The sequence below is a fragment of the Heterocephalus glaber genome, unplaced genomic scaffold (genome assembly GCF_053883595.1).
Source record: "Heterocephalus glaber isolate CG9 unplaced genomic scaffold, H.glaber_assembly_v1.0 deba00001538, whole genome shotgun sequence".
Lineage (NCBI taxonomy): Eukaryota > Metazoa > Chordata > Mammalia > Rodentia > Bathyergidae > Heterocephalus > Heterocephalus glaber.
This window is the reverse complement of record NW_028258333.1, coordinates 32,975,425-33,047,513: the sequence shown is the minus strand read 5'-3', so window position 1 is coordinate 33,047,513 and position 72,089 is coordinate 32,975,425. Positions and strand designations below refer to the sequence as shown.

The following is a 72,089-nucleotide window of genomic DNA, read 5'->3' as shown; positions in this document are numbered from 1 at the left end:
AAGAGCTCATGTTTCTATACTGATGGAGCTATTAAAGAGATTCAAATAATTTCAAGTTCAATAAATCTTTAGAAGACCTAACTAATGACACAATTCAAACATTCACTTCTGAAGTTCTTATACTGAAAATGTTAATAAAAGAATTATTGAGGTTCAAGCCCAGAGTACAGTTAGGCAAGTTAAAAATAGAGCTTAGACAAACATGCCATAAATTTTGAAAAACTGAAAGCTCTGATTCAGTGCTAGCCTGTTTTGGATAAGTCATAATACTAAAGAAGATTGAAACATAATGAGAAAAAGAAAAACTTTTACCTGGCCAGTTTTTACTATTTCACTAACAGCTTCCTTTTTAAAGTCTTCTAACCATTGCTGCTGTTTTCCATTGTGAATGTTCTCTCTTAAAGAGGTGAGCTGTAAAAGTAAATATGAAGTCCCCATCTGAGCTCTACGGTGAGACTATGCCTAACCCATTAAAATAAGCCCTGGGAATGTTCAGAAGGGCTAGAGCTTTAATGTCTTTTACCTGTGCTAAATTTGCTACAAGTTCCCAATGTCAAATTTAGACGTAGGCCCCCAAACCTATGTCAGCAAATGTTTTAAACTTCCTCTCCACACCAAAATGAATTGGCCAACTATCACAATTGATTAATTTGAGGAACAACTAATGGAGCTGTCAGTGAATAATACAGTGATCAGGATGCAAAGATACCAACTAGAGAAAGCAGAAGCAAAGAACTGAAATAACATTCCACTTATGAACAATAGCAATCAATGGTGAAAAATGAATGTAGCCAAGAGAATATTTTTAAAACCAGTAACTCTAAGGCTATAACTTTCTAAAAGGCTGTAAATTGTATCATCTACAGGTAAATCAACTATGTGTCAGAGCCATATTGTGGTTTCCAACATATTTCTCTAATATCTAATATGGTAGTAAACTTTCCAAGTGGTTCTCTGGATTTAGAAGCCCAATTGTTCGAAGCACATGATGGAGATACATATACAAAAGAAAGGGAGAGGGACACAGAGGGCTTTATGTAAATTCATGAGAAATATACATGGTAAAGCAAGTTAGATCCTGACCAATGATACATAGTGCAAAGGTTCTGACTTGTAATTGATTCATGCTCCCCCCTGATGCTTCATCATGAACTCCAAGGGTTTTCTGGGTCTCATGGATTTACCAAGGTGCAAGGGATTAAGGCTCAGTGACAAAAAAACTCACAAGAAAGCAAATAAAATGATACATGTGTGTATATATTTTCAGTTGTTTCCCATTTTGTGCATTGTATGAAAGTTTATAGCTTTTAGTTTATCATTTAAGGAAAAGTGCTAAGCACAAAAGAAAATTATATATATATAATTTTTCTTCAGTAATGTATTCTTAAACCTTAACATACAGTAGGTGGTTAACAAATATTTGTTGAATAAAAATGAATGTTCTTACTGTCCCTGAGATAATCAAGTGACAATAGTGTGAGTCTCCACACCATTTTAAGATTCCATGATTTAGGATTCCAATCCATATTCCTTTAAAAGCTAGGTTTCCTGTTTCAGTTTCTGCTTCTAAAAATGTATGAGTTAAAGGATAATTTAAGGAAATAAAATAGTTACAAAGAATAAGGAAACCACTCACCCTTTGTGACTATAAAGTGTAGCTGAGAAATAACTGAAGTAACTATCTTAAATTATAGTTCATTTGGGATAGTCCATTAGTGCCTAATGATGACTGTTATTTTCTTTCTGCATATCCCAACTTGGTTTTCTCACATCTGCCTCCTTCCCACCAGCTGGCATTCTTTTCTGGCAAGCTAAGGATGGAAAGGAAAAGAGGGTTAAAATTTTAAGAATACTTTTTTCCAAGAACTTCTGCTTAGTAGCACAATAATTTCAGATAGTTACATTCTACTAGGATAACTTCCCCAGTGACTGATTTTCTTCTTTATGGATTATAAACTTGCCCCCAACATAATTTTGGAATTCCTTTGATGATCCTTGTTTAGCTGAACCTGCTACCTAACAGATGCCTAAATATCTAGAATCCCAATGGACTACAATATCCCGTGGTTTCAAATTCCTGAGCATTTGATACAGCAAATCTTATTTTATTCTTCTCTTGCTACCATAGTAGGAGCCTGAAACAGATGTTCATTACAGTGTATTCCTCATTCACTTATGGTTAATCCAAGTGGGACTCAAGATCAGCAGCTTTTCTTTTTTCCTCTTCCTCATCTGATATCCCTTGTATTTTTTTCTACAGTTAAAAATCTTTTCATCAGCCTTTAAATATTACAGTGTTGAAAATAAATATGAAAAAATGACACATTTTCAATATAATTTAAGAGAAAAATAAAATACAAAATGTGAAGTTCTAGTCTCATTACATTTACTTACATATGCGTCTAATAATTTAGTCTGATGTAAATGTAAAAACAAGAGCAGCATTGCATGAAAAACCAAATTCTCAACTGCATGGGATTCATAGAGGTAGAGTATCTAGTGCATATGAGTAAATGCCTAGAAAGAAGTATTGAGCATGAAATGTAAAAAGAAAAATTTGGGTTCTCAATATACCTACATTCAATTTGACAAAGTGGCTTAATGTTTTATTGAAACTAAATTCTAAAATAAAATTTTGCTAATTCTTACTTAAAACTTCTATGCCTTTCAAAATTCATTTTAATAAATTTTGGTACTAAAAGATAAATTCGATGTTTAGGATACAATACACGAATGAAGGTGATTCTGACTCTGTGGGAAAATATTATACAATCAATGGAATCCAACTACACCTTTTATTAAGGTAAACAGAGGAAATGGGAAGAGGTGGCAGGAGAGAGGTATTCATTAAAAACAGACTGGTTTATGCCTGCAGCAGAAAAAAAATTCCATGATATAAGTAATTATATTTCTAATTACTTAAAGAAGCTAGTTAGTTGAATATGTTTCTAATTAGTTTACTTCTTTTAATATGAAGAGGCTGAATTAGCTGATTTCTAAGATTCTTGCATTTCTGTGGCTCTAAGGTTTTGCACATTAATGCTAACTGCAGACATATAAATACCAAGCAATCCTGTAGTGACAAGTCTTTCCCTTTCCTCATGAGGTCACATAGCAACAGTTCTAATCAAGATGTAACATCTTTTGTGAAAATAAAAAGACAAAGGGAGATTATCAATAGACCACTTCCGCATTAGTGTTTGAACTGAAATAGTCATATAATGCCAGCAGCCATTCTGCAGCTCTTAAAAGGTGTCAAATTATTGCTAAACACTGTGCTTACAGTGATAAGTAGGAAAATTAACTGTCAGAAGTTTATATTATAGTGGGAAGAGTCAAGGAAACAACCAATAAATAAAAATATAACTAAATAATTTCAGGGATTGATAAGTTTTCTACACAAATAAAATAGTGTAACATGCTGGAGAGTTTTCATTAGGCTATTTAAAGAAGAGTTCTCTAGGAAGTCAACCTTTGAATTAACACCTGAATGAATGAAGAAAAGGCAGCTATAACAAATCTAGGAAGTATTTTCCAAGCACATGACAAAAGCTAGAAGCAAATAAATGTGGGATGTGTGGGAGAAACAAAGATCAGAGTATATGAAGGAAAGAAAGCAGGGAGAAGAGGCCTGCCACATAGGCAGGGCTACATGATGAGTAGCCTTGAGAAAAGTTGGATATAACCTAATTGCAATAGTCAACCACTCTAGGGCTTTAAGAGGGTATGACATCACAGTTAATGCTGTAAAAAGATTGCTTTACCTATCTGGTAGAAAATGGCCTGCAACTGGACAAGGGTAGAGATAAAGCAACCAATCATCAGAAGACTATTATAGTTGTTCAGAGAAGTATTGAAGGCACCTAGGACAGGGGTTGGTGAGAATAGAAATAGAATTGGTGAGAAATAGTAAGATCAAAGATACACAGGAGGTGGAGCTAATTGAACTTACATATGGTGTGTTATGAAAAGAGAAGGGATTAATATTACTCCTAAATTTTTGACCTGAGCAATTTGATGGCTGGTTTGCTGAGAAGAAAGAGGTTTACCAGGCATTACCAGTAATTCTTTTTCATTCACGTTAAGGCTGCAGTGTCTGCTAAACATCTAAGGGTGAGGTAGAGATGTAGATGCATGATTCTGGAACTTCAGAAAACTGTGCGGGGTGGTGATAGAAATCTGAGTTTTCTCAGCATATGGCCAGCCTCTGACCAGCCTCTAGTTAGTATGTGACTTTCTTATAGGGTTTTCTTAAAGAGTTTTTTGCTTGAAAGTTCATCACTGAATTTAAATGGATGACATTATTACTGATGTAAATATATGATCCCTATTATGTATGTCTGTGTATATGTATGAATTTGGATACTCAGAATTTTCCAGTATATTTTTAATTTATTTTATTACACTACTAAAATAATTTTAAAATAGAATTCACTACTTTATGGAATTTATTAAAGGCTTATCTTATTCAAACCCTTACCCAACTAGATTCAAAATTGAAATATATATTAAATATTATATATATTATTATAATATTATATATCAAATATATATTAAAATTACAAAGTACCTCTTCACTTACTACTTAACCATTCTCAAGAAAGGTTGCTAAGTCCCTCCTATCCTCATTTTCTAGGCTCGGAAATTGGTTTATCTTTTAATAAGAGTTATTCATAGAATTGTGTTGGGTTTAGACAGTAGATAGCTAGAAACAAGGAATGTCCAAACTCTGCCCTTTCCTCTATTCAAAAACTTCCTAAAAATATAGTAAATAGAATACACGGAGTCATTTTATTTCTAATCACAATCATGCCCATTGTGCCTTGTTCAGAGCCCTGGGGTTCTCCTAGGCCTAATTTACACATTTATCAGGACTTCTCTCCTCTTGCTGAACAAAAAACTTCCTTCCTGTCAGGCTGCTGCTCACAGTGGGGAAGCAGAGATGGGCCGGAAGCTGGAGTGGAGAGGGGCTGGTCAGAGAGAAGAACATATAATATGATAGCACTCAGGATAGGCTAACGAGGCTGTGGTAATAAACATCAAAATGTCCGTGACATAACAAAACTTAATTTATTTGAATTCTTACTCACTTCAAAGTGCACTGTGGGTCTGGGGCTTCTCCTCATGGGATTCCATCAGGCAGCTGATGCTGAAGGACTCAGCCCACTTGCATCTTCTTGAAACACGTTGTCAACACTTGGCTTCCAGGAGGTAAGACTGTGAAGACAGTGCCAGGGTTTTCCACAGCCCCGTCATAGTGTGGCGTATGTGCAGACACTGTCAGCCAAAACGAGTCACATGGACCAGCTGTGCAAGTTGCAAGTGGATGCCTTATACATGAGACTCCCACACGTAAGTATGTAGGTTTACTCCTTAATTCCAGTACAATCATTTTCAATGACATCTTATTGTATTCATTCTAAGTGTAACGACCTTCTCCAAAAGATAGGCCAGAAGTTCTGAGATAAGAATAACATGAACACAGCCACTTCTCCTCTCTCTAACTCCAGCCTCTACGCAAACAAAGCAGCTGAGGGGGAAGGCAAGGGAGTGGGAATAGGACCAAAGTGATGCTCCCTACCTCTGGGCCCCTGTCAACTAAGGATCAGCAACGTAAATTTCACTGCAAAGAATTCAAAAGAGTTTTTCAATCTGTTAGATGCAGAGCTATATATCTCATTGCTGTTTAATTTTATTTATCTTAGTGGTCTTAAAAATGTAATATTTTTGAGTAGTTTCCTTTCCCATGTTCATTTCTTGGCTCTTTCACTTTGCTTTGTTTTGTCATATGGCTGAAATAAAAAATGAACAACAGAGCCAGATGTGGTGGTGTAATCCCAGTACTGTGGGAGGTTGAGGCAGGAAAATCACAAATTGGAGCCCATCCTGGCAACATAGAGACTTAGTGAGACTGTCTCAAAATAAAAAATAAGAGTCTGGGAGTGGTGCTCAGTGCAAAGGCACTGAGTTCAATCCCTGGTATGGGGGAGCGGGGAGAACAAAAGAAAAATCGGCAGAAAAGCATATTCTCATACATTTTTGGTGAAATACACATTTTTCCTGCCTTTGTGGAAAATAATCAAAGATTATTAAAATTAAATGCCTTTCTTAATACTCATTTATAAACTTACATGCAAATAAATAGGAACAGAAAGCAAATGAATATTTTATAATCAAATTTATTATAGCCACGTAAATTATAGTATATCAATACATTGTGGAAAATTATGCATGCAGCTTAAAAATAGCAGAGTAGAGCTGCTCTATTTGACATGGGAGGATACAAGATACTGATTAAGAAGAACAATAAGAAAAGTTTGTATTGTATGATCTCATTTTTAAGACGGCATTACCAAAATACTACATACACATACTAGTAGTAAAACCAAAACAATGTGGTTTTTATGTTTAAAATTTACCCCCATCTATTTGGAACTAGTGATACATCCTTCCAGTATTTACATTTTATAGGAAAACCCAGGGCTCAGAAAGGCTAAGTAACTTCCTCCAGCCATGACACAGAACTGAGAATCAAGGGAAACATACATACTCCATGATGTAAAAGTCTCCCCCATAAATTAATATGGACCTGAGTATTAACTGGCCCTAAATTATGCATAGGTAAATGTGTGAAATTACCCAAAAAAGTGGTTTAAATTTTGTCATTTATATCAAATACAAGTCTATTAAAATTCTGACATCATCCCTCAGTAACTGTGTCACTTTGGCAAAGTAATTTAGTGTGTGTAGCTTTTGTTTTTCTCATTTGTAAAATAGTCATATTGGGACTTACTACTCTACTTCTTAAGGTTGTGAAGAGAATTAAGGGAGAATCTGCATTTAGTGCTCAGTATAAGTCTGACAATCTTTATCTTTGATAAATAGTAGGTACTATTATCTTTGCTATTGATTTTTACCAAAATGCAGATGTATTCAAAGTCATGTTTGACTAAAATGATTTTATAATCAATGAAAATAATTTTAGATCGTTAATTTCTAACAAATGTACTTAGGAAATACTTAGATAAATGTAACATTATTCTTAGTTTCTTCCCTATCTTGGTGTTGAAGCACCCTATTCTTTCCTTTTTATCGTCAGATTTTAAGAGACAATTTCTTCCCATCCTTCCATTTTTTAGAACACCTAGAAAATATTTTGAGTGTTTCCTTATGGTGACCTACTCTCAGATTAACAATTTACCTATTCCTCCATAGGTAAGATTTTTTCAATAATTCATCTTTTTTAATGTTTTAGTGAACATTTAGTCCCTCTTTATTATTTACAGTGAGAATATCTCTGAAAATGGAACAGGTCTACAAACTCTTCCAAATCTCTTCACCTGATTTCCAAGATAAGTGACAGTGGCCCTCACACAACAGTGTATATCAGGGCCCGCGTGCTATACCTCCATTAGTGTCACCCTAGAAGTGCAACTGGAGCAGGAAGTGGCATACTGGAACATGCCAGTATTCCCATTGCTCTGGGAAGCTGAGACAGGAGTATTGAAAGTTGGAACCCACCCTGAGCAATTGAGTGATATAACAAGACTCTAGCTCAAAATTAAGACAAAGTAAAGTGAAGGGCAGGGAATCGAGCTGCTGGGAAAGTGGCTCACTGTGAAAACCCCGGGTTTAATTCATATTACTGAAAAAAAGGAGGAGGAGGAAGAAGGGGAAGGAGGAGGAGAAAGAGAAGCACACATTGCTTTAACTAGACAGGTGAAAAAATGGCATCTTAAAAAAATATATTTAAGTCAGTAGGGAATCATGGGTACCTATGCAAATGATAAGATCATTGATGCTATTTCTATATTTGATAATAAATATCAAAATGGATTAAGTGTACTAAAAGATAAATATAAAACCAAAAAAAATAACGCCTGCTTTAAGTTGTATCTTTGAGTATCAATAAAGTTCGGTTTTTTAATTTAAATTTTTGGTCATTTGAATTTCTTTGTGAATTATCTGATCAGATTCTTTTACACTTGAGTGGTTTTATATTAATAATTCTATGAGTACTTTATGTACTGCACATATTTTTCTTTAACACTTTGGTTAATGTTTTGGTTTTGTCTCAAGAATACTGTGAAAGTACTCTACCACTGACTACAGTCTGAGTAGAGAAATATTTTACATGCATCACAGGAGCTGTTCAACAAGCTTGAATGAATTAAAATTAGAAATATCTACACCAAAGTACACACATTCAGCAAACACTTTTTCAATGTTTCCTACAAGAAAGGTGCTATAATATGTCAGATTCAGTATTAAATTCATTTTCTGTTCTTAAACAATTTAAGAGTCAAATAGAATGAAGAGGTATAATATGAAAAACACTAAATGAATGATCACAAAATTCAGGTCTACATTAGGCAAAGAAGTAAACACTGTGAGTTTGTGTAGTCAGTTAAGTCCTGCCACTTAGGTGGGACTTGGGTGGTGTTGGATGGAAGGAAGAACTGAGAGTGAAGCAAATTAGGTATGTAATTTCGAGGAGGTCATAAGAATGAATCAGAGATCAGGATCCATGTTTCTTTCCTCAGAAATCAGCAATAGACCACCTCTGTGGAGAAGACCTTCAATATCTAAGAGTTAGAATTGTAATAAACTGCAAACATAGGGCCTAGTTTAGCACTAACCCAGTACTAACTATCATAAAGTTTCACTTAAAGAATGGAAAAAATTAAAACCCATTTTATTGTTTCATTGCTCTTCAGATCTTATTTTAGAGGATCCCCTATCAATTCAGTGAGCCATTTGAGTCCAAATGTAAAGCTGACTTCTACCATAGTATCCAGCGGTACTTGTATTAGTTGATTTGCAGCTGCAAAGGAAAGAAACCCTGCCCCAGAGTGGCTTCAGTAAGAAGGGTTATCTTTTCCACATAGGACCCAATTCTACAAGTAGGAGGCCATTGGAAATGGTTCAGAGGCTGGGCTATATCCAGGCCAGTAAAGTCAGTAATCCTACAATTCTCAAGTTTGTCACTTCCTTCCCACAAGTTCTCTGGTGCAGCTCCTGGTATTATATGTGCACTCTCAATATGGGAAGAACGCAGATAGGATATTTCCAGTCCTGTCTCTGCTTTGTAAAAGGAAAGCAAAATCTCAGAAAACCCGCAACAGAACTTCACTTATTTCTAATTAGCTGGAATTACCTCATACAAATTTCCCTCAATAGAAGGGGAAGTTAGGAAATCAAGTTTTTTAGTTAAATGTTAAAGAAAAAAAAAAAAAAGTGGTAGGGTTGGAGGTGTGGAATTGAGAATTGATGTTTAAACAGCTAGTTTCAGTGCCTGCCATAATAGCACATGAAGAAAAGCCCAAAAAATTGTTTCAGGTCATAGAAGTTTCAGAACTAGCACTGCAAAATCACAGAAGAGAAAAGCTGGGAAAGAATACTCCTAAAGACGTATTAACAGCTTTCCAAACTGAGTTAAGTAAAAGCCAAATTTGGGATTCAGATCATTCTAGTAATATAGTTAAATACAATGAGAGTTCAAGTACCAAAGCATCAAATATTTACTGTCTAAGGTACCAAAGACCGAAGAGTTTCTTGAAAGGATTTTATTCTTTGAATTTTTTAGTGAGTTCAGGGTTGGCAGAACCCCATCACTGCCTACATTATTGATGGGTATATCTGCAAAGAAGCAGATGTTTTGCCAAGAAAGAGAATATGAATCATTGTGTCTAACAAGATGAGAATCTTAGGAAACAGTCTACACAGCTCATGAGTGAAACTAGCAATTAATCTTGACATGTTTTATAAAAGGTTTGGTTGCTTAACATCTCTCTCAAGTAATTTTTTTTCTAGGTTTGCTGTAGGCAGGAAGGTAAAAAGACTGACAGTGCAGGAAACTAAACTTTTCTTTCCTCCAAAGGCCAACTGTGCCATTTGTATATTGAAATATGAGGTGCATCATGATAGGAGATTAGTCAAGGGCGTTCACCAATGTGCCCTCAGTCCCAACATGCTAAAGGAAGTGATGAAGTGGCGCCATTGGAGACAAGGAGTCATGACCAATTTATTGCTCCATTCTAGATGTTGCATATGTATGTGGAGTTTTATTTATAAAGATAATTTATGTGGCAGTTGGGTTATGTGGTAATCAGCAAGACATAGTGTCTAAAACTACACGGTAGCATGTACAGAGAAATTCTCTTGTATCGATTTACATATGAAAGCTTCACAAGAAATATGCTGCAACCAAATGCATCTGTTGATGCTCTATTTATTTCTTTAAAGAACAGAAAATGAAAACCTGATGTTCCTAAAATTTATTGATTTTTCCTTCCCCATTCCAGTCTACATTTTCCTACAAATGAATTATGAAAATCTTATGCTAATAATTCAGTATGGCTCTCTTGTTTTCCTTTAATTTTAAGCTTAAAATGTATCTTTAAATGTTGATATTGTTTAATGTCTGTTCAGTTTAATGGAAATCCAAGTAGAAAATGTTTTCATGTTTATCAGTTACATGAAGTCAGAACCACACAGTTCATATATGATCTCAGACCCACTATATTTATTACTAACTTTTCTATGACAATTAAATGAAAATTTTACATTTTAAGAGAAGTAGGTAAAAACTGTAGCTCTCTGACACCCAGAAGCCTTCTCTGTCTCTTTCTCTTTCTTTCTCTTTCCCATTCAGTCATATTCTTATAGTGAATAATGTGTACTATTTAATTGATTCCATCATACTGAAATACAAATACACACACATTGCTTTCTTTTATTTATTTTCATTCATTATCAGCAAAGCACAAACCTCTAGAATAATAATTATATTTTCCAAACAAGAGGGAAAAAAGATAACTCCAGGACTAGAATTTTTTTATTTCTTTTTTTCCTATGATTTTTCTCTCTTGCTTTTCTCTGGACTAACCTTCCACTATTCCCATCTGTTGATTTTTTTTTCACAGACACGGAGAGTAAGCATTACATAAAATTCATCTCTTATTAAAAACTTGCAGCAGCACCCAAAGTTGGTGAAGATGCAGAGCATCTTGAACTCTCACTTCTGGTGAATGTAAAATGGGTCGCCCCTTTGAAAAAGAGCTTGGCAGTTTATATTGGGTTGGAAGATACACTTAGAATGGGCCCATGTGTTACTAGGTTAGTTCCTCTACAAGGCAGATGCCATGACTGACATTAGAGATGTAACAGATTTATTTGGGCAAACATATAAAGAATAAAATGGTGAGACAAGGAAGTAAGGATGGCCTTCAAAACAATGTGTATCTGACACTTGAGAAAGAGAGGAAGAAGGAAAGATTGGGAGCAAAAGTCAAGCAAATCCAACAAGCTTTAGCCAAGAGTCCTCAATCCAAATTCATTCACTGGAGGAATTTGACATCTCACAGGTGTGGGCTCTCTCTGATTCCTCTTCTCTGCTGAATAGCAATCTGGGCAGCACTGAGGACCGTGGGTACAGTGGTGTGCAAACTGGGGCAACAGCCTGAGCTGTCGCTGTGCTCCCCAGGGCAGAAGGTGTGAGCAACACATTCCCAAGGCAGCCACAACCTAGTTATTTAAATCACAGATATTTATCCAAAGGAAATAAAAACATATTTCCACATACTTTGTTTGATTTAATAGGTTCCTGTTCTGCTCCTCCACAAAACTTTATTGACATCTGTGTTATAAACTTTACGAGCTTATGTTATAGTTATTATTAATCTAGTTTCATTTCTTATGAAGATCTTATAAACATATATTTTTATCCTTTACTCTCTAAATGCATTTTCCAAAAGTTCTCAATATACGCACATCAAACATATGCACAGTATTCAAAAATCTTTCTTCATGTTAGCTAAAACCTGGAAAAATCTCCACCAATAAGTAAATGATTACATATTGTAATATAGCCTTACAATGCAGTACTACTCCGAAATAAAACAAAATTAACTAGTAATACATATAACATCACAGATGAATCACAGAACATGTTAAAAAATAGAAACCAGACTCAAGAGATTGGATACAATAAGATTTTGTTTATCTTGTATTTTAGAAAAGGAAATCCAACCTGTAGTGATAGAAAGCTAATCAATAGTTGCTTCAAAGGGGCTGGGAGGAACATTTTGTGATGATGATGTCTAATATGTTGATGTAGTAGTGGTTACATGAGTAGGCACGTCTTTTAAAATTCACTGAATTGTGCTTCTTAAATTGACACATTTTATTATGCATAAATTATACCTCAAAATGTTGATACTTTTAACAATAAACTAAAATTTTACAGAATAACATTTTCCCAAAGTTTGTTGTTTTGTAAATGTAGAAAACTCAAAAGATTTGTTGCTCAAAAATATAGAAAACAAAGAAAATACAAATGTATTACTGTGCGTTTGATCAAATATTAAACTGAGCAGTCATGGTCAAGCAACACATTTTTTATCATGTAAGATAAGATTAAGAAATAATTTTATATTTAGAGCAATTATTAAAACCACCAATACTCACCTCTTCAGATTCAGGGAATACAATGGAATGTTACAGAAGTTTCTGATGTGAAACAGTTGAGTAAAATTCAAAATTATACCTTTTTAAAATTCTAGCAAATGAAAGAAACACATAAGTCATTCTGTCTTGTTCATTAACGAAAAATCTCATACTTTTGTTTCAGATGTTTAAAAAGAACAGCAGTAGGGGCCTCCGTACTCAGATAAGACAAAGATGAAGATGGATCTTGTGCAGGTGGGTGCCTGGCATCAAAGAAGTTCATGAGAGCATATTAGCCACAAAGTCAGTACTTTGGTTGAATATATAATCATTTAGACAGAAAATTGCAATAGCGACTGCTTTTGGTAGCAACTAATCCCCAGTCAGCATCTTACAGACACACACCGAGGGAGAAATGAAAGACATGAAAGAACATAATTCATATCCCCTAACTGGGAAAAAAAAAAACAAAAAACTTGATATCCACAGTGCACTGGTTCTTGGGGCACTAGGAAATTTTTAATCAAAATCAAACATGACAATGCCTGAACTGGAGAGTGTTCTAGGTTGATGGAAAATTTTCTTATATTCTGTTTAGCAGAGTGTGAAACCAACAATACAAAAGGGGACACCAAAATCAATAAAGACAATTACCTATAAATGTTATGACGGGAATGTTGCAACAATTGTTCAAATAATTCAGTAAAAATTCTCATATAATTGATTTAGATAATTAAAGACAACTAGACTATGAAATATTTATGATAATTGACTCCAGTTTATATTTTGAATAATTTCAAAGTTATATTTTTATATCTTCAAAATACCTAAAATTACGGTAAATATGTTGCTGTTTGTTGCCTTTGTAGCAAAAGACAGATTGAATTAAAAATGCGAATTTTTTTCTTTACAGCCACAACCCAGTAATATCAATCACAGATATTTACCCAAGGGAAATAAAACCATATATCCACATATTTTGTTTGATTTAACAGTTCCCTCTTTTGCTTTTCTCCAACTGTTTATTCTACTTCTTAACTTACTTAGTTCTATCAGAATCCATCTTTCCATTTCCTTAAAAAAGTTTGACATAATTATACACGGGGGATTTTTTTGTACCTCCAAATAAAAAAATAATAATATATCTCTTCATTCAACATATAAGTAACTAATATGTGCCAGGAATTGTATTACTCTCTGAAGACAAAATGATGTACAATATAGGAATTTTCTGTGTCTTCATGGACATTGCATGTTTAGAGCAAAAACTAAATTTAAAAAATTGTAATTTGCAATGAGTGCTATGAAGGAGAGAGGCAATGGTCTGAGGACAAAAATGATAGAGAGCAATCAAGGAAGTCCTTCCATATTCTCTAGTATGTAAAGTGCATATCTCCAATGATGAATGTCATTATATTGTACACCTAAACTGTACCAATAAAAGGATATACAAAAAAAAAAAAAAAAGAAGTCCTTCCAGAGGTGGCAACATTTAATCTGAGACCCCAAAAAGAGAAAGACCTATTCAGGTGATAAGCTCTGGGATTTCCAGGTAGAAGTAAAAAGATTTGCAAAGGTGCTAGAGATAAAGAACTTAAGTTTTTTGAAACAGTGAAAGAATTAGCAGGGCTGAAGCCCAGCAAATGAGCAAGAAAGTGATGCTAGGCAAAGGTCAGATGCTAGGGGTTTTCAGACTTTGGGAAGAGGTTTCAATTTCATTCTAAGTGCAGTGGGAATCGCTGAAGAGCCTCAACAAAGAAAGTGATGTGGTCCTATTAGCATGTGATAAGGTCACTTTTCCTGCTGAGTGTAAATTGAATTAGAGGAAAACTAAAACTGGTGAGGACACCTAATCTCCGAAAATTTTTGCAGTTATTTAGGAGGGAAAAAATGGTGGCCTGGGTTAAGGCGATAGTGATAGAACTAGAGAAGAGAGAATGGGTCCATATTTAACTATTAGCAGGATTTCTGATAGATGATGAACGTGGTATAGAAGAAGAAAGAATTCAATGTTGGCTTCTAGGATCTGCTTTCAATAACAGAGTAGGTAATGAATGTATTTACTTAGAGAAATAAATGGGCTTGATGGTAATAAAGAACCAAAATTCACACTTTGGACATAGGAAGTTTATGTCTGAAAAGTGGGCTCAGTACGAAGACTGGAAGATTGTTTGTAAGTGTAGTTAAAAAAAAAAATCAGCCAAAGAGACTGATAGAAAAGGGTCAATTATGAGAAAAGAAAACCAGAGGAGAGGCATGACATGTAAGGCAAAAGAAGATTAATATTTCAAAATGCAAGAATATTAAATTGAAGACAAGGACTAGATATGGCATATGCAAGTTATTGGTGGCCTTGAAAAGAACAACTTCAATGAAGTAGTGAAATTAAAACAGTGAGAATTCATTAAGAGAAGATATGAGCAGATCATTTTCTTGAAGTTTACCCAGACTGGAAAATTTTAAATTGTTTAAAATGAGAAGTATTACAATATGTTGGATGCTAGTGTAATAATCAAGAATGAAGTAAGAAAAAATGACCCAAGAAAAATAGTCTCATCAAAGAATATGAACTTGAAAAAGAAGCCAGAGATCGGACTAGGCCTTTGATCAGAAGAGAAAAATTTTCTCTATTGTGATAGAGGCAAAGAACTTGATTTCTGGTATAGACAAGTTGAATGTCTGGAGGAAAAAAGATTAGAAATACGTTTTCAATGATTTTTGCTTATGTTTAGTGCAATTCTTTTTTTTTTTGGTACCGGGGATCAAACTCGGGTCCTTGTGCTTGCGCAGCAGGTGGTGAACCCACTGAGCTAAATTCCCGGCCCTTTAGTGCAATTCTTAATCCACCCTAACATGGAAGTTTGGATAAAGGAAAGATAAAACACATTGTCAATGTGTTTTCATCCTCCAATTCTCTGGGCAACTAAGTACAAAGGAACTATTATTTCATAAATTAGTATATTAATATCGGTCACAATTGAAACACTGAAACACTAGATGTTTTTCTAAAAGAAATACATGGACCCAATAAAGCACAAATACTTCTTCTGTATGGAACCAGACACTCAAAGAATGTAAAGGTATAAATATACGTATTATAATTAACTATCACCTATATAAATTGGAAGAAGTACACATTTTTATTTATGTGTACATTGAATCCACCTGGATGACACAATAGCACAAACATCTATCATGTCAGCACTATGGGTAAGAGGTTATGGCAAGACAAAAGTCACATGTCCATGGGTAGGCATGCTATTGATTTCAAAAAGACTTTCTCTCAATCATACACTGCTGTACAAGTGGGATCACGCCCACCTCAAACCTAAGAACATTAGAAACCAAAGAAGAGGGTCCCAAATACAGGAAAATGATAGGATTCCTATGGGATAAAGCTAAAATGAATTTTATAGATCATCCAATTACATGATTTTCACAATTTTTCCAGGACTTGTTTTCCAGTGAAATCTCATGCCAACTGATAAGAATAGCACACAGACTCTAAAGCTAAGCCATTCTGATATATTTCTTGTAGTGTCAAATGAACTTCCAAAGAATATTAGCATTCCAAGGAATATAGTTTCATAACAATATGCCCATAGCACTATGTTTTCAGAGAACAAATAGGAATATGTTGGAAGAAGGGGCAGAAATTGACATAAGTAGTGACAATAGCATTAAGATTTGCATGAGATTTCAGCTATCCAGAGTTTCAGACTGACAGATCCACAAGAGAACCAACTCAGCCTGAGAGACTCTAAATATTTATATTGGCTCTGGATATTGACAACAAGAATGAAATTATGGTGTCTGGGATAACTCCAGCTCAGATCCTGTCTCCCATTCACCACTTGATGTGATCCTACTGTGATCTCCCATTGAGATAATCCTCCAAATGTGGGAACCTAAACCAGCTCAGATTGAGACTGACCCAACACTCTATGCGACCTCTGTGCTTGGGCACCAGGCAGAGGCACTTTTTTTTCAACTTTCATATATAGTAGAAAGTACAATTAAATGATAAGAAATTTATAGTTTTATTTTATGGAAAATATACATTAAAATACTTGTATATGTAAATATTTAAGTAATATATGGCATTTTGGGAAACAGCCTTTAAATCTAATTTCTCTGGTGTGAGAAACTGAAAGTGTAAATAAGGACTAAAAGTTATAATAGATAATGTGAAATAAGAAAAGGGGCAAAGGGGAAGGGGAAGTGGGAGGGGTAGGGGAAAGGAAAGAAGGGAATGGAATTAATATGAGAAAATTTTAAAATGGAAATAAAGTCTTTGTAAATAGGGAGGGATGGAGGGATTGAAGGGAGGGCAGGAGGAGGGAGAAAAATAAGAACCAAGAGAGACTATGTAAAGGTGCAAATTTCCAATGATGAATGTTATTATATTATACAGCTAAAATGTACCAATAAAAGGATATACAAAAAAAAGAAAAAAATGGAATAGAAAGTTTACTTTATATCTATAGCATTAGACAAAAGTCTTGAATTTAAAAGTTTCACTTCCTGTCAAAGATGAGAATTAAGGGATCTGATCTTATCATTAGAGTCTACCAAAAATAAAGTTGACACAAAGACTATACAGTATTTTTCAAGTTTAATGTATATTTTGCTGTTTTTTTGGATGTAGGTTCTGGAGTCTTTGGTACCAGGGATCAAACTCGGGTCCTTGCGCTTGCACAGCAGGCGGTGAAACCACTGAGCTAAATCCCCGGCTTGAGAATGGGTAATTTATAAAGAATAGTTATTTATTTCTTACATTTATGGACACTGGGAAGCCCAACGTCGAGGGATCCACAGACGATGAGGACCTTCTTGTTGTATCCATGGCAGAAGATAGAAGGGCAAGACAGCACATGAATGAGTATAACGCACATGCATGAAAGACAGACAGAAGGAATGAGTAGGAAAGAACTGAACTCACTTGCCTCACAAACTCACTCTCTTCATAACATTAATCCACTCACAATGACAGAGCCCCCTGCAACCTAATCACCTCTTAATGTCCCGCCTCTGTTGCTCTGGGGATTAAGTTTCCAACACATAAACTTTGGGGACACACTCAAACCATAGCAACCACAATAATAGTAAATAAAGAAGAAAGCAATTTTTAAAACTATATATAAAGAGCCAGGGATCTAGCTCAGTGGTTTCGCTGCCTGCTCCGCAAGCGCAGGGACCAGAGTTTGATCTCCGGTACCAAAAAAAAAAAAAACTACATATAAAACTTTTAATGAAAATGATATAGACATGTGATAATAATTATGTGGAAATATTATATGTGACTGTCAATTTTTAAAATTTATTTAAATTTTCTTCATTCTTTAACTTCACCATGTATCCCTTTCACAATAAAAATAATGGAACAAATATATATTAATTTTATAACCCAAATATAAACAATACCCTTTAGTAGAAAATGTGTAAAATATAACCTCAATAATCTTATCCTGAAGTATAACTTGCAACAGTTTTCTGTGCATTATTACCTGGAGACCCTGTGGTTTATTTATTTTATCTCAATTTTAAGGATGGAAAAACTAAGACTAAAGGACTTGAACAAACTCATCCCAATGATAAGTGAGCCAGTCCTGTCTTAAATGCAATTCTGAGTTTAAGTGCTTGGCACTTTCCACTGCTCTGAGAGCTGCCTTGCACTTAATCCCTATATGCTAGCAAAAGCAGCTAACTAAGCAGTAAAATATAGTATTATTAGAATTCTACTCTAAATGCTTGTAAGAAAAAGCCAGCATATCATTATTTTTCATTTCATTGAGTTTTTTTAATGACAAATTTTGACTGCAAACTCTTTTCAGAGTGGAGAGTTCAAATTAAGATGTCAATTTTGATACAGTGAAGATGCCTTAGTTTCAAAATATTTAAGGGAAATATTTTCATTAAAACCAAGATGATTGGGTGTTAGAGTATGCAAATGTCATGACAAATTCTATCATTCACTAAAAGATTTCAGGCCTTATTACACAAATCTTGAAACTTGATATTTCATAAAAACTTTAGTCTCAAAAATATGAATGTGCATATGCAAACTTATACAAAAATTTAAAACTTATGCAACAAGTTCAAGTTTCTTATACTACAGTTTATCAATGTCTATGATAATATAATCATTTGACAAGCTTTCTCCAAAAATTATTGACAATGGTAACATTAGTTAGACTTTCTTGATATAAAACTGTCTTGTGTTCCTTTTCCTTTGTGGAACATCAAAGTAAGAGACTATCAAGGTTCACTTCGGTCTAGATTGGCAGTCTCCACACCAACAAAACAGACATATGTATGTATGTATCTAACACATTACTCACAAAAATCTTACAATTTATGATATCCCACCACCACCCTGAAATAGCTAATCATTTCACAAATAGCTATTAGATCCAGACCCTGCAGACAATTTTCACTTAGATTTAGTTCACCCCTAAAGTTGTTTTTAAAAGCGAAGGAAAGGGCCGGGGATTTAGCTCAGTGGTTTCGCCGCCTGCTGCGCAACCTCAAGAACCCGAGTTCAATCCCTGGTACCAAAACCCAAAACAAACAAATAAAAGAGTAGGGAAAAAAATTAAATGTCTACTGCATCCTGGTGTGCAGCCTGGCCCAAGAGTCATTTACTTGTTTACTCTCCAGCAACCCTGCTACTCTTCTGATTTCTTCTTCATAATTATGTTTCTCATGGCTTCTATCAGAATCCATTTGGCTCTACATTAAGTAAGCAATTTTCTAGGACACACACCCCTAAGCCTAAATTCGACTCTTGGAAGTTTGGGGGGGCCTGAGAATCGGTAAACTACATGGTTATTCTGCTATAAACTCCAGGAACAGAACAGCCCTCTGTCCTCCATTCTATACACACAGCCCTGGCTCCATTGCTTCCATGTCTTTGTTCATTTTATCCCTTCCTTTCTCCACCTGAAATGTCTCCCCCTTATCTTTACCCAAATGAAACCCACTCTATAACCAAGTTCCAAAACCATCCATCCATGAAACTTAATCCCTTAATTGAAGTGATTCCTCCTTCCTGTACACTCAGTGTTTTCCCCTGGCACAAATTTCTATCTGTTTATATATAATGCCTCAGCTCCTTTACTTGACAATAAGCTGTTTTAGGTCAAAGGGTCTTTTTTTTTACATATCTCTGCAGTTTAGACATTGTTAAGACATGGAACTAAATCAATAAATCAATGAAGATATAACAGCCAATGGTGTCTAGAAGAATGACCCAGTAAGCACTCCTCTCTGAAGGGCTGGTTAACAAAACCACATTCCAACCTCAATATGCAAAAAGGTACCTCTGGAGGAAAGGTGTTTTGGGAGGAAGAAAACTCAAGGTAATAAATGCCTATCAGCATTTCTCAGGAATCAGCTAAATGAGCTATAAAACTTTTAATACTTTCTAAATCTAAATGCCATGCTTACCATTTTTTACAGACCACAGAAATTGGTTTGGAGAAAAATCTTCCAAAGTACTACTTTACATATAATAACTGCATCCAAAAAGTATTGAACATCCTAAGTGGCCATACCTTATAAAATTGTAAATAAATATACCTTTATTTATAAATGTACTTCAATTTTATAAGTTCTGGAGAAAAGTGATATATTTTTATAAGGACCTATACTTCAGAATCTTAAAGGAAAGGAAAAACTTTAAAACTTTGAATGGGAGGTTTATCATTATAAATTCATGGATGGCACTCACAGAGCGCTTACTGTATGCCAGGCCCTGAGCCCGGAAGTTTATATCATCCTCTCACTCATCTCCTCAGCAATACCCTTACGAATTAAAGTTGTCCATGGATTGTGGAGGGGAACAGGGAGACCTGGAGGGGTCCTGCAACTGTTCACGACCACATAGCTTGCAGAAGGGGGATTCAAGCTTCCATTTGCCTGATTCTTTCTTTCTACAGACCCTTGCTTGCTTAGCACTCTGCTGTCCCTGAGGAGTGAAACCAGGAGGCTGGGGAAGGGGTGGGGAAAAGGAGGAGGGAAAGGGGACTAGAGATTGAGAGACAGGATGATCTGAGGGTCTGGCAGACAGAAATCTCAGTTCACCCCTCACTACCTGCCCTATATGAAGATCTCTGATCTATGACAGTATGGGACAGTTGGTGCTGCAGTGAAGAACATGTGAGATGATACAAACAAGGCCCTTGCTTACTAAATGGGAAGCACTGGTAATAATCACCAGCATCATTAACATTCATATTGTCATGAACAGGATGTCCTTGTAGATTCCTCATTGCTGAGTTATCATCTCATTCAGTGAAATACACTGACTATTTTAACCCTGCACAGATTCTGCTGAAATCACTCTAACTTGTTCTTTGGGGAGTTTTCTAAAGCATTGTGCATAAAAGAGTGTAATATTCAAAATTCTAAAGGCTTTCACCCAGGGCCAAAAACATGATCTAAGCTGCTCTGAGCACCCTGTCTTCCCTCACCTGTCTCACAGCTGGAATGCTGCGCTCTGTGCATCCGTCTCGCCCAAAGGAACTCACTGTGCACAAAGGGTCAGTCCAGTACACCTGTCACGATTAGCCTTTCTAGCAGCTTTTCCACAGCCTGCCTGCCTTCACCCAGGGATAATGGTGATCAATTATTTTTTTCCTGAAGTCTTCCTGAAGGCAGAGACCTGGGTAGAAGGAATGGTTCTGAGAACATGCTGGGACCCTCAGCATGCCATTCCTTTTTCCTCTCTTCTCTTTCCCTAATTTGATTGTTTTTTCCCTAAGTATATTTGGATTAAATGTCTACCTCTTAGGATGTTCAAGCCAAAAAAAATATTTTCTGAAATCCACCCATCGAGGAAGTACAGGTGGGGATTTATGGAGTGGTCTGCAAACTGTTCTGCTTTCAAATAGATGTGGAATTTGAATGACTAACTCAATCGTCAGAGGTACCATGAGAGAGACTGAGCATTGCTGATGAATTTTTATCTTCTTGTTGACCAATAATAGCCAGTGACATTATTTGTAGAAAAATGTCCACATGTTCTACATTGCTCATGAGAAACAGAAATATTAATTCGTGTAAACAATCTGCAGTTTATTGTATGTATGGGCACAATCTTCAGTCCTCAGAAACAAAGTGTTTATAATCACCTTCCTGAATGTGAATTAAAGAAAAAAGTAACAAAACTAAGTGTCTATTTATAACTCAGAAATTACTTTACAAATATTTTGACATAATGATTCAGCTAGCCATACTAATGAGCGTACTTTTTCCACCAAATATTGTAGTTTTTAGACCTCACAATGGCTGAAAAAATCTCTGTTCTCTGAGGGAATCTTTCTCACATACTAATTTATACAGATACTTTGATTTTTCTCTGTATGTCCAGAAAGCTAGAATTAAAGAGCCTAACCTTTGATTGCAGTACAAAATTTCTTAAAACTTAAGACTATTTATGTTTTTCCAAAAGATTTTATCAAATGTTTTCACTTTTAATAATACAACTATTTTAACATAAATACAGAAAAATATAGGACACAAATAAAATGCTAAATGTACAATCTTCAGTGCTATGGAACTAGCACTAAAATAGGATTTTTATTGTTAAAATCTTCCTAGAGCACCCAGCATTTATGAGAATAAACTGCTGTGAAGTCTGTTTTATCTATCCCTGAAATTATTGTGTCAGCCTCTTTAACTATGTAAGTATTTTTTACAGTTGGAATTTAAAAACAAAACTTATCATTAGTATTCTCATAAATCTTTGATAGAAAATCTGTATAGCAAAGAAAGGAAAGAAAATTTGTTCTCAAATAGAGGACATCCCACAACTAGAAACAATGAATCAATGGTGTAATTTATGTAGTTTGCAAAATGTATATTTTCTCTATTAGTAAGATATAAGGAAAGAATAAATAACCAAATATACAAGGAAAGCTTGGTCATGCTTCCAGTACCAGGGCTTAAGCTTTCTTCTGTGCTCCTGTACCACTCTACAATGGTTGCTGAGTAACATTAGCATAATCCTGAATTATTAAGAAAATTAGAGGTCAGATTTACTTTACAGGAGATTTCAACCTATCTGAATCAGGCCTGAGAGAGTCGTAGCATTCCAGATGTGAGCCTGGTGGTAGGTGTAAAGTGCACCACATGTAGAGAATGTGCACAGTAAGGAAAAAGACAAATTACCCAGAGCTATTACTGTCATTAGTTCCATCAGCCAGGGAAGCCCTCCCACGGCATTTTCAGTGTGGTGTGTGGAGCGGACCTGGGGCTTATCACATCTCGCAGGGGGTCGTCTTCTGCTGGGCATAGTCACATAGCTTGACATTTCAGCTTTTAAAAAAATCTAGGCCCTTATTCTTCATGCAGGCTTCTGTTTCCCAGCTCTACAACCAGTAGCTAAAATAAAGAGAGCCAGCCCACTGAAGGCTGCAATCATTTATCTGATGGCAGAATAGCTAGCCTTTCTAGAGGTGCACAGTGTTCTTTCACATAATCAGTTTTAAGCCTCTGCTACTACATTGTTCCAGAAGCCCCTTTGAGGGTTGTTTCACTAACCTTGTGAATATTTTGGCATAATTAAAAGGCAAATCTGTACCATAAGAAATGTGATAAAATAATAAAGAATCCACAACAATGTCAGATGGAATATTGCATTTAGATTGTACAAAGGTGAATAACCTATGAGGAAAACTTAAGGGGCAACTGACATAAAAAGGCCATTTTGCCAAGATTTTTTGGTTCTGGAAGTACACAGGGACAATATGTATTATGAGGTAATAAGTGAAGAAGCAGATATTATGTATACACATAATTATGTAGGAATCTGTGCTTGAGAAATTAATACGGAAAAAAAGAAATAGTTTGTGCTAGAGTGGTGAGATTTTTTAAAATTATATTTAAATTATGCACTAAAATAACTTCAATGCTGCATATTCTCTTCAATTAAAGAAAGTAAAAATATGTGTATATATGCATTCTCATAAAAGAAATAGTAACAAAGGAAAGAAAACAAATGTAAAAATATAAAGCATGCCCATCTCACCTAAAAACAAGTTGAGAAAATAAAGATTCAGCATCAATCTCAGCAGAGAAAAAAGCAGAAGATTGAAAGAACTCCAAATAGGTTTATTTAAGAGAATAATAATTTTCTCCCACCCATCTTAATAAATAATAACCTCACATTGTTTATTGCATAGGTACACTGCAAATTATTTATTAAGTGTTTCTAATACATGTGAAACCCATGGTTCAGAGAGGTTAAATAATATAACCAAGATCAATCAGCAAGTATTCATATCCAAACTGCCTGACTCTATGACCTTAGCCACTAAGTTACAGCTGTCATTCAGTCTGTCTACCGATTTTATTTTTCCTTTCTCCCTCCTGTTCATCATCTTAAATCCAGGCATCATTTTGAAATAGCCTCCTTTCCTATTTTTCCCTAGCCATTCATTATCCCTTAATAAAGTAGTATAGTTCTTTCCTTTGACAGTTCTGATATTTATGTATACTTTAATTCATATCCAGTAAATAAACATTTGAATGCCCACAGTGCATTGTGCTAGTGCTGGTGAAAAAAAGGACAAGAAAACAAACTCTTTGGAGCCCAAGGACAAGAGAGGATACAAGTATGCAACAGGCAAATGCATTTGGTCAGGAGAGCACATCACTTCCGCATACAGTGACCTCAGCTTCCTGAGGAGCCGGCATGAAGCTGAAGGATGGGTGAGATGGGATTAGGGAGATGAACAGTGAGCAGGAGGAATTAATGCCAGCAAAGGCCAAAGGGGAAAAATAAAAAGGACAAGAACAAAACAAAACATAGTGCATTCCAGGAACTAGATGGACACAGAGTGTGATAATAACCATAACTTTGTTGTAACTAGCAGTCTCCTTTTTGAAGACCTGGGGTATTTGCTTTCACAGGAAATAATGGTTCTTAATCTCAAAAAGCAACAGGTAGGTTTTCTCTAATTCCATGTCAACAGTAAAGTCTGCTGTGTGAATAAGTATATCTAAATTAAGCATTCTATACAATTTGATGATGCAATTAATTTAAATAATTGCTACAAATTCTGAGACCCTGAACAAGTACTCATGACTCGAAATTACTTTCCTCCTCTACAAAATGGGATTCTCCTGTCCTATATGTTTGTAGATGAGAATGAAAACTAAGGTAATATTATCATCTACTCTGGTGCCTGGCACATAGAAGATATATATTAAATGGCAACTGTAGAAAAGTATAGAAAGCAGCCTGGCATATGATCCCAACTCTCTGTGATCCCAACTCTCTGAAATCCCAACTCTCTGGGAAGCTGAGTCAGGAGGATTACAAGTTTGAGCCAAACCTGGGCAGTTTATAGACTTAGCATGACCCTGTATCTTTTTAAAAAATGCAAAGAGCTGAAGATGTAGCTCAGTGCAAGGTACCTGTATTTAGTCTCCAGCACTGGAAAAAAAAAATATTTAGAGAGCCTTAATAAGTCTTAATTTAGTGATGAGGCAGGAAGAGCTATTTTCTCATCTGCCTCAAACTTGGTCCCAAATTCTGACTAGTTGTCCAAATATTGGATTATTTTACTAAGGTGATTCAGAATGCACCTTATTTTTTCCTATTTTATATCCATTTATGTTTGATATAGAAATATGCATTTTGGATTACCAGCTGCAAGTCACAGCAGAGCCTTGACTCAATCAAGATAAGATTCCTAGGGATGGTTTAGGACATTCCTAGGCTGAGCAGAAGGTGTCCCAAAAGTTCTTATTTTCTACCTGTCTTCTAGCCACTCATCTGGCTTCTGTGCAATTTACTGCAGAGCTAATCTGTTCAATGCCAAGATGTCTGGGGACTCAGAGTACCTGGCTGTCATGAATTTATCTGAGCATGCTTGTTTCTGAGGTAATTAATTGTACTATGCCTTACAAAACCCAGTCCTTCATTTATGTCTACAATTTTCCAGAATATGTTGCAGAGGTATTCTTGTTAAGCAATAGTGAGTGATTTGGACTTGCTGCTCTAGGATAGTGGGAGGTAAGAAAAAAAATGATTCTTATTAGCTCTCAAATAGAAAAATAGATTTTTCATCATTTGTTTAATAATTTTTTATTTCTGGAAGAAAACCAATTATCAAAGGTATTCTGGATTTTTGTGGCATTTCAAAATATACAATCAATACTTTGTCAAAAAGAACTAATATCAAATGATATAAAATTCCTGGATATAAGAGAAAAATTATGTTTTCACTACTAATACACATCATGTGCAATTTAAAAGTTTATGGAGTCAACCCAAATGATAGTTCATTCAGAAAAAAAGGGTTTGTTTCGAAAACATTTTATAAACAATCTGGATTCTGTAAAGAATGGAATAACTAAAACATTTACCATTACAGAGTGCCTTATTTTATTCCTTTATGTACTTTAACAAAATCAAAATTAGCGCTCAGGCCAGGGATTTAGCTCAGTAGTTTCACCGCCTGCTGCGCAAGCACAAGGACCTGAGTTCAATCCCTGATACCAAAAAAAAAAAAAAAATTAGAGCTCAGAAAAAAATGGAATTTATAGCTCTGGGGAAAATTGTATTAAAGAAATCAACAGAATTAAGCATTTTAAGACATTAGTATCAACCACTCATTGAAGTCTTTTTTCTTGATACACTTTTCTATACTACTCCTTACCATTTGCCTACTCATCAGATAGGCTTTTCCTTTTTATGTCCTTTGCGTTGATCTACAAAAGCATCAAATAAGACCTCTCTTCTTTTCATTCCTACCTTTACTAAAGATTTCATGATTTATCCTCTTGGGTATACTACAAAGGGAAATAATTGGGTAGGAAATAATTAATCTTTTAATATTATTTTGAGCTACAAATAAAAGCAAACCTGGTTGGTGTGTTTGTATGTGTTCCTAGATTTAATCTTTATTTTCCTCAATGGGCTTGCATTATAAGCACACCTACAGCTTATATACCCTGCAATTTTACACAAAGCAATGTAGAAGTAAGAGAAACTATAAATTCTTGGTAATTTCTTAGAAATTTCCATTTCAGGAAAGGCAAATTATGGCAAAAGTATCACTGCTTTTCTCTTACCATGGACACCTTAGTGATGCAAAACAATATATCATCTGATTGATTCCCCAGTGTTTTCAAATTGGCAATGTCAACTGAATTGTGTGTCAACTACAAAATATATAAGGGCTTTGCTTCTTGTCACCTGAATATTTAAGGGACAACTGACTTTTTTAAATGTGGTGTTTAAACCTGTTGGTTTGAGTTCCAAGTCTTTTTAACTGAGTTTTTAATAATGTGGTAACACACAGTCAAAGGAATACTACCTTCTGATGAAACATCACCTATTTTAGTCTAGACTAAAGTCAACAAAAGTAAGCAAATTGCTAACTTCTAAAACAGTTTAACAACATGCCACATTTTCTTTTTTTTCCCTCTTGGTTTTTTCCTAGACTCTTGTAATTATTGTATAATTACCTCTCCACACTTGCTTTCTTTTGACAGTTTAGTTCTAGCCTCTGGGAATTTAACATCTAATTGGTTTGTCTACTGAGATTGTGGAATCTTGAGACTTTTTGAATTTAGCCAAGCCAGACAGCCAAAAAAAGATGAAAATATTTTAGGTAGTTCTTCCACAGATCATCCAAAAGGCTTAAGAGAAGTATTGGCCTCTAGAACTTAAGTCCTTCTTCACAAGTCTGGTAACTGGACTCAGCAAGTATGTTAGTTATCAAAGTAGAGCTCTATAGAATCACTACACTCAATAAATGTCCAATAACAACAGTGAAGAGTTCAACGAATTATATTTAAAATATTTCCCTCCTAATTCCCCTTCTAAATCTGGCTACCATCTTTGCCTCTTTATGGTATTCAGTGACCTTCATTCAGCCAAGTTCAAAGGCATTTTCTCTGTTCTTATCTTCCTTGATCTTTCTGATGTGTGGGGCACAGCTTTTCATACCTGCCCCTTTGAAGACTTCTGGCTTCAGTTCCCGAGATGTTTCTATTGTCTTTTATTTTTCCTCACCACTACCTGATCTCTTCCCCCATTTCTCACACTTACACCTTTCTTTTTTTCCTTTTGGCTTTCCAGTCAATTTTCTTCCAACAGATCCTTGATGAATTTCTACATTACTTGTGTCTTCTTGCTTTTTAAAATTTTACACAGATTCTTTTGTCCCACTGAGTTATGTGAGTAACATAGAGATACAGCTTTCTGTACAGTCTTAGATGTAGCAAATGCAGATCAAAATGTAACTTCACAGTTTCAGTACAGGATTGGCACATACATACATACATACATACATACTTTGTTGTCACTGTTTTGACTGCCTACATTTTCAAAGGTCACCTTTTCAGAAAAGCCATACTTGATCACTCTCTCAATTTCTCTATTACTTCCACTGGTTGATTCTTTTTCATAGCATCTGCTCCTACCTTTGTTGTAATATACACTTCTTCATATGCTCTTTGAATGCATCACAAAAATGAAAGCTTCATAAAGGCAATGTTGTATTACTGGCACATAGAATAGTTCATGACATGTAGTAAGTACTAGATAAATACTTAGCTGGATTGATGAACAAATGAGTGAAAACATACATGATTCATTTAAAACCTGTCATTCAAATTTGAAAATGTGGAATCATATTTCACTTCTTATCTACCTCAGTGCTACAATCTATATAGAGTTCTAGACTGAGGCTTGACTGATGTAATAAATACACCCCACTATAATTCTGTGGCTTAAAGAAAATAAAATTATTTCTCCTTTACAGTTTTAACTGGGTGTTGCAAATTGGTAGGCAGCTCCAGTCCCTGGAATGATTCAGGACATTCGTTCTCCCACTATATTGCTCCACCATAATTCTAGGTCACTGTCATCAACTTACTGGTTAGAGCTGGACTCCAGTGAGTACCAGCTTAACCAATTGAAAAAGCAAAACATAGGGCCGGGGATTTAGCTCAGTGGTTCTGGCACCTGCCTTGCAAGTGCAAGGTCCCAAGTTCAATCCCTGGTACCAAAAAAAAAAAAAGAAAGAAAAAGAAAAAGGCAAAAGGCAACACAAAGAAAGTATATTCATTATCCCAAAGCCTACACCTAAAACAACCACCGTTACTTCTGCTTACCTTTCACAGTATTAATGTGGTTATGTCACCCACCAAACTGCAAAGGACCCTGATAGGTACTTGTGAAGCTATCTGTGTGCTCATGAAGAAAGGGGAAAACACACCTAATGCACAATTACCAGTCTCCACCACACAGCCCAATGTCTCAGAATCTCTCTGATTAATCCCTTCCTTTTGTTTATGCCAACTATAAAAAGCCCCATCCTCTGCATAAGTCATGATTCTTGACTTATTTTCCCATTCTTTAGTCTTGCATCTGTACCAGTTGACCTCATTCCAAAAGCCAAGTGACTTTTACAAATTATAACTGTCCATTTTCATTTCTTGTCTCAAAATAGTGTGGGTAGCAGTTCCCACCAATGTCAAGCCCACCATAGTATGCATTCAATATTCATCATTCTCCACAACTTCACAAGGTTAAGCTTTAAGAGATAAAGTCACAACTATGATGCATACACTAATTGGTATCTATGTCTTTTGTTCCTAGAGTGTCTTACAATGAAGACTTGAATTTTTCAGTTATATAATATCACAATAAGCCCCTGGCTGTAAGGGGCTTTCAAATTGGTGTTTGATGTTGAAAAAAGAAAAGTCACAAAAAAAGCTACAACCTGGACTTCACATAAAATAAACCTATATTAATAGCATATGAATATCAGCAATAATTTCTCTATAATCCTTCTGTAAAGGCCCATTTTTATGGCAGCAGTTCTCAATACATGGTCTTGAAAACCCTGAGGGGATCACTCTGAATCTTTTGGGAGATTTTGTGAGGACAAAACTCTTTTAGGATTTGCCTTTTTGACTTCATCCTGTTAGAAGTGGACATGGAGTTCCAGAGGCCATGTGATGTGTGATAACACCACAGATTGAGTGAGGAGGCAGCTATGAGAATTCAGCTGCCTTCCATTAAGTTAGACATTAAAAAGAGTTATAAAAAATAGAAAATAATGCTAGTCTTTTCACTGTTTCATAAACTATTATTATTTTCATTAAAGTTATTTGTGTTAGCTTGGCATGATGGTGCATACCTACAATCCCAGAACTCAGGAAGCTGAGAAAGAAGAATCTAGAGTTTGGGGCCAGCTTGAGCTACATAACAAGACTTTGTCTGGAAAAAACCAAAAAAACAATCATGTTAATACACAGTGAGTAGTGAGTCACTTTAAATGAATTCATATTTTTAAGATCCCATTTTTAATTCATCATAGAATAAATAGTCATAGAGATAACTCCCACTAACAAAAGATTTTTGAGGTCCTAAAGAATTTTTGAGACTATAAAATGGTACTGAAATCAAAAAGTTTGAGCTGGGGTTGATGGTATATGCCTGTAATTCCAGCTATTCAAGAGGCAAAGGCAGGAGGATCACAAGTTTGAGGCCAGTGTGAGCAACTCAGTGAGACCTTGCCTCAAAATAAAATGGAGCATCCTTGGGTTTGTTCCCAGCGGAGGGGGAAGGGGGAGAGAGAGAGAGTGAGTTTTGAGAGCCACTGTTTAAGGAGATAAATGAGTTTTGCTAAGGTCTATGACACCCGCTCACTTTATCCTTCAGCATTTTCCCTTGATTCTTGTAAGGAGAATAGACCTCCCTGAAAACTTTCATAAAATAATTTCCATTATCTGACTAAACTAGTCATCCCTGAGGTCACCAAGGATGAAGTGTTGCTTCCTTGATATTCCACTATTACATTTTTGAAGACAAAGGAACCAAGAATTGTGCGAGAAACAGGTGTGAAGGTCAGTAGGAAAACAGGCTGTGGCCTCTTGCTTTCATGCATAACTAATGTCAGTACAGTGCTTTCTACAAAGAGAAGTGTTATGGCACAGCAAGAACAACGACTACGTGTTTCTTGTCTAGGAGAAACTGACTCCTTCCTATAAAGAAAACTGTCTTAGTCTGTATAGTGATTCTAGGAGATTTTAACTCAAATAACCAAAACAACATTCAAGAGGAATAGCATTCATCATTTATTCTCTTGGACCATCGCTCAGTTCTGTAAAGTTACAGATTCTAGTCTAATGCCAACCACTTAGCTTTGCCCTGGAGAAAACACTATACCACAGCCAGAGGCTGCCATAATACACATCACAAATGATACATTAGTTCACAAACTGACTTCATATAGTGCAGTGCCACAAAAAAATGAACACACATAAACAAAGCACCACTCAAATTCCAGTAAATAATTCAATAGAAACAGCTTCCTATATATAGGGTGTGTAAGCAGTATATAACAGCTTCTGCTCTAGATCTCAGTGGTAAAGAAGCTATACCATTTGCCAGATATTTCTGGAGTATCCTTTAACTAAGGGTTACTCCTAAAATTGCAAAAGGTATAGAAAATATTTTCAGATTTTTTTCTTTTTATACCACATTTACTTTAAAAATCGATTCTAATCATACCATTTTTTTGCTTATCTTCACTCATGAGATTAATATATTATCTGGGTCTAGAGGTGATCAAAATTACTTCCTAGGTTGTTTTAGCCCCAGCATACTTGCTACAAAGACATTGCTATTTGAAATACTTCCAAGATCCTTTTTGCACATGACATATGAGGTGATTTTCAATTAAAATTAATGAGACTTATGAACTGATGGGATAATAGAACTAAAAGGTGAATTTTTATTGGCATCCTTCATCCAACTGTTAACTTCTGGTAAATAGGTAGAAATTTGCCCATGTGTACAACACAAGAATGACTACTACCTTTGAAGTTGTAAAGACTTTAAGGGTACATAATAGTCTTAAAAATATGAAATGTAGGGGCTGGGGATTTAGCTCAGTGGTTCCAGTGCCTGCCTCAAAAGTGCAAGATCCCAAGTTTGATCCCCGGTACAAAAAAAAAAAAAAAAATATATATATATATATATATATATATATATATATATATATATATATGAAATGTACTTTGATACAAAAACAGAACTGTAAGTAACAATCTCAAAGTACTTTCAAATATTACTAAGAAAAATAAATGAATGACTTCACAATTTACTGAGAAGTTTCAATCTGTAGATACTGCTAATCCTTATTTTCCACATCTAATCTTTTTAAACATCAGGCCTTCAATAAAAGTAAATTGCAATACTTTACAAATAAAGTCATTCATTTTGTTTTTTGAATTATATTGTAAACATTATTTGGTTTTCCAGGCTATTTTTATTTCAAATATTTCTCTGTGAAAAAGCAATTTTTCATAATTAAAATTCTTAGACAATTAAAATAAATTATAAAATAATGTGCTACATCCTGAGTTTAAAATGAAGTTTTCACTACTTGAGTCCATAAGATTTTTCCTTTTAAGACTTAAAATACATTGTTTTGAGGCACATATGTTCCTTTTACAAATCTAACTCATTTTTTTTAATTTTCTCCTAATTTTCCCAAAACTCTGACATAGGTTTTCTTTTGTTAAACTTGCTTTAAAGTAAACTTCCTGTTTATAATTCAGAAAACAGTTCCATAATAAATAATCATTGAAATTTTTAGTTTTGTGTTTTTATGTTTTGTGTTTTTTACTGAGGTGTGGGTAATTTTTTTTAAGTAGGGTAACAGAAAACATGTAAAACTAAGTGAGAAGACAAATAATTTATACCAAAATAACTGCAGTATAGAACCTGCACAAGAAACGTTTTGGAAATCCTATCTTTATTGTGCCTTGACTAGTTTACTGTTCTATACTATTAAACTGTGGGAAAATAGATAAAACATTTTGAAACAAATATTAATTTAAAAGCTCTAAGGAAAAAGTAAAGTCTTTTGTGGCCCTTAAAAGTTATTTCCCACCATACTCTACTTTATCATATTCACTGGGCTGTCTAATATTATCTCTATATACCTGCTCAACTCAGTAGGTTTCAAACAACACATTGTATTTGTGACAGGTCAACATAAACAGCAACTTTTACCCATGAGAAAAAGCAGTCGGTGCCTGAGTTACTTTAAAAGATTTTTTTTTGGAGAAATAATTAAAAAAATAAAAGCCACCCTACATGTAGAAATCCTTCCACTTCATGAAACTTAGTTCTGTCGCATGTGGTCTTTTTTCAAGGTGGCACAGTTATGACCAGAGAACAAGCAGGGGAAAAGCATGAAGGTGTGGATTTGCTGTGTCACTAAAAGAGGGAGATGGTGGTTTTGTTTGTATTAATACTACATTAGGAACATAATCAAAATATTGTCACCTGAATTTAAGGTTAGTTTGCAATCAGAGGCAGCTATTTTCTAATCTGTATCACTGACAAACACTTCTGTAAACTAAAATACCCAGAATACCACGTAGCAAGATGTAATAATAACACCATCCTTCTTTTTGGAAAAAAAAAATTATAGGAAATAAGCAAAATCATAATTAACGTAAACTCATTCAATTAATTTGAAATTCAAGCCACAAAATCCTTGATTGTCAATCCCCAAGGCTGCCTATTTCACTCTAAAAGAGGCATGGCAAGGGATTCAAACGGTTCCCTTGCTCCCAAGGAAGGAAGGCAGCGCCAGCCTCTCTGATGGAGCCAGCTAGAGAGGACCCCGGACCCACTCTGTGGCCGGGGGAGTGGGCACCAAAGGCCTGACAAGTCCTGCCACTTGTTTGTGCTCGAGAGGGAGAAAGGGCGTTAGGCCTCCGCGAGGGACACCGTGTCCAAGATGGTGACGCATCATTCTGGGTACATTACGGGGGGGGGGGCGCAGGTTATTATCGAACTAAATGTTTTTATTGATCTCTCTTGAGTCGGAGCCCACTGACTCCGCAAACCATAAATGGCTTTAGCGCAGAACTGTCATTTCCAGGCAGCTAGAGGATACTGGATTAGTCCCAGACACCTCCCCGAAGCCTTCTCGCGCTGTCCCTGCACCCCTCGGTCCCGGGGTTCAGAAGCCAAGACCGAGCGGAGGCGGGGTCCCCACGGGCCACTGGGGGAGCCGACCTGCGGGCCAGGGCCGTGCGCTTCCCCGAGCGCGGTGGCGGAGCCTGGGGACCCGCCGGGCCTGGAGCACCCCCACCCAGAGCTGGTGACCACACAGCGGCCGCGGCCAGGGCCGAGAAGACGGATGGACGTTTTGCAGCGTTCTCCATTAAACAATAAAGCAGTCGTAAAGCCTCAAGTGCTGTTTGTTGTGCCGTCTGCGCCGTGCGGTGGCTCCCGGCAGCGGCGAGCCGAGTGCAGTGGGCCGGGGAGCGCCTCTTCGGCTGATCCCAAGGCAAGATAAGGAGCCGCCGAGCCACCAGCTCTGTCTAGACTCGCGACCCCACAAGTCAAGCGCCTTGTTTGGATTAGTCCTCCAGATCTGCCAACCTGATCAACTCCTGGAGAAGAAGGGCCCAGAAACACACTTTTTCCCCTCTCCCGAACCACGACGATTGTCCCTTGCTTAAGGGATCAAGGGCTGACTCGCCCGCGGGGGTGGCAGGGCTGGTTAGACCAGTGTGGGAGCCCCCCTTTCCAGCCCTCTCCCCCAACTCGAGTGCAGACAGGAGCTGCCCCTCCCGCTGGACATGGGAAAGGTACCCAGTAAGAGAACCGCCAGCGTGATCGCCAGTAATAAGTAGCCAGCAGAGTCAAATCCACAGATAACATCATGCCAAAATGAACACGAACTTCGCAGCAGCAGAAGCAGAGTAGAAGGAGGACCCTAGGAGAGAAACATCTCTGGGGCTAAGCGAATCTCACCTAGGGCCCTCCTAAAGGTTAGGTCAATGTGCCTTTCCTCCCTACCTGAAACATAGCACCCAGCCTACATCTTTCTCCCAAATCGAGGTGCCTCTAGAAAACACACACACACACACACACACACACACACGCACACGGTTATCATTTTAGAACACATTTGCTTGTCAATACCGAACGCTTTCTGTAATTACGAAAGATTTGCACTATAAAATGATTTAATAGGAAGAATCAAGGAAGCTTCAGTGCATTTCAGGGATGAGACTGGCTTCCTCCAGGCTGGGAAACTGGCTTCTCGGAGCCAAGAGCTTAAGCATCATAAAAATTAAAGGAAGCGATAGTAACAATGCTAGCGGCGAACACCCAGAAAGGCCCTGCCGCCCCTCCCCCTGCTCCGCTCCCTGTGAACCAACTTCTCTGTCTACACTTCAGAAGCCTCCGGGAGGTGTGGATAGATCCTCCATCAGGGCTGGGGACTTTGTAAGCTGTGAAGTTTATGTTTGTGGCGCCTAGGCTCAAACAACCATTCAGTGGCTTGCTCGGTTATCAAGAAAACAACAATCAGAAAAGATCAGTAAACAAAATCGCTGCCAGAGCCTTGAATTAACCTTGTATTTTAGTTTAAAAACACTAACTCACACTGTACATGTTACTTACTTTTATTTCAAATCAGCAATAAGAATTCGAGATTCGGGACCATTTTCCAAAGTAACACTTTAAAAATAAAAGCATAAAAATAATCCCTTCCTTCATTCTTCTATTGTCCCTAAAGAAAACTGTATTTGCCTTGTTGTGACATAATCTTTGTTGATTTGCAAAGAGGAAGTAAATAGTCCTTTATCAACAGAACTCAAGCCTAATTTGGATTATAAATCTCCTTTACAAAAGTTGACTAACTGAACTTTACAAATAAGAAAATAAACACTTTCTCTTTAGTTTACTCCCATTAAGGATGAGATTAAAAATCCAAAGTGGCAGTGTGCCATACAAATATCTCTTCTGGGAGTCTGGACTGAGATTTTAAACTTACTTCTTTTTTTTTTTTTAAGAAAAAGGAAAACAGCAAGTAAATCCACATGGGTTTTATAACAGTTATATTTCAGTAAGAACATTCTTGTTTGTGTCTTAAAGATTCAAGTACTAGAAAAATACACTGTACTCTCAGGTAACATTTCAAGCACAGGGACTCCTTGGCTGGTCATCAAAAAGGATGAAGAGAGACTAGAAAAGAGGTCACCAAGATGAATTTAGCAAGTTGGTCAGGGTGAAGAGAATCAGGGTAGTTGTTAATAGGCAAATGGGTGTACACGCCCATACAGAATCATAACCAGAAAAGTCATTTCAATAGAGGGAAAAAATGTCTTCAAATGTGATTCTAATTTAAAGGGAACCTTTTCTGGTGGTAAGAAAAACCAAGTCCCTTTGATGAAAGGGAAAAAGAGACAATAGACTGAATTAGAAAATGTTCTTACTCTGAAACTATGGGGGGGAGCTTGTCTTTAAAGCGATTGATATTGATAGCTGATTGAGAGACAGTGTACCAGGTGTTTCTGGTTACATTAAATTTTAGCTTGCAAGAGCTAGAGAAGTGCATCATTACCTATGTCCAGAAGGAAAGATTCAGAGTAATAAGGGAGGATCATAGATAATAACAAACCGGAGGAATTTCATTAGAAGAGCAGAGCTCAAAAGTTGATCTCCAGAGGTGTGCAGAGAAATGGAGAGTACGTGTAAGAGATGATTTGCAAACAAGATGACATTTCAGCTACACATTTTAGAGTGCATGCTGAGTCTAGAAGGGGAAGACCCACCTTTCAAATGAATAATACAAGAACTAGAGCACTATCAACCCATCAATCCATTCTCAACCATCAGGCAACAAATATCTTGAATCTAGCAAGTGAAACCAAAGTATTCATCACCCCTCTCGTAAATTATTTTGCTTAAATTCAAGCTGTGGGCTTCAGAATAGATTGTCATCTATATAAAAAAAATATTGCACACCCCACATACATATACAACATACCTTTAATCTTATAAATCAATGCAAGGAGGAAAAAAGATCACACAGATGTGTGCCTCCTTTACGTCCCTTCTGGCATTCAGAGTCTAAATAAAGGTTTTTTTGGCTTTTTTTTCCATCCATGGGTCTTAAAGTTTCAAGAGTCCACCAGAGACTATGAACAGTGCCGGGAGCTCCGAAACTCTGCCAGCTTGACATTGAAGCTCACCACCTTCTCCTCGTACCTGCTATACTTGCACAGGCTTACTAGCCATTCCAGCACTGTGGTGAGAAAAAAGGAAAACGAAAAGGCAGATCAATAGATAGAGCCAACAGGAAGCTAAGAGTGAAGTGCAGTGACCAGAGATTAGAGCAGGGATTTGAGAGAGAAAAGAAAAAAAAAATCTTTTCCAGAAGATCTGTGTGAGATAAGACATAACTCTTGTTTATCTCAACAGAAGACTACAAGCCATTATCACCGCCCGCCAAATTATTACCCCTCTGGCAAGAATTAGACACAACAATCAGAGTAATCAAGGGGCATGTCTAATGCACAGCAATATTTTCAATGCAAAGTTTGTTTTCTCTCTGCCCCCACGTCAGAGCCTGTAATTAACCCGTTATGTAGAACGATGCCAAACAAAAGCCTAATTGAGGCTCGCTTCCTGATTTGCGGCAGGTTTGGAGAGGGTGAAAGCGACTTGAGAGCTTTGGGGGCCGCGGGGCTCCCGGGTGTGCAGCCTGGTCTCCTCCCTGCTCCCAGTCAGGGCCCGAAGGGGAAACGCGCCACAGGACACACGAGCAGGGTACGTTAGCTTTCGTATTTATTAAGTTTTCAGATATTGAAAACGGCATTACACTCGCGCATACAAATGAGACCAGTTTCCAAAGAGTCAAAAAGAATCCTCCCGGGAGGGGGAGAGGGCGGCTGCAGGGAGGGAGGGAGGAGAAGGAACGGTGGAGCCCCAACCCTCACTCTGCGTGCTCAAGTGGGGGAGCGCCGAGCAGCCCAAGTTTGGAGTCTGCCGTTTAAGTACCCTTGGGTTCTGGCTGTCGCACTCGAGCTCCTGCTAAATGCCACGGAAGGGGGTGTTTGTCCCCGAGCGCACACTCACCTAACTCCGATCGCCCGAGGCCTGCAAAGCACAACCCCGGGCCCCCCATTCCGTAAAAAGGCAGTTCCCCAACACAGCGTTTGCTGCATTTCTCCCCTCTAGTCAGATACTCTTCACAAGGTTTTGGGAATTGGAATTGGGAAAGAAGGGATGATTTAGGAGCAGGAGGGTGTGCAGGAAAAAGCCTACAAAGTCAGGTCTGGGAAAGGCTGAAAACTTCCCCCTCACAGCCGTTTCTTCTGCGCAAATAAAGCAGCATTTCTCAATTTCTCGGCCGACAGCGCCGCTAGTAAATTATGGTCATCCCTCACTAGCTGGACGGGAGGTCTCCCTCTTGCAGCAAGAGCTTGTATCTGAAATATGGGTCATTTCAACAATTCTGATCAGGAGACTTTGGTATAAAGCACTTATCCTTAGAAAAGAAAATAGTGACTCCAATTCAAAAGTCATTTTAAGGAGGACTATCTTCCTTTTGGGAGGATGACTGTGGACTGGGGGGGCGGGGGGGAGGACCAGTGGGGAGCAGCTCCATGTCACAACACCTGTAACATCATCACACCTGAGAGCTAGGGCTTCCTCCAACCAACTTTGATCCAAACTACTGCATTGAAATCCAAACTTGCAAACTCCACCTGAACTACTTGCAATACAATATCGCACCTACTGTATTGTCCCTTTACCCTAATTTACATGCGATTCTTAATTTCAGACATTTTAGTCTTGCTAATAAACATATAAAAGAGGGACCCTGAATCACTGCGTTTATTTATTTATCTATGCCAAACGTTTATTAGTGAAATAGTCCTGAAGATATAATTCTACATATGGCGCTTTGATATTTCACATAATATTTAAGAAAAAAAGACAAAACACATAGAATTAGACATATAATTCAAAGACCACGGTACAACCTTTATCTTATTTTTTTTACTTCAGCAAACAAAAAATAATGTCAAATGACATGAAAAGTGGCAAGTCTTCTGACAATAAATAATAAATTACTTTATAATTTTTGCAATGCAAGAGCAAACAAAAAAATTTCCTTTTTTTTTCCTCTTTATTTCCAGAGAAAGAGAAAACAGTCCTTTTAACCAATAACTATACACATCTTTGGGGGAAGAGTTCTTGGACAGACAGGAGTCAAACACAATCCCGACGCTTGTGGCAAAATAGAGGTAACCTTGTTGCAATGCTTTATAAATTGGTTTTTAAATCTCAATTCAAAAACCTTTAAAGTCGCTTCAGACTTCTTGATAGAGGATGGATCTCAAAAAAAAGGGGGAGGAGGGTGGCGGGGTGGCAAAAGTAAAAAGGAAACCAGCTACAGGGCATGCTAAAAGACCCCAGGATTTCAATTAACCCCTTGTTAAAGTCAACTAAAAACATCACAAACCAATGCAGCTCCACCTTCCAGAAGGGACTCTGCCGGGAGGCCAGTCTCTCTTCCTGCTCTTTGCTGGGGCTCCTGTTTGGCAAGGCAATGACCATATAGAACAGCACCATTCAGATCAGGATGGACTAGAAAATTTTCTATTTCTGCTTTTCTCTAGATGTGCAGTGAAACGAAAATGCTTTTTTTTTTTTTTTTGAGATCCTTGAATATAAATCCTCTACGTTTTAAAAACGTCTTTATTTTTTTCAGTACTCCTAAGGTCATTGAATAGCATATGTTGGGTTTTGGGTTTTGTTTGTTTAATTCTAGTAAAATCCCATGATTGTCTTCACAGTGTTGCTACCATATCACCTTGTCATTAAAACAGACTTCGTGCATTTCATGGAGCATTCATTTCTTGATTCAGTTTTCATTGACTGGGTTGTTAAATACTTTTGTTTCAGAGTTCAACAATATAATTTCCCACTTTCTCCAACAGGGAAAAAATGCATCTGAATGAATGTTCCTCATGCCTCAATAGGACTGGCTACCATGCTGTTGGGTGTGTCTGGGAGTTGAGAGGACATCGATGCTACTTCACTGCCAGTGGAATTAGAGCCTGGTCCTCCTTCTGAAAAATTGACCTGCATGGAAGGTTGAGAAGTAAATAAAGGAGGCTGTAAAAATATTCATAAAAACATAAGCTCATCAAATTGTAATGTATATACAAGTGTTTGTGTAAATAGATAAAGATACCCACATATATAACAGGCTCACAGAAAGCCTATGAAGAGAAAAGTTGAGAAGAAATCCTCTCACTTTCCTATCTTCTTAAAGATCTGTTTTAGTCAAACTGAATTCCCAACATTATGTTGCATTAAATTATTCAAGAACAAATGCCACTGTAAAATGGCATCACAACTCTACTATGCATGCTCAAAATAAAATTATTCTGCTGGCTACATGTTGCCCTGGGAGCAGGCAAGTTCTCAGTCTCTAGGCATCAAAGCTTCTCTTTTGGAGTTGGAAAATTCATAACACACACACACACACACACACACACACACGCAGAGGAGGCTCCCTGGACCAAGGATTAACTCTTTGGAGGGCTCACTCACAGTATGGGCTTTCTTCCTTGTTGTTTCTGCTGCCTATTGGTTGGGCTGTTTTCCTCTCCCCACTCCGCCGCCCTACAAAATCAGGCCCTCCTTTTGAAGAGGAGATCCATATAACATCATCCCATTATAAATATCTGGCTTTTTCACTTAACTCAAACAGAACTGCGCTGCTGCTATAAACCTCCTTCCACAATGACATCCCCCACTCCTACCTCATCTTCCACTCACTCAGCTGTTCTCATCTGAACATAAAGTTTCAGAAATGCAAACACTTGCCTGTCTTGAACCTTCCCCTACCCTCCTTCTATCATCTAGGTTTTTGTTCAATTAACTCATCAGATCAGTGGCTTTAAAATAAATTTTTTTCCTAGTTCCAGAGTCCCTCTTCTTTTCTACCCACTTTCCCAAAGTTGCCTATCCTTTAGACGGGCCCATTTACAGAGATGAGCCTGGGGCCCAGGCCTTTTAACCACTTCCCTCTGGCCAATTACCTAACTGTTGACACTGAGGAAGCAAATGCCCTCTGGGTAGATGTGAAGGTTAAAAAGCTATCCTCAGTCAATGCTTCAGTTTTATTGCTAAATGCAGGATAGAGCTTCATGTTTTATAAAACAGGATTTTATAGGACTGATAACACTTTAAGAAAAAAATCATATGTACAAATATACCATATTATAAAGGACATATATTTAGAATCTTTATTTATCTTGACCCTTAAAGCCTTTTGTAGGTTAAAAAGAGGTGAACTAATTCTCTCTTCTAGATATATAAAACATTAATACCCGAACAGTTTTTAAATTTCATGAATTGTCTCTAATTTGTAGGATTATAATTCTTTTGCTGTACATGCTACACATATATATAACTACACATAAATGTGTCTATATTTGAACTTATATACTTAAAAATATCTAAGGAGTCCTACATCTCAATATATTCAATATATAGTAACAAAAATATCAATCAACTATTTGAATAATTTACCTCTTTACTGGTATATTTAAAAACTGCACCTAGACAGTTCCTGCTGTTCTCTGATAAATAACATTGATTATGGATTATTATATTGCATATGTATTACAATTGGTTTGATTTTGACCCTAAAAATATCCCATTCTCTAGATCCTGAAGATAGAGTAAACTTGCTGGATGCTTATCTAAATAGCAAGGTGTCTCTAAGGTCCCTACAAACTTGAAAAGCTTAAGGTGTATCCTGTATACATTTTCGTGCATATCATCTAGTTAAGTTTTTGAAGTAAATCTCAGAAACTGTGCTCGACTGATAGAAAATTCAACGTATATAATCAAATTACAGAGTCTCGTAAAAAGACACAAAAAGTTGGTTTCCCTTGCATTTGCTTCCTTTCTCTTTTTCTGCCACACTTCCTCACCCCAAGGAATATGGAGTACCCTCCCCCAGAATCTTTCAGTGTGACAGGTAAACCAGAATCCCCTTTCTGTGGGGAATTCAGCCTTCTCAGACTGGGAGCTGACACTTACCAGTTGCTGAAAAGCAGGTTGATCTATGTCACTCTGCAAGGCGAAGTCACTCAGTACTTTCCAAGGTGGCTGGTAACTTTGTACCTCTACTGGGTTAGCCTGTAACCCACCGTCGTGTCTCTCTGGACTGGCAGCCACCATGGGAGTTCCTGTCATTCCCTGGATATTCTGTGAATAGCACCCACATCCCAACATGTTAATGAGCAAACTACCTCCCTCCATTGTCTGCCCAGGCTAAGCAAATATACCTGGTATTATCTTATCTGTACAGTGGTCTTTTATTGACGCAGTTAATCTGCTGTACCTATGGATATGAGCTGGAGTTCAGTTTTGTTTTTCTACTTCTGTGGGCTGGACTATTAGGGCTACTTAAACTTCATTAAAGCAAATTCTACTGACTGTCTTCTTCCCCCTTACCTTCATAGCTCACCCCCAATTTCTCCCATCTACTTTCACAGGTTTTAGCCTCCCAGATGTAGAAAGCAGAGGCAGGCTGGGCCTCCCTTCAGGCTGTAGACATGGTGGTTTTCTGGGCAGTTTCAGTTAGCTGCAGATTTTCTCCAAGCAGTTCTTCCTTGCAGATCCAGGCCCCACTCTCAAGCTTTTGGGTCTGGCTGCTATTATGCTATTATGCACTAACCAACTTAGAAAGCACCCTGGCCCAGTCTTGGCAGGCCTGCCAAGTTTAATGACAGAGGGTTTTATAGCATTTAAAAATAGGGCCGAAGCAGTAAAATGAAAAAAATAAAAAGGGAAAGAAAGAAACTGTAGTTTAACTTAACCAGGAGGCCTGGAGAGGGGCACTGCCTGGCAAAACAGTGCCAGGGGCCTGACACCTCTGGAGAGGCCTGGGCTCCCCTGGCAGCAGAGGGTGCCCTGTGGGTGTGAGTTACCTTGGGGGACCTCTCCAGTCTCAGGGCAGGATTCACAAAGCAGTAGGGAGGGCCCAGAAGGTCTGCAGGATGACTGCCCACAGAGGCCCTGGTTATAGACAGGCACTCAAAGCATTGCCCCTCCCTCCTTTTCTGTAAACGTGGAACTGATGACCTCAATTTTAGCAAAGCCCAGGCCAGGCCTCATTGCCACCTGCCCCCATGGATACATGAGCTCACCCATGCTATGGCTGCCAGCCTGGGATGAGGGCCAACAGGGATCCCACCTCACTAGGAGCCTCTCTAACTCTCTAACGGTGCTGGGTGGATGCCTCCTCCTCCTTCCTCTGTCAGGACTTGGGTGGCTGTGTTGTGGAGGTGGAGGGGAGGGCTTCCTCATCTGGCTCCTGCTGGATGCACCCCACAAGTCTTCTCCTTTCCCGTTCCCCTTGTCCCCCATTTGGCCACTCACGGTTTTGTCATTGGGTTGCTGCTGCTGGAGCTGCTTCATCATGATGCTTCGCTTCTTGTCCTTGCACCGCTTGTTTTGAAACCAGACTCGAATCACGCGGGGGCTGAGGCCTGTCATCTCCACCAGTTGCTCCTTCATGAGCGCATCTGGCCGGGGGTTGGCAGCATAGCAGGTCCGCAAGGTGTGCAGCTGCTTCTCATTCAGCACAGTCCGCACGCGGGTGGTCTTCTCAGGCTGTTTGTGGACGTGGGGCCGCAGGGCCGGCTGCCGGGCGGAGATAGGCTCAGCTGCGGGACAACGGGAGCTGTGAGCTGGGGCCAGGGCACTCACCTGTCCACCCACCCGCCACTCGCAACTCCAACAATTGCTAGTGTTGTGCAGCCTTGACACACAAAGGAGGGGTGGCAGAGGAGGGGGTGAGGAGGGGTAAGGAGAATAAAATCTCATTCCTTCGTTTGCAGAGATCACTGCTGAGTAATCCCAGTGGAAACACAGCCCCTGCCCTTGCTCTCGCCAGCCCAGGGTCAGCCAAAGGAAGCACCCCTCTGGTGAGTCCCTCACAGCTTCAGGGGCAACTCATCCCAGCACTGTTTTCCTCCTTCCCCGCCTTTTCCCATACCCGGCCTGAGCCCAGGTTATACGGAATACCCCCACCTCCAGGGCTGGTACTTCCTCTTGGGTGAAGGCCAGGAGGGTACTAAGGAAGGAAATACAGAGCACTTCAGGGCTGAGGATCCTGCCAGAAAGCCTTGAACTTCAGTCTCACAGGCCAGTCATGTTAAGGGCTAAAGAAATGCTGTTATTTGGCCATCTCTCCAGTCCCTGGTCTTTCTTAGCACTAAATCAACATGGGATGTTCCTGAAACGGCTGACCCCAAGCAAAGGAAAACTGAAAGTCTGCTGAGCTGCCTGTGCTCAAGATAAACGACTTCTGGGAAATGTTGTCCCTCACCTCCCTCCCAATATTTCGGCCTCCTCTGTGTTTCCCACCCTTGAGTTTGCCCCAGGAAAGCTAGTCCACAAATTCCCCAGGACAGACTTTTTAGAGCTGCCAGAAAAAGGAGGGGTGTGTGTGTGTGTGTGTGTGTGTGTGTGTGTGTGTGTGTGTGCGTGTGTAGTGGTAGAGCTGTTTCCTCAGCTCCACTATTTAGTGAGAACTGATACTTTAAAACTATATAGGGTTAGGGGTTGTGCAGATCTATTCACAACCAGAGGTCAGTATGGAAACACTGTCCTACCCTAGCCTTGGTCCTGGCCAAACTTGCTGTTTCCACCACTTTCTTTCATGAGGAACCTACCCTCTGATCTGTATGGTAGAAATCCTGCACTTGCCACCACCCCCTAGGGTCAGGCCAACACCTAGGAGGTCAATTTAGAGCTTCAGCAAGAGGCTTGAAGATGAAATTCTCACCAAATCACATAGAATGAATGGTTTAAGAGGCAAGCACCCTTTAAAAGGCAATTACTGCAGATTAGCTTGTTGACAGTTTTAAATTACATCTCTGTGCAATGACCTACAGTTATTAAGACTATCTTTTCAGGGTCCCTTCTCTTACTGAAAGATAAAAATAAAATTTAAAAAAATGCTTTGGAGCGGGGAGTAAAAAGAAAGAAATTGGGAGGCTAAATGACATAAGGCACTTAAGCTTCCTTCACTGAATTGAGGAGGAAACTATAGGGACCTAGGGCTCCACCCCTTTAAGCAGGCAGCAGCTAAGAAAATACCTGGCCAGGGAGCTGCAGCCCATTTTCAGTAAGGCCTGGCTTGGTGGCCAAGGTAAACTGACAGTGCTGTTTGGGCCTGCGTATGCACGTGCGCAAGGGTTTCCTGTGTACCCCTATTTAGACGGGCAGACTATAGGTGTTCTTGGGAAGTCAAAGCAGACAGCGTGCGTGGTGAACCCTGCTGAACAAGAACGGAGCACGGTGCAAAACTGCACATATAACACTCGGCTTAATGGCTGCAGGCTTGCTGTCACAACCACCCTGCGGCTATCAGGTTTGCCTCGGCCTCCAGGCCTTTGGAAGGGGCCACACTGACTTGGCCCGGGCCTGACTCCCCGGAGCTGGCCTCCCTCAGGGCGTGGAATACCTGCCATTTGCAGCGGCCTTGCCGGATGCAGGGGACTCAGAGGGTCACCAGCGCCCAGACTGGCTCTCTCCACCACATCATGGTCCGCGCGGCAGAAGAGCCCGTCCTCCCGCAGCGCAAACTCGTCCCCTGGAATGAGCTGGCGGCTGCAGGCCACGCAGCGGAAACACTCGATGTGGTACACCTTGGAGCGGGCGCGCATCACAAAGTCGTTCTTGCTGAAGCCGATACTGCACTTGGCGCATTTGATACCGTACAACCTGCGCGGGGGCCGGCCGGGTGGGAACAGAAGCACAAGAAGGGGTCACTTGAGGCAGGCACTGTCCTGGCCGAAGACAGCCAGCGATCCCCGGCTGAAGGCCCAGAGATGCCTTGAAAAATCACTATTACCTCTCAGAAGGAGAGGAGAGAAATGAAACCTCTTTCCCGCTTTTGTATCTTTCTCCTCCACCACCCCTCTCCCTTTGCTTTAGTCCTTTTTGCTTTCCAGTGAACCTCTGTCTCAGTATCTCTTAAATCTAGAACATCCGGCCCAAACTAAGGAAGATTTATTCATGGATTCAAAACCTGGGTCGCAGAACTAGCAACCAGTCCCAGAGCTGTCCTTGCAGACCTTAGCAGGAAGGAATGCAGAGGGACTCCAGCAGCCAGTGGCCTCACACTTTCACTTCCTTAGCCCTCAATTGCTGCTAGAAATATCTCTGAGGCAACAACAAAAAGGCTGTGGAATGGGACTGCCACCCCTCTTCATTTGTGAACTCCCACAAATCCACACACTGGATAACAAAATGAAACCTGCAGAGCCCCTCCTTCACAGCAAGTACAGTCTAGTCTCCATCCAACCACAGATTTTCCGCAGGCAACAATGTAAATGGAAAGCTCCTTCTCCATTCTTCCTTTTATTATTATTCCTAAAATCCGCTCTCACTTTCTCAAATCTTTTCCAAGTTTCTGAAGTATCTGCCCTTATTTCATTTTGCTTGAGAACCATGACAAACTTGAAAAATGAGAATTTTCACTTCTAAGGTCATCTCTTTGCTGGGTTTCCCTTACCAAGGGATGATTCTTATAGGTTTCATCTAAGCTCCACTGCTTGTCCCCGTCTTTCAGTAATAACACAAACTGGGCCATTCCTAAAAACAGGGGAGAGAGGAAAAGATCCAAGCAGAGGTGGGGGTGGGGGTTGCTGTCCTATAAGATATTAAGAAATGCAAAGGATTGCTCCATTCTGCTTTTACAACCCCAGGATTTAAGGGCACATGTGCATGTTCATGTACACACACACACACAGAGTTACGAGAGACAGGAAAAAAGGCAAGACTGGGTTTTTCTATAGAAGTATGTATTAGGATATTTCCATAAGAGTAAAGATGCTCCTGGAGGTGCCAAGTGGGTTCTCTCTCTCCAGAATTTTGAACCCACATACCAACCAAACAATGAAAATGGCTCACTTGTCAGAGGTTAAAAGGTAGATTCAAAAGTTTTTCTTCTCTCTATCTACCTAATGTAAGAGCTTCCATTTTGTGGGATTAGGATTTTACTTTGCCAGTGACCCAACAATTTAGAAAATTCCTCCCTCCTCCTCAACGCCCCAACCCCCACTTCCCTCTACCCCCCAGTATTAAACATATTTCCCCCTGCATTGTTCAATTTATCTATCAAGATAATACTCTCTACTTCATAATTTTAAAAAAATCTTCATTATATGTGACTGAAGAAAATTGTGACTGCATATTAAATCTTTACTAAACTTTAATGAAAGTTCTCAAGTTCCAAAAACTCTCTGACCTACAACAGCTAATTATCTGTTCATAGCCACTGGAGAATTCTTTTAAAAAAATTTTTGCTATCACTTGACATAATAGCAAAGGTGATACCTCCTGTTTGTTATTGAAGGCAATAAAAAATTCTTTATAAATTCTACCGTCTTCCTAAGGCTGAAAATGAGGTTTCTGATACATACACGGGTCAGCAAAAACTTGAGATTAGTGAAGCTTGATGCAGAGCAAATTGAAAAAGCAACAATAAAGCCAAACTCAGAAAGTTGCTATGTGGTTTTAGTCTTGTCAGAATGGGTAATTTACTCATTTTATCAGTTCCTAGATTTTAATGTGAGAAAGGAAGCTGTTCAATTATCTAAATATACCAATTGTTCCTGGACAGATGATGGGCAATTTGATCTGCTCTGTCTAATTCATCAGCTCAGATAAGATAAGAAAGAAAAGACAGATGTCACCAAAGGGTTAATATTTAAAAAGATTAAATTTCTGGGTCTTTTTGCAAGGAATATTTTGGTTATTTTTGAAAATTTCTAGGATGAGGTCCTTACTCAAAGAGAGGTAATGATTCTGTTTGCTTTTGCAAGATACATTCTTAAATGTGCTTCAAACTTTTATTTGGTCTATTTCACTGATGCCTCCAAAAAATTTTAAACTTACTAATAAAACAATTAAAACGAACAAATACAACACTGCATTATATACAGTGAAAATCGACCATTTTTTAGAGTTTAGAAACTCAAACTTATGCATCTTTAAATTTTTTTTGTTGTTGATGGTGCTTTTGGAAAGGAAAGGGTGAAAGAAAATAGTTTGGGCACTACAAATTCCAAGGATAATTTAACAAGCCTTAATACCATACAACTTATGAAAAACCCTGCAGAGAGGCTTTATTTTCTTTTTTCTTAAAAAGCTACATGAACAGCATAGTTTAATTTTTTAAACGCAGTTAAAAAGGAAACTTTTGCATGCTAGAACCCACCAAAGCAAACTTCCCCAAAGACAAAGCCACACCAAATAATGAATGGAGAGACAAGGAAATTTCACAAATTAAGGCAAAAGTATAAATGGCATACCTGATATAATCTCTTTTACAGTAGGTTTTCCCATCCCTAACAAAGCACGTACAGCTCTCGTCCAAATACTGATTACACTCCGCACATTTCAAACATGCCGCATGCCATTCCAAATCCGGAGAAACCCTCAGAATATACTGATCATGAATTTGATTGCCGCAACCAACACATAGGGAAATCAGACGTTTTTCTGAAATGAAAATAAATACATGATTGACTAACCGTTTACTTCCTACAGAGATAAACACACTTTTAGTGTCGTTCTCTTATAGGGCGTACTCAGGGAGGGTTTTTTTCTTCTTCTTCTTTCATTTTTTAAAAAAGAGTATTGCACTTTGGGATGGTAATTGAAGTGTGCCATCAAAACCTTGACTCATTTTAAAAAGGAGGTGGAATATATGTAAAATGCAGATTTGAATAGTCTACATTTGTAAGCCTAGCACGCAATCGAACCCGCTCATTTTGTATTTTCTCCCTCCTCCCTCTTTGCTATAATCATTGGGAAAGATTATGGATAAGTCAAGTCAAAGAAAAGGTTTTGACTAGAAGCGTTAAGTGAACGCAGGGATGTCTATATTTTCTATGAAGCACGCTCTTAAATAGCACCTAGGACTGGATATTGTTAGCAAGAGCAGACATCAATATAGTTGTCACTCGTTCTCTTTTGCAAGTCTAATGCTAATTCATATCTCCGGGTATTGTATGTTCACGCAGACCTTTGGAACATAATAACCTTCTCGGAGAGCTCGGGATTCCCGAGGAGGAAATCGCCTCTTAGCACCAGAAGACTAGGGCTTGCGAGGGCAAACTGGCAAATTCAAACACTAGGTACGATCAGTTTCCCCAAGATAAGAACCGACAGCAAGCAAGCAGCCGTGACGGCCACGAGAAAAAGCCACCTCTTCTCTCTCTCCAGGCAGTGACTCCAACTCCGAAGAGCCCTTGACACCCGTGCCTGAGAGAGACCCCCGCACCAGAACAGCACACCGAGCCCCACAAGGTAAAAGAGCCTCTTACTTTTTGGTGGATCTCCCATGTCTCCCATATCTGTAAGAGGGAGTAATGTCCACAGTGAAATGGTGGTTGGACAGTTGGTGAACAGCCCACAGAGAGGATGCTGGAGCTGTGGCTAAGTGGGAAACAGTGGCCCTTGGGGTTGCCAAGGATGAGAGAGCCGCTGCCCGGCTACGCCGCGCCCTCGCGGATCCGGAGTCCACTCTAAGCCGGCGGAGTTGGCGGAGCGGAGGCGCTGCGGCTGCGGCGGACTCGGCGCGGCTCGGGCACCTCTCTTCCTTATCTCTTACTCAAACTTCTCTCCTCCAACTCAGCTCCATCGCCATTGGTCTGACGCAGCGCGCGGGGACGTCAGGCGAGGGCCGCGCCCATTGGCTGCGGGGCGCGCGGCGCAGCTGTTCTGATTATCATATTTCAGCCTCGCCGCTGCGCTGCGCCACTGGCCGCTCGGCGAGCCCGCGGGAGAGGATTAGGGCTCCCGAGGCCGCTGGCTCCGTGCTCAGGCTGTTGCTCCCCGAAGCTCGGGCTGCCCGGAGGCTCTGGCTTTTGGCCTCCCTCTCCTCCACCTCCTTCCCCTCCCTGCTCCTTCCCGGCCGCGCCGCCTCTCGCGCTGCTCCTCCGCCGTGCGCTCCAGGGGTCCCCGCAGTCCGCCGGCTGCGTTGAGCGCGGGGCTCACTTTTCTTTCGCCGGTGGCGAGTGGCTGGTGGGTAGGTTTCCCTGTTGCTGAGGTCCCTCCCGGGCTCTAGGAAAAAGGGGAACTTGGGACGGTCCTCTCAGCTTGGTATGGTCCCTCTTTGTAGCGCACAGACCTGGGCCGGGGCCTGGCCTGGCTTGGCCGCCAGGACGGGTGAATTGCCTGACTCATTGGCTGCCCGCTGTGGTAGGGTAAGAAGAACCAGGAATGGGATGGTCAGACCTAGAGGAATTGTTCGCTGACTACTACCCTATTACCCCTTCACCCCGGCCTTAGATCTCCAATACCATGGGGTGGGAGGTAACGGGCGCTTTTGCCGTAGCGGACAATTGAGGTTGGAAACGCGCAGGTAAAGCGAAGTTGACTCCGTGGACAGCCCTTCCTCCCGACCAGCGAGGTCTGCTTTCCAGTTTAACTCTAAAATGGAAGCGTGCGCTAACCTGAAGCCAAAGAGTGAAATGATTTTCCAGTAGCCTAAAGTTTGTGAAGCAATTCTGTACTGTCCAGTTACTCTCTCTCCTGTTCTTTTGCCCTTTGTTCTTAAACGCGCAGTTAGTTGATGTTCTGATAATTTTAAGGCAAGTCTCCATGTCTGTTAAAGATTTTTTTTTTTAACTTACTCTAAGGAAGGGGTATATTACAGAAGAACAGCGAAATACCTATTTCTCTTCACCGAGTGTGGATATTTCCTCTCGGGGAAACAACCTGGGGAGAGAAGATTGCTGTGTGCATCTAGCCGGTAACTTTTTCCAGTCATTTCTTACATGTTTCCATCATCTCTTCCAATCTCCTAAAGAGAAAGTCCCAGAAAGCCCAAGAAGAACCCCCCCCCCCCCCCCCCCGCTTCCCCCAAAGCTTCCAAACAGCTATTCCTTATCTATTGGGTCTGCCAGTTTTATCTAAAAAAGCCTACAAACACAAGCTGTAGAAGGCTTAATTTCGGTGCCTTGTGGCGGCGAGAAGACCCGGTGGGTTAGGAAACTGCTTTCATTGTATCTCTCACCAGATCTAGTCCTTGATAAGACCTGCGAGCCCTCCTCCGGCCTTTGAGGCCGGGGTTAAATGACATTGCCTCTCCAGAGCGCAGAGACCAGCTAAAGCCCGAGTTCCTTCCTGACCTAGATGAGGTTTTACCAGGAACCCGTATTTTTTGTTTTGTGTTGTCTTCTCTCAAGGAAGACTTCAAGTCTAGCTCTCTTCTCTTCGATTTTATTGTAAATTATGTCGAGTGTGTGTATAGAATCCAAAGTTGGATTGATCTAGATTGATGAATTTACCGGTTGTATTTTGTTTTGTTTTGAGTCCACGTTTCTAGTCTCTAGTATTCTATGCATGGAGCCTTTTGTCAAGCTGCTTTTCAAAGCCGGTGCTGATAATTACTACACTAAGCTAGTCTTTCCACTATTTGGGCATGTTTCCCGTATAGATAACCAAGTTGACCCTAGCGAAAAAGATACCGCCATAACGTCGGAAAGTAAACAGCAAATTTGCCGAACCAATCATATCCGCTCACGCCTCGTTTATAGCGTGAAATTAAATAGCAGAAGCAGTGGTGACTTATATTTGAGACATTCTCAGTCCATCTTCCTTCATACCCTCCCCAGTCACCCCATACATACACAATGTGGTATTTTAACTCCCTACACTCAAAAGCTGTTACAAAGAATTATTGTTGATGATAGCAATTCCAAGTAAAAAATCTGGCATGTGACTTGAAAGGAAACCTTCGGTAATGAGCAGTTTTACCATAATGGTGAAGATATGTTTTCCTTTTCTTAGCCCGCACCATTACTGTAAACAAGTATTTTCATATTTGCTAAAGTGACAGAAGCAAGGATCCACGCGTAAGATACTTCCCTCAAAGGGAGAAACTTGAGGGAACCCAATGATTATGTTGTTCCCTGTTGGGTGTGCTTTGGAGTTCTATGTCTATGGATAATACATTTTTCATCAAAATCAGAGTTAGGAGACCAGGCAGTATTGTTTCACTTTACTGGAAGTGCTGATGTGACCAGATTCTTTCTGTTTTCCTTCGTTGATTGCTGTATGTGGATTTAGTGTGTCCAATATATTTGTAAAATGTTTAGTTTTATAGAATATATACAACTGTAATTATATAAAAGTGTGATTATCAATGTTTTTCAAGAGTACTCGATCATAGGAGCGACCTCTTGTGTTCAAAGGGAGGATTAGATACTCTTCTGGCAAAATTGGACTAATTTTGACCTTTGTATATTCTATTAGGTCAAAAATATATCCTTCAAAACAGCAGTGATGTGAATTCCTGGTTTGAGTTCCTCTACTGACAAGAGGAAAATAAGAGTGAGTAGTTAGTGTAGTACCAAGCACTCCCAGCCATCCCCAATAAACCTTACAGTGTCTGAATAGAGATGCTGAGATTTAATAAATTCCTCTTGAGTTTAGGACATCTGCCCATGTGCACTTGAACATACCTTCCAAAATGCAGCTGTTACACCCAAGCCTTCTCCTGGGGTCTTATCCCTAAGTTTCACTGTATGGTTGCTTTCTTTCTCTGCTTTAATTAAAATTTAAACACTCCACATCAAACTTAATGACAGATGCAAATTCCTGGACAAACATCATGAAATCAAGCTACTTTCCATAAATCTAAATAGGTTTTAATTGTAATTGAAATGTAAATTTACGCAGTTAGAATGTGCTTATTCCTTAACAATCTCTGGCAGATACAAATGAATTTTCAGTTGGTTTTTTGAGGACTTGCGTACAGTGAAAAGCTTTTTCATTCCTATCTAAGCAAGATTGGGAAGAAAAGAGGGGCTATTTGAGATATGTTTGGGAATTTATTTCCAGGGAGGCTATGCACTGTATTTAACCCACACCCAGATTGGGTTTGAGAATAGAACAATTAGGCTGCCAGTTTCAATGAATGAGGTATTCAATTGGGGATATATATATATATATATATATATATATATATATATATGAAAGATTTGTTTTCTGATCTCCATAAACACCTAATTTGGGGATCAAAATAAAACATGAACAAATTTATTCAACTCTGAAAATAGGATCCAGTATACTGTATCTGTGTCCTGTTTCTCCATTTTCCTTTTTCTATGTAGTCTCTAATCATGTAGAATAAGGCTAGTGTCTTTAATCATGTGCAAGGGTCAGACAAAATTATATGTGATTAAAGGGAGTCAGGATTAACCATTTATATTCCACTGGGAATGGGACGTGGGTGTTAGAGCTAATTTGCCTCTTCCACTTGGTGGCTTATTGAGGATGGAGCAAGTGAATCTGTTCTAATTTCAGAGAAAAAGAGGTATCTCTCCATGTACCATTGGGTATGAAATGATTACCTCTTTTTCTTTCTTTTTGCTTTAAAGGATGTGGTACCAAGCTATGATAATAAAGGTAGTTGTTAACAATAACAAACCTTTACTTGTGATTCTCATTTTATTGCCTAAGACTCCTGCTGGGAATGTGGTTTTGTTGAGTGTCAAGTGCTTTATTAACCAGTTGAAACAATCTGGGTGAATTAGCAAGAATTATCTTCTACAATCACAGCATTTTAGCTTGCACTTTTGAGTTCAGGTAGTCGTTTGTGTCTGTCACCAGCGGTTCCTGGTATTCTCTACCGGGAGACGAAGGCCTGGAAGGCAGCGTTCCTTCGTGGTCGGCTGCTCGGTTCTCAGCCGAGATAGAATAGCGCTCTTCCGCCAGCAGCGAAGCCACAAACCCAAGGTCAGTCCAGAGCATGCCAGGCTCCACAGCTGAGTGCGGGTAGGAGTTCGGTCCGGTCCAGCGAGGACAGAAATTTGCACGCTCCTTTTCAAATGGTGCTTCTGGAAGTGTTTATTAGGATTTCTCAAAATCGGCTAAAACCTTTGGCAAAAGAAACTCCCTGCCACCCACCCTCTTTGAACTTCTAGACCTAAATGATTAGGAACAGTGGAGTTTTAACTGAATTCTACCTGGAGCCCAGGTAGGAACCAGCCAGTGCAGTGTGCTGACTAAGAGGTCTGGCCCAAGGACGCACAGAACCCTGCATTTGGCAAAGCGCTCATTAAATGTATCGGGTTTTCGCGGAGGTAGTCCGAGTCTAGAGGCAAAGCTTTTTCTCTCCGAGCTCCTGGGCGGTTTGGCTACAATGTTTCACCTCAGCGCGGAATCTTGCAAAACATCCCACGGGTCCGCCCGAGCTCTAGGGAAACCGGAAGCAAGTTAACTCAGGTTAGCTGATCAAATTAATCAAATCTAGCTGATTGTTCTTTCTTAAAAAAAGAAAAAAGAAAAAGGAGAGGAGGATCCCTTTCCCACACCGCAGTCGTATCCAAGAGGCAGCGCTGAATTTACCGCCAAAGGGCTGTTTTTTTCTCGGGCTGAAGATTTGCTGAGGATGAGAGGGGGAGGGGAAGGGAAGGTACCGCAGAGGAGGTCAAGAGGGGGGAGGAGGAGGAGCAGAAAATCACCAGCCAAGCAAGGAAGGGAGTTGGGAGCCCGGAAATCTACCGGAATGCCTCAAATAACCTTCCCTTCCATCTCAAAATCAGCGCCCCCCAAAAACTGCCTCTCAGGGCGGCCTGGGCTGGAGTCCCAGGGTGGGCTTCGGAAGTGATGTCAAGAGTTACAGCTACTTTCTATGAATTAAACTGGCTGCTCCAGCGAGTTAGAGCTGTTTAGTGGCTGAGAGGTGCGTGCAGGGGGCTGTTTTTAAAGGGGTGGGAGGGACTCACTAGTGCTATCTACCAGTAGATTGTGAGTACATGCAGTTTCGGGGCTGGAGCAGAATCTTCCCAATCCCAGTAAATGCCTCCTTAGTTCGAGAGATAAGATTTTGGGGACAATGTTGACAATACCTATCTGCTGCTACTCACTCTACGAGGTGAACGAGGACGTGAACTCCGGCCGCGTGTGCGTTAAGAATTTTCTACGCCTCTAATTCAGGCTGTTAGAACTCATCAATTCTTGGCGACTTCACATGGAGAGAAGAGTTTGCCCTGCCTCTCTCCATGCAAAATACCACTGAGAAGAGAAAAGGGGCCCAAGAGATGACCCCTTTCAGAAAGAAGGTCACTTGATCACCTCCCCTGGGATATTAACTTGCTCCCGGAAAGGTCAACAGCGCCTTCCCCGCTCGCAGGGCCAAGATGAATCGAGCTGCCTCAGGTAGCCTCTTGTGGAAGGCTCAGAATTGCGGTCCTATGCCTTCTCAGCCTCGGAAGCCCTGCGATAAGGCCTTTCTTTGCAGGCTGCCCACCCGCCCCTGTTTAAGCACACACATTTCTAGAAGTTTAACCTAGCCTGAGAGGCTGAGCGAAGCCAGGCGCTAAACAAAGAGCCCCCTCCCTGAGGCCTCCTCTCTTCCCAATTTCCAATTTTCTAGCTGGACACATCTCCAACCTCTAACGTTTTGAGCGCAAAGGCATTTTCTATTCCACGGTCCTCTTGACACAAGTGGAAAAACCAAACAAAATGTACGTGCACTGCCTAATTCCTGCTAGAGCAAGAGAGAAAACCAACGTCTCGCAGATCCCTCTCCGTTCCAGGATGGCGAGCACAGCCCCTGGATAGACCACACTTTGTTTCTTAAGGTGAATCTGCTTGTTACCCACGGTCGGGGGAAGAGATGGCCTTGGTCGCGCTTTGGTGGGGCCCGGTAGGAACGCGAAAGCAAAGGTGAATCCAGTCACCGCGATGGGAAAGAGAATACACTAAATGTGGGGCAGGGGTGTTCCTGTGTCACTGGGGACTGTGAAGAGGGAGTCGTCCTTCTTTCAAGAAGCAAAAAGTGGGATAGAAAACCGCAGTCTCCCATAGTAGGCTCATAGATGCAACTCTTCCCGAAGGGTGAACTTTAAAGTCTTAAGTTGGTCCCTACTACATTCAGGCCTCAGTCCCCCAGGATCCTCCCAAAATGAAGACACTTGTAGAAATGAATGAATCAAAACACCACTCTTCAGACTTCCAAATCACCCTCTCTGCCATCTGCCAGAGGCTCAACTTGCGCTGAGTGACTGCACAGAAAACTGGGGACAGAGTTCCTTCTGCATTTGTCTTGGTGGCCACATCCAGAAATGATTAACAGCACAGTTATTGATACAGAGCGGTTTTTTTCTTGAATTCTTAATTCTTATTTGTAAATACTCCTCCGAAGTGCCCCAAAGTATTAGTTGGCCTTTTTCAGGTTTATTTCCTTTACTTTTTGTTCCAAATGTTTAATTGGAAAACAAGAGAAAGACCCCCAGAGCGGCATGCCTTCCTGCGCTCTGCTGTCAGGCAGGACGTTAGTAGGCTGATTAGCCAGAGAGGTGGGCTCCTTTGTTGATTTAAAGAGTTTATCAGGCAAGAAGTAATTATCTTGTTGTCTTTTCTCAATTGTCTGTCATTGACTTATATCTGGTACGACTTTATTGTACGATCTAAAAATGAAAAATAAAAAATTTTAATTTAAAAAAGATAAAGGTAACCAAAGTCTATTTAAAATTTAACTGGCTTTATCACACTCGTACGTGAAAGGTATCTAAGGTATATAGCATATCATTTATGTATAATTATGAAGCATTTTTATGCTAATGATAGCACCATTTAAGATTACAAGATTAATTCCATAAAGAAAGAAATGGAAGTGCTATTTCTAATATGCCTAAAATCCTCCTTCCAAAAAAAAATAATTGGCAGGCTTAAAATGATATTCAAGGGTGCTTTTATGAAGAAAGAGCAAAATCTGAAACATCATGAACTAAAAATTCTATGAATTTGTTTCTTACCTATGTTATTACCAGTTAACACTATCAGAATGTTTCTGTTTTCCACACCCTCATTTAATGTGCAAAAAACATACATCTTCAAGTTGTGCATTTAAGTGTGTATGTTACTACTTTCTTTTCTGAAATATATAATCACACCATATCAGGAAGAAATAAACCTGTAAAAGTCCTAGGTAATGCTTAAGGAATAACTATGATTTAACTTTTGTGATTTGACAATATTGTGTGATCTTTATTTAAATGTAAATGTTAATACAACTGTCGATAATATAATGACTTAATAATTTATAAGAAATCAGTATAAAGTAAAAGCAATATAAAGTAAGTAAACTTACTTTCTACAATGTCTGGTTAAGGGCATATTATCAAAATATAGTAATATCTTATGATTTATGTATGTGACAGATATGTACCTGTTATCAGATAGTTCAGTCTAATTATAAAAACATTGAACTGTTATATGATTTGTGCTGTAATAGACTATATAGCTAAGATGATGGTTTCCCCTCACGAATCTCTTGCCTCTTTCCAAATGCTGGAAGATTCCTGCACCTTAAACTGTAAGGCTAAATCAGAAATTATGTGATTACTCATAACTAGTCAACAAGACTGCTGCCTTTCATTTAAATATCAAGACAAATTCTTTTTGTCTCACTTCAGAGTGAGGTACAGTGTTGCTGCTTCATCTTGGCCTGGTCTTACGATTTATTGTTCATTTTCCTACTTTTGAGCAGCACAAGCCATTGCTGATGAGAACCACTACATATACTTTCACTGGCTTTGGAGTCTCATTTCATTTGGTATATGAAAAAAGTATAAATCATATCTTGTAGCTCTTAACATGTTTCTTCCAATCCTGAAGCGGTGACTTGGCTGTTGCAGATGTCACATGATGTGCCTCTGCATAGACTTGTCCCCAAGCCATAGCAGATCTGCTGATGTGACTTTGGATGTCCTGTGCTAGGGCAAATGTATTTTGGATTATGCCAGCAATGAGAATGACACAAGTGTACGGCACACCTAGTGGAGGAAAATGTAAGTGGATGGATGGGCAAAGAATTGAGTGCTGTGACTTCATCAGCCATGAAAAAAACAATGAAAGTAGATGTTCGGCTAAGATGGGAAAAGTATTCACTTTTGTGAAGAGAAAGAGAAAGCTTATTGAGGAAAAGAAAACATCAGTTAAATGTCAAGAGGGACAAAAGAATGGAATGGGGGGTGATGACCCGGTTCATCCTTTTAGAAAGTGTGTTTAAAAACAAATCTCAGACAGATGATAGATGCAAGTTAAGAAAAAGTGGAATTTATAGTTATTTTAATCTGACATTTAAAACTTTAAAAATGAAATTTAAGAAAGGGATTTTTTGGTAGAAAAGTAAATTGGGAGTAATTTAAAAACTTTTACTTCATTATACTAGAATATCAAAGGCAAACTCATTATTGGCACACTGTTTCAACATACAAAATACAAACTAAAAGTACTAGCAATGTCATAATTTGGAGTCCTATGCTATTTTATGTAACTAGGCGGATGTAAGATTAGGATTCAGAACCCAGGAGAGAACATCAAATATGAGAAGAATTTTAAAAAAATATCTTCAAAGTTTTCCAGAGTTTGTGTTAGCCCTGACAATTGTATTATACCAGAAAGTGTACTTCAAATATTTGGCAATGCTCAGTTAAACCACAATAAAAAGAGAAAGGTGTTGTGAAAACACTGCTCATGCTCCAATTTATGCAAAGCAACTTGAAGAGCTGCCAGCAACCTTGTTGTCATGTTAGCACTTCTGGGGAAGCTTCACATTCTCCTAGACTGGTTCTTCTGATGTGAGAAGAATGTGAGCCAAAAACATGAGGGAGCATTTCTTGGCACACACCCGCACATTTGGGAAGTTAGTTTGGGTGTCCACAGTGTTGGAAAGGTCAGATACAGTTGTTCTTATAGAAGCCACTCTGCAGGTCATAGGGTCAGAATGTGTGCGCATGTGCACAAACCAAAAGGACCACAGAAGCCTGATAGGAGGCAGCAGCGCCTCATAAAAGAGAACAGGCAGCCAGAGTCCAACAACATTTAAACTATGGCTGTTATGGAGAAGAAATATGAGACTGACAGCATCCACAGCAACAACCGTAGTAAGCAGGCACAGAAAGTTGGACTGGGGATTAATCATGGTAAAATACCAAGCAAAAGAATCAACAACTTCTACCAAGCATGAAATCTTTTCTCCTCACAAATTTCACAAAGTATGCTATTCCAAGTAAAATATGTATTGCCCAAGGTCAGGTTGATCTTAATGCTGAAAGACGGAACTGCTGAGTGTATCCCATGGCAGATGGAAAAAACCAAGGGACTTTTCCATGCTAAAAATAAAAAAAGGAAAATAATTCATGGTTCACCAGTGGAAATGCTCCTGATAACATGTATTAATCAAAATTGCCTTCCCCATCAGTACATATGACATTCACTTTGGGGTAATACCAATATATTAGTATTATTGGTTGCTGTTAGCCTGTGGCTCTCCAGGAGTTCACTTCTAATGTATTCCCTTTGTGTTTCTAGATTTAACATTTTTGCCTCATTTTATAATCTCTCCTCATTGAGAATTTGTTCAAGCAAAACATGTTATATGACAGTGTCTGGAAGACTGAATAGACGGCCATTAAATTGTGCAGCTGAGAGGAATGTAGGCCAGGATATCCTGATCGAAATGGTACTCCCTCTAGCATCTTTCAGGGTACCTGAAATAATTCCAGTAAAGATGTACTGCTTTGACAATCATGAGGACCTTTACATTTTCAGGAATTTTTGTTTGGTTTTGCTTTGTTGGTTTTAATTCAGATGCCAAAGTTTTCTATCAGTAATTTTTTTTCCTGTTTCTTTACTGTTTTGTACTATTATGAAAGTTTGTGTAAGAAGCACATCTGTAATAAGGAAAAAAGAGGAAAGGATTTGGGTGTGGTGGTGCACGTCCATAATTCCAACTCTCTGGGAAGTTGAGGCAAGATGTTTTGCAAGTTCCAACCCAGCCTGAGTAATTTAGCACTTAGCAAGACCTTGTCTCAAAATAAAAACTGAGAAAGGGCTGAAGATGTAGCTTAGTGCAAAGGCCTTGCATTCAGTTCCAAGTACTCCTCCCCACACACAGAGAGAAGAAAAAAGGAGGAAAAGGAGAAAAGAGTCAGAAGTAACAAAGATGATAGGCCAATAAATAAGTGATATAAAATGGAATATTACTCAGCAATTAAAAGGAAAGAACTGTTGATACATGTTATAATGTGGATGTACCTCAAAATAATATTTTGAGTGAAAGAAACTAGATTAAAAACATACACACTGTACTTCTACTTGTATGAAATACCAGGATGTACAAGGTAATGTGTGACAAATAGTGTCAGGGTCACCAGTGGTGGTTTCCGGATGGGCAGAAAATAAAAAGGTCTGCAGAAAACTTTTGGAGGTGGTAGATATATTCCTTATTTTATTCTTAATGGTAGTTTCATGTGTATATACAGTTCTCAAAGCTACTAAACATTTTTAAAGATGTGAAGTTTACTGTATATCAATTACACTTCAATAAACTATTAAAATAGACCTCAAGAGAGAAACTGTAATCCTTGTGTTGCCCTACTATTTTTTAAATAAATACAGCTTTTTTAACAAAATGGATCAATCTCCCGAACTTTATAAAAATGAAAAAAGAGACAAAACAATATACAGAGTATAAGTCCATTCATATAAATTTCAAAATCAATGCTTTAAACAGTTCGGCCTATAAAATACCTGTCCATAGGGCTATAAAGAAAACATAATAAAATGCTAACAACTGGGAATTGAGGTGAAGAGCATGAAAAGGTTCGTTTTACTACTTTGGTACTTTCCTTCAGGTTTGAGATTTTCAAATTAAAAGAATAGGAAAGGGTTAGAAATCAGCCAAAGCTAATTAATGTATACTGCTTTGGAGTAGTTTGGGTACTAAATGATAAAGAAAATAATCATCAAAATTTGGCATAGGGCAGACGAGGGAAGAAGGAAGAATCGGGGATGACGGAGACCCTCTCAGGGAGCTTCCGGTGCTGGCGGTTTCTTCCTCCATGTGTAAATGTTATATATTTCCTTTATAATTACTTATTAAACTATACATATACATTCTATGCATTTGGGATGTATATTTCACAAGAGGAAAAATGTAAAAACTGAGAAAAATTGCTATTTACTTGATAAACATTATTTTTAAAGAATAAACTTTTTGCTTTGTAACAAGTAAACATTAAGTAAGGGGGCTTTGGCCAAGTGGACCTTTTTGTACTTGAGGATAAATCATTAAAAGGTAATTTCCATGGACTAATTTTTTTTCCTTTTTTTTTTATTAAATTCTTTTATTGGTACATTATAGATATACAACACAATTACATTTCTCATTGGGAATTATACCTTATGGACTAATTTTTTAAGGCTAATTAAAATAATGTCTCTTGGTTTTACATTAGATAGTTTTGTGTGTGTGTGTGTTTTGGTTTTTTGTTTTTTTGTTTTTTGTTTTTTTGAGACAGGGTCTTGCTGTGTATTTCAGGCTGGCATTGAACTCATTATGTAGCCCAGGCTGGTGTTGAACTCACAGCAATCCTCCTGCTTCAGCCTCCCAAGTGCTGGGATTACAGGTGTGTACCACCATACCTGGCCTAGATAGTTCTTATACAAGCATGAATTCTGAACCTTATCAAGTTTGCTGTTAGGTAATAACATTCTTCTAGGTAATTCCCATCAACTGTAGTATGACACGCTGATTTTATCTGCTTTTTGGCAGGTATCCTAGTACATGTAATTTAAAATTTTGTCTTAAGGGCCGGGGATTTAGCTTAGTAGTTTTGCCTCCTGCTACACAAGCTCAAGGATCCGAGTTCGATCCCCGGTACCAAAAAGAAAAAAAAAAAATTTTGTCTTAAGACAACTCTAGATGAAAGATTTACAATTATGTAAATATCATGCTAATTCATATTGTTCATATGTGACTTTTGCCTATTTTCTATAGCTTTTTCTGACTTCATTGGGATTTCACAGTATTCTTTTGTGACACCATCAAAGGCAAAAGGTGATCAAAATTTCACATTCCTAGACTGACTTAATGTACATTACATTAATCCACTAGATTATCATCTGTCATCTAAATCAGCATAAAAATCTATGTCATTATCAATTTCTTCATACCTTTTGGAGTTTTCTTCTATGATTGGATCTTTATTTTCAATATTTTTCGGTTCTTTTTTAAATGGAATAACAATGTCTTCCTTCTTTCCACATTTTGTACAAACTTAAAGTTCATACGCTCATGGTCTACTCATTATGTTGTAAGAATTCTTCAGGGTCTTCTATAAACTTTTAACGCATTTTTAAGGTTTTGATCATGGTTTATATTTGCTGTATTTTACCCGCCATTCAAGAACTTCTTGGGCCGAGATTTAGCTCAGTGGTTTGGCCGCCTGCTGTGCAAGCGTGAGAACCCGAGTTCTATCCCCAGTACCAAAAGAAAAAAAAAGAAAAGAAAAGAACTTCTTTACCATGCTGACTTCTTACCATGCTTTATCTTCATGACTCTATCATGAAGTTTTGCATTAATTTTTCTCTTAAAATGTTTTAGCCATCATAGTCCATAAAACATATATATTTTAGACTAAGTGATGCTATCCCTGCTGTAAGCACGCTGTTGTCAGACAACGCATCTTTCATAATACAGCAATCCAAATGGGATGGAAGCTGTAACTCCCCAGCCTTTCGTGACTCCCAGCGGAGGTCAAAGATTGACCCTGCCCTCGGGCTCCTGGTGTGGGATACTCCAGGCGCCCAGGTATTTGCCTTACTCTTTATTATTATCGATACCATTCTTATTATAAAATTTTCAAAACAAAATGATGGGAAAAGAACAAATACACAGTACTGTATGCAGTGAAGCAAGATATTTGAAAAGAGAGAAGGAATTTACCTCAACCTAATTGGTTTTTGGTCACTAGTTGCTCAGGAACTCTAACCTGTATTTTCTATTGCTTATAACTTCTAAGTTGTTGTTGTTTGTTTTTTGGGGGGTTTTTTTGGTACAGGGGATCGAACTCGGGCCCTTGCGCTTGCGCAACAGGCGGCAAAACCACTGAGCTAAATTCCCCGCCCAAAATTTGAATCTTTTTTTTTTTTTTTTTTTTTTTTTTTTGTACTAGGGATCAAACTCCAGTCCTTGCGCTTGCGCAGCAGTCAGCAAAACCACTGAGCTAAATCTCCGGCTAAAACTTCTAATTTTAAATGCTTTCCCCTCCTGTTGTATCATATTAGTGATCTCAAGGCATGCTTTCTCTGACATCTTGCTTCCCCAAAGGTAAAGTTAACAATCCTTAGCACTATTCTTTTTATTTTTTTTCCCACCCAGCACTGGTGTATAAACACAAGGCCTACAGACTGAGCTAGATACCCAGCCCTTTTTTATTTTTTATTTTGAGATAAGGTCTTGCTAAATTGCCCATGCCAGGCTTGAACTTACAGTCTTCCTGTCTCAGTCTCCCAGAATGCTGATTACAAGTGTGCATGTCTGTGGGAGAGCTACCACTTTCTAGTTTGTTTAGGTTTGGATCTTAACTACCAGATCTCAAAACTTAAATATATATATTGGAGGAGAGTTAACATCTGATCCATTACTGTGAACTACTATTTCTCTACAGATCTCTGGTAGATCATTGGATGGTTCTTCAGGCCAATTGTTAAGAGTCCTATGTTCCTGTCCAGACATAAGCCACTGATCTCACCAGGTATTCACCAGAATGTGTTCTTCACTTCATGTTCTCTGGACTCAGTATGTCCTGGAGTCCATCCAATTGTTCACACCCTTTGGGCTCTTCCTCTAACACTTACCTGTGTCCCAAGGCTTTCCAGACACATTAGCTTCCGTTCACTGTCTGACACTTCTGAATGAGATCTTTGTGTGTCTCATTCCTCATAAACAGACATTGAGAGCTGATGTCAACATCTGGTCTTTAAACATTTGGCTTTTTAAGAACTCATTTAGTGACACACTAACTTCTCTGTGAAACAAAGAGAAGAGGAAAGGGAAACACATATGATGGATTTAAGATTTATTTGAGCCAGCTATTCCCCTGCTGGGTGTTTTCCCAAAAGGATTGAAAGAATCACACCACAGCGATATATGTCCACCCATGTTCATAGTGGCACAGTTTGTAATAGCTTCAACTTAGAAACAGCCCAATTGCCCATCAACTGGAGACTGGATAAAGAAGATGTGGGGTTTTAAAAACATAAAATGGAGTACTACTCAGCCATAAAGAATGAGAAATTAGAGACATTTATACCTAAATGGATGCACATTGAGGCCATACTCTTAAGCAAAATAAATAGGACACACGTGTAAATACAAAATAGTTTCTCTGGTGTAAGAAACTGAAAGTGTAAATAAGGAATAAAATGTATAATAGATAATGTGAAATAGAAAGAAAAGGGGCAAAGGGGAAGGGGAAGTGGGAGGTGTAGGGGAAAGGAAAGAAGGGAATGGAATTAATATGAGAAAATGAAAAAATGGAAACAAAGTCTTTGTAAATAGGGAGGGATGGAGGGGTTGAAGGGAGGGGTGGGCAAGGGTGAAAAATAAGAACCAAGAGAAATTATGTAAAGGTACAAATTCCCAATGATGGATGTCATTATATTGTATACCTAAAATTCTCCAATAAAATTAATTTTTAAAAAGTACTAAACAATGGAAATGTTGGGCCGGAGATTTGGCTCAGTGGTGCTGCCACCTGCCTCGCAAGTGCAAGGTCCTGAGTTCAATCCCTGGTACCAAAAAAACCACACACACACACAAAAAAAACAATGGAAATGTTAAAGGGTAGGATATAAAACAAAAATGATGTTCAAAATTTACATTTAAGCAAAAAAAAGGTGATTTTTTTTATATTGTAAAATAGGATTTTAAAACATGTTTGAAAAAAGATTTAATTCTCTTCATGCCTTGGGTTTGGGGTTTAAACACCACTGATCAGGAAAAGGACTGGTCAACATCTTTGTGGCTCATATCTGAAGTCTTTCTACAGGGTATGTACCCTGCCGGTGAGCAGCAGCTTCCTTAAGAACAGAGATGGGTCCAAGGCATTTGGGGACAGGAAGAATAGAGTAAGACAAAGAGCATACATATTGACTAGAATCCTTTCTCCATCCTCAGGTCAGAAGCACACAGCTTCCCTAAATTCCAACACACTGCTGTGTTTGCTATCAGCGTACTACTTGGAACTTTTCTTCTATCAGAAAATATTTAAAACAGAAAAATAAAGGACAAGGGAAGACAAATGCAAGGGTGTATTTTCTCTTTTTTTCCACTATCTGTGGAACAAATTGCTATTTGTTCACCAGATGCCTATATCTTCTGCCATCCTTCTACCTTACTAATAAAGTTCTGTTTACCTATTTGTTATATTCCCAGGTAAAACATTATTCTAGCCTGTTTTGTAGTTAGAAGTGTCTGATAAGGTATACATGGAGATTGCTGTGCAGGTCTCCTGTGAAAACTACTTAAAAGGGAACAGACAACCAGCAAAAACCTCTCTTGCTTCTTTTCCTTTCCCTTCTTGATTGAAACCTTGACATTATAGCTGGAGTTGCATCAGCCATCTTGTCACTTTGAGGTAACAATGGAAAATGGAAGCTAGGACCATGGTTATTGCCTGGATCATTGATTAGTTTCTAGAGTTATCACACCACCTCTGAACTATTGTATTTGTATTATCTTTTGTTCCAGCTTGAAAACAAAATCCACACATTATCAGTTTCCTCAAGTGAGAAGTCTGGACACAGGTTGCAGTTAGCTGAATCCATGGCTCAGGGTGTCCCAAGGCTGTCATCAAGGTGTTAGCCAGACCGGATTCTCATCAGGAGACATGACTAGGGGACAGTCAGCTTCCAAACACAGTATATGGTTGGAAGAATTCATATTCCTGCAGTTGTACAGCTAAGATCTCCATTTACTTGCTAGCTGTTGCCCAGGGACTGCGTTAACAACTAATTCAGCACCATACTCTATAATAGCCTTTGGTCTAGTTCACAATCCAGCTGCTAACTTCTTAAAGGGCAGAAGAATCCTGTCTTCAGGATTTTTTCTCCTCTTTTAAGGGATTTCAGCTGATGAAGTCATGTAATGTAACCCAGGATAATCTTCCCTTTTAGTAAATCAAAATCAACTAATTTGGGTCCTTAATTGCACCTGGTAATACAAAAGTATATAGTTGTAATTTTTTTAAAGGAGAGACAAAAAACCTTTCTTTAAACACCCCAATATCTCCTTACTCACTAATGGTAAATACTATTAGCTGTTCTCTGATTATATTTCCAGTCCTTTTATTGTGATTTTACATACACACCTCCACCATGAGAGTGTATCTTATATATGTAATAAAACACATACTTATATATTTGTACATACATAGATCAATTTTTATTATAAATTTAATCATAATATTCTTCTAACATTTTTACATATATTAGTACTTCCCAGCCAAGGATCAGAAATTTACTGGTAGTTGAACAAGTTGAGTTTATTGCTCATTACAAAAGTGAGACCACAGACCATGGAGAATTGCACTGTCTTACCAACAGAGTATTACAGTCTAGACAATATGTGCTTTATTTGGGTGATTTGTGGAAGAACTCAGGAGGATGGGGATTTTGTCACTCAGGATTGGATGTTTCCAGAAAGTAAGTATAGTTCTGTGGTTGAGTATCTCAATATATTTTGTTTTCTAGAAGGAGGAAAGACTAAGACAATAAAGCTGTAATTACTAAAGAAGCAATCATCACCTGAATTAACGGAGAGGGAGATATATGGTATTTCTGTAGTCTGCTTAATGACCTTGTTTTATTAATCACTTTTTCATAGTCACAGAGTTACACTGTCTCATGTTCATGTTTGGTGAGAATGTTCTGTCCCACAAAAGAACAACAAGCCCTCCTTGTGAGAACTAGACCAGCTCCTGACAATACTGAGGCCTGGTTCTGAGTGTTAGATCCACTTCCTTATTTCAGAGGTTGCTTTTCTCCTCCCAAATATCTCTCTGATGAGAGAAAGAGAAAGATACCAATGAGGTGTTAGAATGCATTGCACTGGGGGTAGAAGAACTACAAACTGTCATTATACATAAAATTCATATATTGAGGAACATAATGTCAGTAATTCCAAAATTTATTAAATCCACTTTAATGTTATAAAATGCCCTGAATAATGTATACATGTTCATATATATGAAACACATGTCCTGTACTCCAATAGGATATTTTTCAGTACTTTTAGATGCACACATACCGCCACAAGACACATATCCTATGTTGCCAGCATACAATACATGAGACCATGTGTACATAAACACAAATATATGGACATGTGAAACACATGTTTTATACATTTATTATATATATATTTTTAAAAGATAGCATTGTTAACTCTCACATCCTGGAGCAGTACAGTTAGAACTTTAGGATTTGTCATGATTGCTTTTGTTTCAGAATTGTATAAAATAAACAACTAACTGCGGCTGCTAATATCAACATTTTCTAAAAATATGTTGAGTATGTTTTGTCCTTCTAAATATTTATCTTTTAAAATAATCTCAATGAGCTATATTTTGGAAATCTTTTTGGGTGGGCAAATAAATACTTCCAACTCTCTTCTAGCATTTACAAAATTTTTCTTTGTAACAGGAATCTAAATGTTCTCAATTTAAAATATATCTAGTCTATAATAGTTTTTCTCTCCAAAGTTGAAGGAAGAGAGATTCCACTTGAACAACCAAGCTTGTTTCTCATCAATAAGAGAAAGAAGCCCTTTCCAAATTCATCCTGAAGTTTCCCCTGGAAAATATGTATTTCTCACATTTCTAGTCTTTCAAGTTAGTGTTATAAATCTTGTCTACAAAGTAATTAGAGTCAGCTGAAAGAGAATACTGGTTGCTTGTCTAAATTGGTTAGGATAACCTGTAATTTCTCTGGAAGTAAAGTCGGAAAATGAAAGTTGTCTCTGTTTGTATTGAATTTCAGTATTCAAACGATGAAATCGTCCACGAATGTTTCCATTTAATGTGGTTCAAAACGGTGTAATGTAGGCATGAAAGTGCAACTTCTTTCCTCTCTACAACTCCTGGAAAGATGCCATAGAACATGCAGTTTATGTGGAGTCCTCACTTGAGGTGAGCAAGCAATTAATATTGATCAGTTTAGTAGCCAAAAGGAGATCAAATTCATTATTCAGTTTCCTGGTCCTTGTCCTTACCAGGTATTTTAGCCACTTTCCTCTCAGTCTGTAATCTGAAACGCTGTTTCATACTCAGGTTATGTGGTAAATTAAAAAGAAAAGAAATGGGTATTTCTTCCTCTTGAGAAGGCAGAATGATTAAACAAGTTTGTAGTTAGCATCCTTTGCTTCTTATGTTTTCCTCTTTTGCTGTCAGGTACCGTGGCCAGGATTCCTTAGGAACCTGCTGAGACGACCTGCCAAAAACTTCCTATTTCATGAAGAGTAGAGTTTGGATGCCAGTGCTTGTGCTGATCAAACTCAAGTGATAACATTAGGATTTGTACTATCTTACAGTGAAATGAGTCCTTCCAGCCATGGTTTGTCCATTTTAGATTTGTTTCCTATTTCTGTTTGGCCAATGAGGTGCAATCATTGCTCTTTTTTTTTTGTACCAAGGACCAAACTCGGGTCTTTGCACTTGCCAGGCAGGGGGCGGAACCACTGAGCCAAATCCCCAGCCCAAGATTTTCCTTAATTTTTTTTTTTTTTGTACCAGGGATCAAACTTAGGACCTTCAGCTTGCAAGGCAAGCACAGCACCACTGAGCTAAATCCCTGGCCCAATCATTGGTCTCAAGTGATGTCTTTGATGAGCTGAAGCAGCTTTATATAAGCTGAAGTTCATTTGTTTGTCTGTTTTCAAGCGCCAAACCAGAAAAATAATTGTGCAGGCAGCTGCTTTAGATTTAATTAAAGCAAAAAATAGAAAGTGTACTCCTAAAAGAGAAAAAGTATTAGTCTTAGTTGGAAAACATAGATGAGATACAATAAATGTAATTTTCCTTTCCAAACACTGGAGTATGTTCCTTTGCCATCAACAGTATACAGTGGGTCCTCTACATTCATGGATTCCACAAACTGCACATAGAAAATACTTGGGGAAAATGGCATGGGTATCAAACATATATACACTTTTTTTCTTCTCATTATTTCCTAAACAGTAATGTGTAACATCTGTTTGCATAAGATTTATATTGTATGAGTTTTATTAATAATCTAGAGATAATATGAGAGAATATGTGTATGTTATAAGTAAATATTCTACCATTTTATGTAAAAGACTGAAGCGTGGAAGGATTTTAATATGATGGATAGAGGGAGTCAGTCCGGGAACCAATCCCCATGGATACAGAGTGGCCAACTGTATTTTAATATACAGGGTTGGGTTGGGAATGTAGCTCAGTGGTAGAACACTTCCCTAGTATGCGTGAGTCCCTGGATTTTATCACCTGCACAGGATGAAAAGCCAAAAACCAAAACCCATACTTGATGTGGAAAAAAAAAATGATGAGAAAACAACTTGTAAAGTGGATTGGTTCTGGAATAGTATTATTATCATGATTTATTTTTACTATTACTATTGTTATAATTGGCGGTAGAGATAGTAACAGCATTAAGAAGGAAATATTGAACTATTTAATTTCTAGTTAATCACTGATGATTTCTTCTAGCTTTTGTGTAAATATATAGATGTTATTTACTTTGAGATACTAGAGAAATAACATCTAATAATCATGCAAATAAATACTAATGTGAGCATATATTTATTAATACTGTACATATATTTTGTATTACTCATTGTGTAGTGGGCAATAAAATTTTACATTATAATATAGACTTTACACACATTGTAATACAGTACACATAAGTTAAAAAGGAGCTAAACCGTATATCAAAGACAGACCAATTATCATACATATTAATTAGGGATCCATCTTCAGTTCTCTTACAAAGTACAAATTATTTAGTATAATATTGTGTAAAAATGTTAAATTGTCCTTAAAATACAAATATCTACACATACTTGTGCACTTTGAGCACATTACGTTTATCCGTAATAAAAGCATCTCAGGGTATTCAAATGAATGACAAGATCAGACAATATGAACATAAACCTTTCCTGCACTTAATATCCTTCTAGAGACAGAAACCTACTTTATAGCCAAATGCAAGTGCTAAAATTATAATCTTAATGTGCATATTTAATTGGTTTTATATTTTCTCAATCATTTGATTCAAGGTATTTTTATTATGCATTATCTAGATAGTGAAGCCTGTTCTTTTATCTTTCTTTCAGTAAGAATGTAAAACTGAAACTATTGTGTCTCTGTGTGTAAGACTCTGTGGAATTTCCAAGAGCAGTAATGCGGTTTGGGTCATCCACAGTACTCTCTTCTTTATGACATTTGTCCATGAGTAAAGTGGGAAAAGGCAATAGAGTTAAGAGTTATGGTAGAAAAATGGTAACCAAAAAGATTTCTCAAATTATGTGAGAAATCTCGAACTCATTTGGGGGAATTTAGGCTTTATTTCCCAGAATCTTTTATTATGTTCCTGAAGAACATAAATTCATCTGTAGGTTTTGATTTTGTGATGAGGTAAGAATTGCATAATTTGTATGAAAGAGTTCTCAACCAATTTGAGAAGACTAATGGAGAAATTTAAGAATTGATACATTATTACTTTACCTAACTTACCTAATTCAATAAACTGAACATTTGCAATTTAAGTACATAGCAAAAGAAATTTCCTGCTATTGACAACATTGACCCAACTCTGACTTGGGCATACATAAGCTGAACTCCTCATATACAGTTTCAAAAGAGCCAGATATAAAATAACAATCATTGGGGATATTTATTTCATATTATACCAAATATGTAGAAAGTTGACTAAATATTTTTAATCAATCTGGATATTTGGCTTTGCATTGATCCAGCTTTTAAAAGAGCATAGTAATACTTACAGTAAATTAAAGCAAAATAAATGTGCTCCTGATGGGCATATATATGTGTGCATATATATATATATATATATGTATATATATGCATATATATATATGTATATATATACATATATATACATATATATATATTTGTTTGTTTGTTTTGGTACTGGAAATCAAACTCAGGGCCTCATGCTTGCCAGACAAGTGCTGTACTGCTGAGCTACATCCCCAGCCCCTGGAAGATGTATTTCTAAAAGGAAATTCTACTTGCCATTCATTTACTCCTATAATAATCTGTTGTGTCTCTGTGTTAGTCAGTTTTCCATGGCTGTGACAGAATTCCTGTCATAATTAAACCAAAAGAGGAAAGGTTTATTCTGGCTCATAGTTTCAGAGGTTGCAGTCCATGGCTGGTTAACTCCATTGCTATAGCCCAATAACAAGGCAGAACATTGGAGGAAAAGAGAGTGGCAGGGAACAAGATATAGTCCCCAAGGTCACCCCCATGATCTACGTTCTTCACACAGGCTCATCTTCTCTTTCCATTTCCTCCAAATAAAATAGCATGAAATTATGATTCAAACTCTCAGGAGCCAACTGTAGGCCCACTCTGAATGTTGTTGCATTGAGGATTGAACCCTCTATACGGTAGTCTTTAGGTATTCTTCAGATTTAAACCATAACAATCTGATTGACCTGCATATGGCATTAAATTATATAACTTCATGAAGGGTCTCTATTCATTCTGCCTTTGCTAATTAGAAAAATGACTAAAACAGGTTGTTTTGCTTTTGGTAGGTATTTTAAAAACATTAACCATTGTATGTGATCCTAGTTTTGTCTCACCTCATACCCACATTGTAATTTCCCATCGGATCAGTATTACCTAAGCGACTGTACTTGTAATTTTACTCGTGGACTATATAGTTTTGTCCCACCTTGAACCTGCCTTACCTCGTGGCTTTGTTCCATAAAATCCCCTGGGAAACTGGATCCCCAGGAAACCCACTTTCCGGTCCCCTTTCTGTCTCTCTTAGACGTAAGCCATCTTTCTCTCAATAAATTTTTCCTGCTCTTAAAAAAATTAGAAAAAATAAAAACATTACCCATCAAATGTACCTTTTTGTTGAATGAGGAAGCTTCTGTTTTTCTAAAGTAAGAGCAGCTATGTTGCAACTCAATTTTAAAGGTAAATTAAAACTTGAATCGTGGATAGTCCATTGTACTGCCTTAAACTTTCTTATGTTAAGTGCTCCTCTAGAACACTTCAAGAGAATTTTACAATGCAGCTATCCGAGTCTTTAATAAACAGTTACGGAAAAGGTGTTCTATGTGGAATCAGTGAGTGACTCCATACAGTTGGCAGGGTCATAAGGTTTAACTAAAGAATTGTTAAAGAAGGAACTATTTATGGACTGGGCTAAGGGGACCAAGAGGGATAGTGAAGCATCTGAGGCTAGCAACAGTGGGGAGTTGTTGCTACTCGTAGGCCTGGGGGCTGGAAGTTTTGGATGCTGTTAGGAGTACAGCTATAGAGAGCCCCTGCAACTGATAAAGCTATCCTGACTTAAAAGTCTCAAAGGAATACTCTTGCCTCTTTCTTCCATCCTTCCCATTGCCTGACAGTGCCTCCCATTCATTGATCTCCAACAGAAGCCAAAGTTTCACCTCCTATGGGACAGACTAAAGCCAGAAAAGGATGGGAAAACAGGTCCTGGGAGTCAGAGGAAAAAATTAGCACAGATGCTGTATTAGATTTTTACTTCCGTTATAACAAATAATCACAAATCTAGTGGGTCAGAAGTCCTAAATTAAAGTTGCTGGCAGGACTGAGTTCCTTCTGGAAGCTCAAAAGGACAACTAAACCTTTTTCAGCTTCCAGAGTCAACACTCGTTGCTTGGCTCTGATATTCTTCC

General features: G+C 38.4%; 1 protein-coding gene across 1 annotated transcript; it reads right to left on the bottom strand.

Annotated features, from left to right (window-relative positions):
- Positions 1–38,960: 38,960 nt before the first annotated feature.
- On the bottom strand, positions 38,961–48,967 carry Isl1 (ISL LIM homeobox 1). Its single transcript, XM_004848542.4, has 6 exons — positions 48,670–48,967; positions 47,653–47,842; positions 44,799–45,058; positions 42,707–42,993; positions 41,363–41,530; positions 38,961–39,388 (listed from the first exon to the last, which is right to left on the bottom strand). The coding sequence occupies exons 1-6, from the start codon at positions 48,695–48,697 to the stop codon at positions 39,272–39,274; spliced, it is 1,050 nt and encodes a 349-aa protein (XP_004848599.1). The 5' UTR covers positions 48,698–48,967; the 3' UTR covers positions 38,961–39,271.
- Between the last annotated feature and the right edge of the window lie 23,122 nt (positions 48,968–72,089).

Bases quoted from the DNA above. Each gene is read 5' to 3' on its own strand.
- Isl1 (XM_004848542.4), bottom strand. From the start codon at position 48,697: ATGGGAGACATGGGAGATCCACCAAAAA. The intron at 42,994-44,798 runs GTATTCCACGCC...GTTGTCCCGCAG, and splicing joins AAGGCCGCTGCAAATGGCAG to CTGAGCCTATCTCCGCCCGG. The intron at 39,389-41,362 runs GTAAGTGTCAGC...CCTTCCATGCAG, and splicing joins AACCTGCTTTTCAGCAACTG to GTCAATTTTTCAGAAGGAGG.